The 71,171-nt window shown below is 51.0% G+C and overlaps 1 protein-coding gene across 1 annotated transcript; it reads left to right on the forward strand.

Moving 5' to 3' along the window:
• The first annotated feature begins 3,600 nt into the window (after positions 1-3,600).
• On the forward strand, positions 3,601-53,066 carry LOC144268897 (antigen WC1.1-like). The gene is made up of 15 exons (XM_077824203.1): positions 3,601-3,664; positions 10,480-10,794; positions 30,535-30,849; positions 31,094-31,408; positions 37,507-37,824; positions 37,904-38,218; positions 40,789-41,103; positions 41,675-41,737; positions 41,813-42,127; positions 42,907-43,092; positions 45,367-45,462; positions 46,936-47,019; positions 50,705-50,794; positions 51,438-51,575; positions 52,793-53,066. The coding sequence occupies exons 1-15, from the start codon at positions 3,601-3,603 to the stop codon at positions 52,939-52,941; spliced, it is 3,078 nt and encodes a 1,025-aa protein (XP_077680329.1). The 3' UTR covers positions 52,942-53,066.
• Positions 53,067-71,171: the final 18,105 nt, after the last annotated feature.

The following is a 71,171-nucleotide window of genomic DNA, read 5'->3' on the forward strand; positions in this document are numbered from 1 at the left end:
CTCAGTCTTCTCTTCTCCAAACTAAACAAACCCAGTTTTTTTTCAATCTTCCCTTATAGGTCATGCTTTCTAGACCTTTAATCATTTTTGTTGCTCTTCTCTGGACTTTCTCCAATTTGTCCACATCTTTCCTGAAATGTGGCCCTCAGAACTGGACACAATACTCCAGCTGAGGCTAATCAGCATGGAGTAGAGCAGAAGAATTACTTCTCATGTCTTGCTTACAATACTCCTGCTAATACATCCCAGAATGATGTTTGCTTTTTTTGCAACAGTGTTACACTGTATGTATCATTTTTATATTCAAAGTTATGAATATTAGCTGTGTACTTTTTTGATTCTGAGTAGGTTTTAGTGAAGCAGTTGGTCAGCTTCCTGAGAAAAGCCTATTCTCAGTAAGTGCCCAATCAAGAAGCCCTTAAGCCAACAATGAACTTGGAGACATTAATCCATATTTGGGCTTTTCCAGGAATGTGGCTTGGCTGGTAAGGAACTCAGTCATGCATGGACATGTGACTTGTCCAGGTGACTCCAAAACCCCATTTTGTAACTGGGCTTTACATAGGAGAGAGGAGGGGGTCTCCACCCACAAGAGAAAGTCTATTTAAACCCCTGGGAGACCCCTCCATTTTGTCTTCAGCTTGCTAAAGAGAGAGCCTCTCCACCTCCAAAGATACCTGAAAGAAACTGGAACAAAGGACAGTAACTACAGGGGGTGTGAGTGGTTGCTGGACCCAGACTAGAAGGAGACTAGTCTGTAAAAGAGAGTTTACTGGAACTGGTGAAGTTTTATCTGCATTCAGTTTGATTAGACATAGACTTGTGCATTTTATTTTATTTTGCTTGGTAACTCACTTTGTTCTATCTGTTACTACTTGGAACCACTTAAATCCTACTTTCTGTAGTTAATAAAATCACTTTTTACTTATTAATTAACCCAGAGTATGTATTAATACCTGGGGCGGGGGGGGGGGGGGGAACAGCTGTGCATATATCTCTATCAGTGTTATAGAGGGTGAAAAAATTATGAGTTTACTCTGTATAAGCTTTATACAGGGTAAAACGGATTTATTTAGGGTTTGGACCCCATTAGGAGTTGGGCATCTGAGTTTTAAAGACAGGAACATTTCTGTAAGATGCTTTCAGTTAAACCTACAGCAGTTAGGGGACGTGGTTCAGACTTGGGTCTGGGTTTGCAGCAGGCTAGCGGGTCTGGCTCAGACCAGGCAGCGCACTGAAGTCCTAAGCTGACAGGGCAGGAAAACAGGAGCAGAAGTGGTCTTGGCCATCAGGTGGCAGCTCCCAGGGGGTTTCTCTGATCCAACCCATCACAGTGTCTCAGTGTTTCCACAATTTCTAAAACACACATTTTTGTAAGAGATGGTCTCTTCTGCCCAGTGCTGGGACTTATGAGGTGGTGGTGCTGTGATCTGATTGACAGAGGTTGGTGGGAGGAGTTCTTAGAGGGGTCACATGACCCTCTTCTGAGCGGTTCATCCCACCCCAGAACCTGCCCTATTTTGGTCAAATATGTTGTCAGCGCTGTTCTCTGTCTCCAAAATGGAAACCAACTGGTAGAGGGCATTGGGGGGAGTTCTTAGGGGGGTCACACAAACCACTTCCAGATGGGTCACTCCATCCCAGAACTCTCCCGATTGGTCAAATATACTCTCGGGAATGGTCCCCAGCAGCTGAAACCCCTCCTGGCTGATAGAGAGCAGTGGGAGGAGTTCTAAGAGGAGGTCACATGACCCACTTCTGGATGCAAAACCTCACCCTGGATCTCCCCATGATTGGTCAAATTGGCTTTCAGGGCAGTCCTAGGGGAGTGAAACCCATCCTGATTGGTAGAGGGTGGTGGGAGGAGTTCTTAGAGGTGTCACATGCTTCTGGTCATGTGTCTGGCTTGACCCCAAAAGTAATATCCCGGGGGGGACTCTCCATGACAGGTGGGTGGGGATCAAGGGGTGGGGCTAATTTTGATTGATGGTAGGGCCCTTATACTACTTTAGTGCAATTTCCTGTTTTGTCATTAGTATTTGTTTAAGTAGTGGGAGGGCAGAGTGAGTGGGAATGGCAGTATTGGGGCTGGCAGTTTGGTAAAAATAAGGAGAGGGAAGAAACGGGAAGAGGCACACTTCCTCCCCTGCCAAGCTAGTCACTCACTGTCAAGTGTTTTTTCCGGAATCATAACAGAGCAGAGTCTCAAGGAGGGATACGAAGGAGGATCAGGTGTTGGTTGCACATATTTTCTCAGGGAGTTTTCTACATTCAGAAAGGGCAGCATGGGAGAAAATGAAAAATATAAAGAGTTAAAGATGTTCCCATTAATCCAAGTATTTATAACAGTTCTCTTGAAGAAGAGCAGGAGATAGGTGTGGTGCCAGCCAGTCATTGTTCTGTGCTATTCCCTTGCCTTGTGCCTGTTCCTTGAATTGTCTGTGTCCCATGAATCAAGTACACTTGTTTCCAAGGAGCCCTCCTGCTGCTGATAGCACTGATGGGCATGATGTGTGTAGGACCTCCTGCTATTGCAAGAGAGGGTCATGGCCAACTCAGGAAGCCCTAAGCTCTGCCTCTACCACTAAGAATCATGGTCTAGGCCCGAAACCCCAAGGCCGGGGTGAAAGTAACATTAAGCACTTACTGGTACGGGGGCCCAGAGCCAGGGCCCTGGAAGGGGCGGGGCCTTGGATGGGAGGGGCGAGGCTGGGGGTCAGCCTCCCCCAGCCAGCCCATCCACGCTCCCTGGCCTGTGCCACCTGGGTCTCCGATGGTGATTTAAATGTTGAATCGCTGAACCCTGGGGCAGTTGCCCCTTTTGCCCTCTTCCTGTCTGTGGCCTGGGGAGGTGGAGGGAAAGGGGCAATGAAGTTAAAGTGCTGCCATGGCTCGCAGCCCTTTAACGTCGGCTGCATACGGGCTGGTACTGGAAGCCACTTTTCACTAGTACGTCGTACTAGGCCACTTTCATCCCTGCCCCAAGGTCCATTAGTAGAAGAACTGTCAATATTTCAGATGCTTCCGAGTAATACTTCTATAAAGCTGATCTGAGTGACACAAACTGGTTTTAGTGAAATGTCCTTGTCTACAATTGGGCATGTCCTACACTGGGAATTGGTCTTGTAATGATCACCTCTGGCACAGGGGATTTCTTTCCTAATTTATAAAATAACCTGACTCGAATGTCTCCCAGTTCATATTTAATATGATATAGAATCTATCAGGGCGAGAAACAGCCCGGCGACAGTTTGTGCAGAACTTTTCCTTCCGGCTCCAGAGATGGGGGTTACCCAATGATCTGAGGCTGTGGTAAACCTGACATCCGGAGGGGGCTCATCACTCATATATGGTGATGTTTGTTGCTTTTGAGTTTTATTGGATGTTTTAGCTTCATACATTCACAGATAAAACCACTGATAATAACTAAAAAGGCAGATGGGTTTGCTATTGGTTCCTTCCCGCAGCTGATGCCAGTCTCTGAATCTATATATTTCCCTTCCACTGCTTTGTTGTCACTTGTCAGACACAGAGGAGCCCTGGCAGGTGCTTAGGTGCAGCCAGTGCAGTGTGAGGAGGGGACAGCAAGTCAGGCTGGCAATGAAGGGACATCTCTCCACTCCGGTGCTGTGGCTTCTTCTCCTCACAATTCAGGTCATAGCAGGTAAGTCTCCTTTGTGTTTCACCAGGGGAGCTGGGTTAACTGGAACTAGGGTGGTAACTTTTACAGTCCGCTTTTTACCATCCATGTCTGGCTTGTAGGTTGTGACTTTTCCTTTTGGGATTGGACCTTGCCACTGTTACCGAGGCTTTTGTTACCTTGAGATTGGACTAATGCAATGACCTCTGTGTGGGGCTGCACCTTAAAACCATTCAGAGAACGAACCTGGTGCAAATAGCAGCGACTCACGGAGCAGGGCATCTGGCTGGGAGCATGTTACAGCCATGCTGCAGGGTCTGCACTGGCTGCCCAGCTCTGGGTGGAGGTTAAGGTTTTGGTGATGATTTATAAATTCCTAAATGGCCTGGGACCGGCCTCCCTGAGGGATCACCTCTCTCCCTATGCTGTACGGCCAGAGCTGTGGTTAGCAGGGGTGCCCAAGCTGGTTCCCCCTTTTTTAAAGGAGAGGGGTGGCTGGCAGGGTGCTCTCTGTGAGAGCTCCCGGACGCTAGAACTTGCTCACCCTTTTGGCCAGAATAGCCCAAATTTGGTGACCTTTTAGGCACACTGCACAACACACTTGTTTGGAGGGTGGGGGTTGGGAAGGACCCAGGTTATGCATCACATAATGAGAAAGGGGTGGAAGGAGTTTCTGTAGGTGTCTGGCTCGCAGAGTTCCTATTGAAATGGTCACTTTATGCTGCTGGAATTTGTATGTTATCCATGCCGTCCGGGTGCCTAGAGCCTTGGCTAGGCATCACTTTAGTGTTTTAAATCCCAATACATACATCATTATTTGGGATCCAACAGAAATGTCTGTTTGGTCCAGAATCCAACAGCTCCAAGGGCCATGTCCCGGCTCCTCACTCCCCCATTCACTCACTGAAGCCAGGAGAAGTTTTGCATGTGTGCGATGAGCACGATTATCCCAAATAAACCCAGAGCTGATTCCTGCCACAGGGGGGGTGAGGCACTAGGTAGAGTGCACTGTGCAATGCCCGGTGCTCGTGAGGGTACTGGAAGCTCTGCCAGCAGGAAGATTTATGCTATGGGAGCCCTGCCTCCCTCCCTCCCCCAGGGTTTCTGCTGGAGCAGAGAAGCTTTGAATCCTAGCTGGAGACTAGAGAAGCCCGACCAGCACAAGCTGCATGGCAGAGGTGCTGCATCAGGGCCTCTCACGGCCACATTGGTTTCATTCCCTCAAGGCCGCCCCTGCCCAGTTCCAGAGCTGCTCTGATTCCTCCAGCACAGAGAGAGTTGAAGGCTCTTTGCCAAGCTGTGTCCCAGCTCCAGGCAGACGTAACACTATTGGGGGGCCTAGGCCATGTGTTACAGCAGCATGTGCTGGCGCAATGCAGGGAGTGAATCTGGACCAAAGATTCCAGAACTGATTTAACAATAGGATTAAAATCGAATGTGGGACCCAGATATAATTTCAATAATACAGTGATTGGAACCTGTTGGGCTGGTATTAAAAGGATGAGAATGATCCAGGTGTTTGACAGGGGAGCGAACTCCTCAGCAGTAGCTGGTTCATGGGAACCCGATGTGCTGTTGCACCAGCTTGAGAAACTGAAGTTGAAGCTGACAATGAGAAATTTCAGTCTAAATTATTGCATTCGAGAAAAACCTGCCCTTCTGTATATTTCACAGACCACTCAGTAACTGTGTGGTGTTTAGGGACCTGAGACCCTGAAAATCCTGAGCAAAACAAACCATCTAGCAGGTTACTTGGGGTTTATATTTCAAATTCCCAAGAAGCTGAAATATAATTTGCTGGGGTCAGAGCCCATGACAGAGCTGTACATGACCAGAAAGCAGAGAATTCTGTGGTGACTCCTGGGCAATCAGACTGGCATTGGAGGAGGTGGACAATTGTTGCTTTGTGAGGAATAAATTACGACATGAATGTGGGACTGTGTCATATAGTGATGCCAAGCACATGTTCAGCTCAATGCATTTTTGTTGGATTTATGAGCAACTGTGCATCATCCCCTAGATATTTTTTTATTTTCTATGGGAAATCTGAGTTTGCTTTGCATGACACAAACACAGTGATGCAGGGGAGTATACAGGATAGGGGATATCATCATGTAGCTATTTTCCCTTTTCCTCAGTGTCCCAATCCCCCTCCATTAGCCCTGAACAGAGGCTTGCGCAGTCTTTGCTGGAAAATCGTTGTGCAATGCACCCCATATTTGTCACAGTGATAGTATTATAATATGATTATGACATAATTATGATGGATTTTATCCAAGATAAGTCATGTGAGGTGTCATTGGAAAAGTTATCATTTGCTGAATATGATTATCCTTATTGCATGCATTTATTCTTTTTTGTATCTGAAGTTATGAATACTGACTAAGTATCTATACTTCAAATGTAGTTACACCTCAGTAATGCCCACTAGACAAGATGCTTTTGGTCTAGATAGTGGGTGGGAAAGGGCCTATTCAGGTTAATGGGCCATTCGGAAAAAACAATAGACCTTAGGAGATGCTTATCCTCCAGCTGGTGAGCCTTCCTGAGAACACTCCAGACAGCCTGTAAGTAATGGCTGCTATGACTCTACAAAGACATGTGACCAGGCCACATGATGCTGGACTCCATCTTGGGATGTCAGTATTTTTCCATAAACTGGTCTGGGAACCAAGCTTTGAAACAAAGGGTTCGCACCATAAGCAAAAGCTATATAAGGCAGGGAGTGACATCATCTGGGGTCTTCACTCCCCACACAATAAGACTCCTGGAAACTCCTGAGGATGAAAGGCTGAACTGCAGGAAGTGCTGGACCCAGGCTAAAGGGATTTCTAGCCTGTGTCTGAAACACCTGGGGATTCCAAGCTGCAAAGCAAGTGTAGCTTGTGCCTTAAGAATCTGAAGCCTGTTTGTATCATCTCTTAGGGTAAAAATCTGCTAATTCATATCCAATCTATCTAGTATATTAAACTTAGGTTGTATTTTTGTTTATTTGCTAGGTAATCTGCTTTGATCTGTTTGCTATCACTTAAAATCACTTAAAATCTGATTATCTTTTGTAGTTAATAAATTTGTTTTTGTTTTAATCTAAACCAGTGAGCTTTGACTGGAGTGCTTGAGGAAAATCTCAGGTTGGGTACTCCAAGTGTGCATTGTTCTCTTCACATTGAGGAGAGGTGGACCAGGTGTTAAACCCATATTCTGGCCAGATTTGACTAGGACAGGATGGTTCTGCTATGGGATCCTAGGCTGGGAAGCTGCTGGTTAGAGAGCCTGTGTGTAACTGCAGCTGGGTGTGTCCCTACCTGTATGAAAGCTGGTGAAAGCGCAGGCTGGAGGGCTTTGCAGTTTGTCACCGCAGTACAGTGTGAGAGGGAGCCCAAGCTGGTGGGTCAGGGGGCTCAGTGATACCCTAGTTCCAGGTGGCACCCCGGGGGGAACCCGTCACAATAGTGATTCACCATCATTGATCTACCCCAAATATGTGGGCTCCAGGCTAACATAATACACTTATGTGGGCTCCAGGCAAACAAATGAGAAAATATCAGGGATGGACCAAAGCCACAGGTTTCACTCCCAGACCAGGATCTGAATTTACCCAACATTCAGAACCCTGGGTGGGGTCATTATTCCAAGTTGGGCCCAAGTGGTGCAAGCATATGATAGGTGCAGTATGTAAATGTAATTGTTATCCTGAAAGGTGCTAATGGCTGCCATCATGGGGTCTTGGATCAAAATCGAATCATAGACATCATGAAAGCTAATGGCTGGACCAAGCACACTCTATTAGGCTCAATAGACAGAACCATCAAAATCCTTTATGTAGTGTCAAAGTTTGACTCAGACTCACAATTTATCAGACCACTCTGTTTTATTAGCAAAGCTGCTCTGCTAATACATTTAGAAGTGAGCCCCCCGAGTGGGGCTTGTGTCTTTTAATTTATACCGTTTTTTGGAGAACAAGTTACAGAGAAGTTACAGACAAAAGAAGAAAAAGATTTTAGTCACCACCCTTCGAGATCCCTGAGACCAGTCACGTATCTTCAATTACCTGCCACCCTTAACAATCTCCTTTAACAGCTTCCAGTTAACTTAACTAATTGCCCTTCACACCTTCCATTCTGATGCCTGCTTCTTAGACGTGCTGGCTCTATCTTAATTGCTTCTCCATTCAAAAGCTAACTGTCCCTACGTGTGCTCCCTCAGATACTTTGTAACATGTTTTGGCATGCCCTCTCGTATACAATGTATCCAGCATGTCCCCTTATACAATGTTATACTTCCACAGTAGTAAAAACATCTCCAGACAGTGGGGGCTATTGCCCAAGGCACTGGCCACCTGGTCAGGGCAGAGCTAGCCAGGGGTTTCCCTTGTTGCCAATGCAGGGGCCAGGATATTGGAGTTGGACTATGTCTGTTGGAGGGAGAAGCCAGTAGAAGGACTTGTGACCGCGATCCTAGAAGGGAGCAAAGAACCAAAGCCTGTTGGAGATCGCTGGAGGTGCAGGCTGGGGATTTCTGAGCATTGAAACTGCTGGCTGTTGTTAGGTTCAACTCTATTCAGGGAAACAGAACTCTGTGTGCACTTAGCCTTGGGTCCTACCATGAGTGAACGTCACTGAGATAACTTGATTGAAAAAAAAAAACATCCTTTTTTCCTAATGCAGACCAGGCCCAAGGGGTTTTCTTTGGGACTAGACTGAACAGAGCAGCACCTAATAACCTTCCCTATGGATTGCAGCAAATGACTGTTTTGTATTTCCTTGGCATTGAAGGAGCAGCATGGTCTGGCCACGTACTGGTGTGAATTGCACTGTTCTCTGAGCTCCATGGAGGCTCCTTAAACATGGTGTCCCCAGCTCAGCCATCCACAGCTGCAACCAGCCTGTTCCAGGGCTCTCAGTGGAACTCTGCATGTAGCCGTAGCTCCTAGGTGTAGTAATGATGCCTGGACTTGCTCCCAGTCTCAGGGACAGTCCTGGGTCTTCAAACCCTGTCCTGGGGGCCAGTTCTTCCAGGCAATACCTGAGGACTGGGTGGAATGCAGTGGCCCATCCTCACAGTCCTTGTGAACTGCCTCTCTCCCAGCAGCCAGCTTTGCCTCTCCACAACCCCCAGAAATGCAAACAGCTGTGGAGAGAACTGGGGGCATGGGGTGGAACTCAGAGCAACTGGGAGGAAAGCAGCTTGCAGGGAGTGGGGGCAGAGTCTGCTGCTCATCTGGGGAAGGAGCAGCCTGTACATGCAGGGCAAAGAGGCCAGGTAGAAAGGGGAGAAGAGGAGGGGGAAGAGCCCAGGGAAGGAGGGTGGGAAGAGACCAGTGGAATAGAGAAATGTGTGGGGCAGGTTGGGAGAGGAAGCTCTGGTAGGGAGCACAAGGCTCCCTAGAACAAGCTCCACAGAACAAAAATTGTGAGGTTAAAAAAACCATCCAGTCTCATTTTTCCACCTGTCTTTGGACTTTAGAACCTCCCCTCTACTCCTCTGACAGCGTGGGGTAAGAATCGCAGGCTGAAAAGCCTTCCTTCACTCCTGAGACGGGGAGCTGCCGTCCATTGCCCAGCACTGCCTTCGCTCTCCCTCTTGGTTCAGTTCCTCTGACAGATGAAGGGCTGGCTGGGAAATAGCTTGACAGCCACTGAGCTAATTCATACAGCATGGTTCACATTCACACACAGAACTTCTGTTACTTCTCAGGGGTGAGTTACAGACAGAGATACTGGAGACCTTCACACTGACATCAACCACTCACATCAGCTATAATGTCACCGTAACATGATGGGATTAGTTTGGCCTTTTGCAAATAGCAACACTTCTCTGAATCCCCCACACCCCACCCCACCCCTATAACTTCTCTGTCTGAGGCTGTTAAGCACTCTCCCCACTATAGAGGCCGTCCTCTTCCCTTGCCTCCCTCCAGCCTCCTCTTCCAGACCCCCTCCTCCCCTCTCCACCCTCCCTTCTGCCCCCTATTACAGTCCACATTCTTCCCCACTACTCCCTCATGCTCCTCTGCTCCAGACCCCCACCTCCCTGCCCCTCCACTCCCCTCACCTCCCTCCTTCCTGCCTTTTTATCCAGACCCCTCCGCACCCTCCCCAGTTCTCCCTCCTACCTCACTCTAGACCCCCTCCTCTCCCTTCCGCCTCACCCAACTTTCCAGACCCCCTCCCTTCCCCTGGTCCCCTGCTCCAGACCCCCCACCCTACACTTTCCACTCCTCCTTTCTGCTGACATAGCACCTGCACCCCATTCCCTTGCAACCCCTGAATCTGCCTCCAGCCCCCAAGTGCCCTGCTCCCCTCACTCTTCCCCTCCTCCTTGCACGGGGTCTCTACTGCTCATCACAGTCCCTGGGTCCTGTCCAGTCCCCTGAGCCATTCAGGGGAAGCCACGTACCCTGTGGGCTAAAGTCTCACTGAAAACAGTGGTAGGTGGCAGCCAGCTTTACTCAGGGTGGCCTCACTTCCACATGCTGACAGACTGTAGGGAGATGGCGGCACCTCGCTGGCTTCAGCCCCAGTGACAGTGACAGGAGATGGCGCCATTTGGAATAAGGGAAACTCAGTGAGTTGGTGACTTTTATCATGTTCTCACGAGACAGGTAAAAACACCCCAAATCGCCAAAGCGGGGATAAAATGGCGAGATCTGCAGCAGTGACATCCCCGAGTGGGAGGCCCTGAGACATGATCAGTGGAGCCATGAGGCAGCTCTGGCCATGTCCCATTCTCATGGCTCTGGGTGAGGATCCCCTGCTGCCAGGCGTGGACTCTGCTGTGTAAACGCTGGGGAGGGGGCTCCCTGCTCGCTCTGACCTGCTCTGTGTCTCTCTTTGAAGGTGCTGATGAGCTGAGGCTGGCGGATGGAGGCAGCCCCTGTGCCGGGAGAGTGGAGGTTAAACACCAGGATCAGTGGGGGACGGTGTGTGATTTTGACTGGGCCATGGAAGATGCTGGGGTGGTTTGTAAGCAGCTGGGATGTGGATCTGCTGTCAGTGCCCATGACTGGGCTCGTTTTGGAGAAGGATCTGGACCAACTTGGCTGTATGAAGTTGATTGTGGTGGTGACGAGTCAGCTCTCTGGGACTGCAGTCATAGAGGATGGGGTGTAACCACCTGCCCTCATTCTTTTGATACCGGAGTGATCTGCTCAGGTAAGAACTCGGCCAACTTGCCCCTGTAGGAAACTCACCGTGAGGGAGAAGGGACTGAACCCACGTGTGACATTCCTGGTGACTCAGAACTGGACTGTGCCCTGCACTGGGGTCCCGGTGGAACTGACCAGTCTCTCCCTGAGCTCCCTTGGGCAGACTGGGGAAGAGCAGGCCGCGCCATCCTCTGCGCCACTAGCAGGGGCCCCAATACAGTAAGGATGTGGACAAATTGGAGAGAGTCCAGTGGAGGGCAAGGAAAATTATCAGAGTGCTGGGGTACATGATTTATGAGGAGCGGCTGAGGGAACTGGGCTTGCTTAGTCTGCAGAAGAGAGGAGTGAGGGGGGATTTGATAGCAGCCTTCAACTTCCTGAATGGGGGTTCCAAAGAGAATGGAGCTGGGCTGATCTCAGTGGTGGCAGATGACAGAACAAGGAGCAATGGTCTCAAGTTGCAGTGGGGGAGGTCTAGGTTGGATATTAGGAAACACTATTTCACTAGGAGGGTGGTGAAACACTGGAATGCGTTGCCTAAGGAGGTGGTGGAATCTCCTTCCTTAGAGGTTTTTAAGGCCCGTCTTGACAAAGCCCTGGCTGGGATGATTTAGTGGGTGTTGGTCCTGCTTTGAGCAGGGGGTTGGACTAGATGGCCTCCTGAGATCTCTTTCAACCCCAATCTTCTATGATTAAAAACTATTTATCTCATAAATACAGTATTCTTGCCCTGAACTTAGAGACATTTTCACTTAACGAAAAAATTCCTCAGCACTTTAAATTTCATGCATGAATGCTCAGTGTGTGTTGTTCATTTTAAGTCTTTATCACATGTTGGCACCTGTCACGGAGTGTGGGGAGGTCAGCGTCCTGCACCCCACTTTTCGTGCAATTCACCGTGACTCTCAGCCAGCCAGAAAAATGGAAGGTTTATTAGACAACAGGAACACAGTCCCAAGCAGAGCTCGTGGGTACAACCAGGACCCCTCAGTCAGGTCCCTCTGGGGAGCAGGGAGCTTAGACCCCAATCCTGGGGTTCCCTCCATTTCCCCAGCCAGCTTCAAACTGAAACTCCACTGCAGCCCTCTCCTTCCAGCCTCCCCCGTCTCCTCCTCCAGCCTTTGTCCGTTTTCTGGGCAGAAGGTGTCGCCTGTCCCCATCCCCCTCCCGGCTCAGGTTACAGGCTCAGGTATCCTCCCTCAAGTAAAGTCACCCCCTGCTATCCCATCCCCCATGCAGAAAGTCCCAGTAAAACTGAACGACATTCCCAGATCAGTCCGCCCCGCTCCCTACAGCTGCAGCGTCACAGCACCACACCTGGGCCTTGGCAGGTGTCATAGATTTACAGGATCTGTGCTATACCCCAGCTTTTAAACAGTCCCTTGGAGGAACGCCTTCAGTGTGCCAGACCCCCAAGGGCCGCTCTCTTTCTTAAGGTGGGTCATGTGGCCTCAATCCCTCTGTGGCAGGGCAGGGGTATGAACCCCTTGGATGCCCTGATAAAGGGGTGACTCCTCCCCTGCTTCCCAGCAGGGCAGCCGGGTGCAAGGGCCCAGACACTCAGCAAGGAGCTCAGCTGCAGACCCTAAAGAGGGCAGGCTCAGGGGAATCAGCTGAGCCAAGTGGAGCCAGCTGGGCTGGTGACTGGGAGGAGATATAAGCCCAGAGAAAGGCTCAGTGGGAGGCTATCCAGGGGAGCAGACAGAGGGACTGCAGCTCTGTCTCTACCGACTACAGAAAGCCTCAGGGGCCACAAGACTCAGGGAAGGGTCAGTGTGGGGATTGGTGTTGGGGGAATTGGGGCTGCACTAAGCATTGTAAATGAAAAGACACCGGTGAAACAACTGAAAGAGGCATTGGGACCCCTTCTTTGACCAGCCTAAGCACAAGAGCACAGGGATGTGAGGCCAGGAACTTGTGCAGACCCTGTGACCGCCTCCAAGACTGAGTCTCTGTGCTCCAGCACTCCTGTTTCACACTGTGAGATCTGCCCAGTGAGTCCATCTGAGATAGACCCCTGCCCAGAGACTTTTACATTCATCAGGGACCAGGGTACCTCAGCAAGTATCTGCAGTGACTCCAGGCAGTCTTTTCAAAACACAGCAGGATTTATTAGTCAACTGGAACACGGCATCAGGAAGTCCTATGGTTAGGGTTACCATACATCTGTTTTTTCCCACACATGACCACTTTTTCTAGTCTGCCAACATCTGTCCGGGTGGATTTTCCAAATAAAAGAAAATGTCCAGGATTTTTCCAGATGTTGCAACTCAGAAAGAGCCATCCCCACACCCTGACTGGTCTCTCCCTGGTCATCTGCACCTGCTGGATCCTGCCAGCCCCGGCCCAGCCTGGCCCACCAGGTAAGCGGAGCCACCAAGCACCTCTCAGCCTGGCCGCCTGCCCCACCACAGGACCTCAGAACCTGACCAGGAGCGGTGAGAGAGTCAGGCCCCAGCTCCCAGCCCAGGGAAGGGGGAGAAGCCCACAGGGAGACCTTGACTGATGGGCTGGCTCTGCGTCCCAGGCATGCACCAGCTGGCCTGCCACCATGACAGGAAGCGCGACACTGACCTCCACCTCGAGAGTGAGGCTTCAGGTACCCCCTACATCACTCCCCAAATACTCCCTCCTAGTGCACACACACACCCCTCCAGCATCCTCCAAATACTCCCTCCCAGTACGCACACACACACCCCTCCAGCACTCCCCAAATACTCCCTCCCAGTGCACACACACACCCCTCCAGCATCCTCCAAATACTCCCTCCCAGTACGCACACACACCCCTCCAGCATCCTCCAAACATCTCCAGCAACCCCGACCTGTAACCCCACTCCAGTGCCCCTCCCGCACTGTATACTCTATTTGGAAACTTGAAATAGGGTAACACTACCATGGATTAGCACAGAGAAGAAGCAAAGGTTAAGATATGGTCCATACTCGCCAAGTCCGGGCTGCCGTGAACTATGCTGCTGTGGACCCATCTTGGTTTCCACTTTTTCTCTGTCTCTTTGTCTCTCAGTCCCAGGTGAGCTCTCATGTCTCCACAAAGGCCAGCTCTTACCCAAGACTCCTGTCACTGCTCAGTCCATGGTCCTCCTCCTGCCGATTATGGCCAATTATCCATATTGCACCAAAGCAAACACATCACAATTCCCATAGTCTACATGCCAAGCAGCAATCCTGTACCTACAAGGCAGTACCAGGAGGGGAGCATGAAAATGGACATGCCCCAGGTGAGAACAGCAGAGAGGCCAGCACAGAGCAGATTGAGTACGGTCCCTGTACACCAGCTTTGCACGTACAACAGCCACTTACACCAAATTTGCCGAGGCTTGCACTGGAGAATATGCACAATATAGATTTTGCTGACCACTCCCTTTTTTGCGGAGCCACTGTCCAAATTCTCTTTTGGAGCGTGCCTCTTGTCTCACCGAGCCAGCGGGTCTAGTTGCAGCTACAGCGACTTCACTCAGCCACCAATCACCTCAGAGGTGGCAAATGGGTGCAGGGCACTCGTGGTGATGGTAAAGGCCCATTTCACACCAATGCAGCTGCCCACACATAGCGCTATGGAGACCTGAGCCCCCTGCGCGCACGTAGCCCTGCAGTCACTACTAGAGTGAAACTTTTCTCACACTGGTGAGCTATTTATCATCACTGGAGCTCTACGAGTCCCGCCCGAGACAGGAAGCCTTTGTTCATTCATTGCAGTGAAGGCCAGACTCTCCTTACTGCCTCTGGACAGACAGCTGTGCATGTCAGAGTCTGTGGAGTTAAGTTTAAATTCGCTGACAAAAAACTTAATTAACACAGAGTTCATGTTGCCTGGAGGTATCTCGTGCCCTTCTAGGATATCGAGTTGGGAAAACTCAGACCCCTGAAAACCAGGCAATAGAGAGTTATGGTAAATGCCAAGTCAGCCTTAACTCTGCCCCCTGGAGCTGGAACTAGCCACTGGCACTGGGAATTATTTGCCTGTGCTCCAGCTGCAGTCACTGTGTAACGTGTAGCTGTACTGAATGGTGGAGGCATGAGTGGGAGCACTTTGGCAGAGCTGTGACTGTGATGTGAGGAGGTCTGGGTCTAAGCCACCCTGTGATCAAAGGGAAGAGGTGCCTGTGTACCCTGGGGGATCCCACATACCTCATTTCTGCGCTGTGTTCTGCAGGGTGTGTCAGTGGTGGAGCACAGGCATCTTCTTGCCGTGGGGATTGCAGCAGTGAGGTGAGAGATGGAAGCAGTCTGTGTGTTTAATGATGGGTAGGTGAAAGGACAGTGTTCGCTGGAACCCTGTGAGTACGGTTGAAGGGGTTGTAAGGGGGGCAAAGGGGCTGTAAAATGTAACAAGTGTGGGGTTGTTTCTGACTGGGAAGTAGAGTCAGTGTTTGGAGGGCACTGGCCACTGAGGACCCCCCTCTGTGATTGTTAAATGTTTTCATTGTCTTGTTTGCAGATGCTCCTGTCCCAGGCCTTTCCTTTCCCTTGCAATGGCTCCCATTTTACAGTTTGTTTTCTGAATGTGGGTCAGTGTCATGGAGGGTCTCAGCCCAGCTATGGGACCCATGGCTGGGGTGGAGGCTTAGGTGGGAGGAATCTCTGATCCGGCCAGGAGTTAGCCTGCTCTGTGGGCTGGAAGGTTTCGTGTTGATGCCGTCGTTCGTCAAGGCAGTAGTGATGCTGGTGCTGTCTGCCCCACGGGGCCCTGGGACTGGGGCTGCCAGTTGCCACTATTGGGGGAAAATATTTGGGAAACTTAGTCATGGTCATAGAAACATTTAATGAAAATCATTGAATTAGTGAATTTTCCTGTTGGCAAATAATGTTTATAACCGTTAACTTCTTTTCAAAAAATTGCATATGAATTTACATTGGGATTGCCAAAGAGGCTAATGGGAGTTCAGTGACACGTTTAGTGAGACGAGGGATCCTATGTGCACAAGGTCCACGTTTTAAAAGATATTTAGGTTTCTATAAATGCAGATAGGTGCTCAGTGGGATTTTCAGTTGTGCCTGGTGCTGAACACTGAGGAGATTTGGAAAGTCCCAGTAGATGCCTGTCTGCACTCCTAGGGCCTGAATGTCCTTTAAAATCTGGCCCTGAGTCACTTTTGAAAATGACACATAGACTCCTAGGTCACTGAGGCACATCTGAAATGTTTCCCCTTAGGCTAAAATCCCGACCCAGGCACCGAGCCAGAGTAGCTTAGGAGATGCACAGGAGACAGGGTGTTTATGGGGTCCCTTTCCCACCCTCATAGGATGACCAGGCAATGGGTTGATTGTTCCAGCTCTCTGATACCCTGTAGACCTGGTGTAGCATAGAGGGATCAGCCAAAAGCATATCTCAGCCTTACAGAGCACAAAAAATATCATATTATGGAGGAATTTCCTGTGACTCCATAGTTAACGTAACAACTATGGGCCCATTATATGTTTTATTTTTAACTCTTCACTTTTAACAGTTAGTAGGAGTAATAAATTCCTATGCAAAAGACACAAGGAAGAGTAGAATATTTTCCTTTTGAATTTCAAATGTTTTAACAGCTTCCCCTGGCAATGGGAACTAAAGGTAAGTGTTTAATCTTAACCCTCTCTGGATTGTGAGCGGTTCTATGCAAAATCTCACCATCCTTTTAACATGGGGGACGCGAGGGCAGGGGGGCGTGATATGCATTTCCTAGCATTGTTAAAAAATAAAGATGATGGGCAGGACTTTATAAAAATGAGTTTCATTGCCAATACTTTGAAATTCGGCAGAAAACAGACTGGCCCTTGCAGATGTAAATTCTCGAGCAACAACAGAAACAGCCTAGACTCCACTAGTTGGGCATTCACGGTGCCATTTGTGTTGAGTTCCCTTCATCAATAGCACTGCAGTTCCCATGCAACAGTCTGTGTACGGTATCCTCTGTGTTTTTGGCCCTCTCGTCAGGACCTGAGGGAAAGAAAGATTTCTCTTCCCTAAGACCTTTCTGAGACTGGGCTCAGCTCGCCCTGTTCCTCTCTCTTTCCCTACCAGGGGCATCCTTCCTGTGCTTCTTTATCAGATTTGGTCTGATGGGCTGCTTGGCTCTTTATCCACCCAGCCTGCGAACCTTCTTATCTAATTACCTCAGTCAGCTTTCTTTGGGGGACTAACTGACATCTAAAAGATCAATGTCACACTGTCTGGAGGGGTCATGACTGTGAGTTCCTACCTCAGGACAGATTGTCAGAAAACAGGGTAGACGCTGCAAACTGGTGGTGTGTTCTATCTTTAGATTTCACGAGGTCAGTAACCAGTGTGAACTCCTGGATTCATAGGCACTGACTCCATGGAAAAAATTAACAGGACTTAGCACCCACCAGAAGCCAAGCTCCTCCAGCGCCTCCTGCCTGCCGGGGGCTCTGCCAATCAACTCCTCCCCCTCCCTCCCTGTGCCTCCCAGCCACCACGATCTGTTGTTCAGTGGCATGCAGGAGGTGCTGAGTGGGAGGGGGAGGAGCAGGGATGGGCGCGCTCAGATGGGGGAGGGGTAGAAAGAGGTGGGGCGGGGGGCATTGGGGAAGGGGTGGAGAGCGAGAGTTGGGCACGCCCTGGGGCAATTGGAAGATAACTATAACAGTCTTAGCATGGAGTCACAGACCCTTAGACCAGTAGTGGGCAACCTGCACCCTGCAGGCCACACACAACTGCCTTAGACTCCCCAGAAAAGCTGGACTATGCGATCAAATGGTTACTTACACCAAAAATCACACCACATTCACTTTGCTCCCAAGAGACCAGTCACTTACCCTAGATCAGTTGGTACCCTAGATCTTACACCAAAGACAACTTTGGTAGGCAATTGTATAGTAAACGAACTAAAGATTTATTACCTAAGAAAAGGAAATAAGAATTATTAGAGGTTAGAGCAGTAAAATATATGTACAGGTGAGTCACACTCTATAATTCCAAATGATAGCAGAGATGTAGCCATCTGCCAGTTTCCCAAAAGTCTCTCAGGGCTACCCAGAATAACTCTGGGGATCTCCATCTTTTCATTCACTTATTCCACCCTGTTAGAATCCAGACAGTCCAGAGATGAAGGATCTTTACGTAAAACTGTACTTATGGCTGCTTCTTACAGAAAACAAGCTGACAGGATCACTACCCAGGTGGACTCTTCCTCTGATGACAGAGAGTGAGGAATGCATTTAGAGTATTTGCCTCTGATCATCACACACAATGACCACTTGCTTTGAAATTAGCACTTTTCTGTGAAAGTTCTTCATTTGCATTCCACAAGGCTTCTTTCTCATTCGATAGGTTATTTAGTGACAGGGCTATAAACAGTATAAATGTTTGCTATTGCATTATAACAGGATACAGATAAGTGAGAACAATGCAAATAACATCCTGTTGGTTTTCTTGACGATTAAACACTCTTATACGTTTACACATTTAATAATCACTTTTATCAATACAAATACACACATGAATTGGCCAGGCTGTGCATTTGTAAGTATTCAATGAGAGCTGAGGCTTTGGCATGAGCTGGCACCTGGTCTGCCTATATCACAATCAGACCAGATTACAGACTCTTCTGTTCACTCCCGGCACTCTGTCCCAGGGAGACTGTCTTCCTCTATCAGGCCCAGGCAGTGCAGAAAGGAAACCACCTGAATTGAATGGTGAGGAGACAAGAATCAGACCTGAATGAGAGGAGGAGGGTAGATTGGGACAAGAAGCCTGTGGGGTGGCCGAGGGACAGACGGACATTCTGAGACTGGATACTGGTGGGAAGCGAGAACCTGGGACTGGGAGAGAAAGGGGGAGATGGGAACTGGCTGGGCAAGGGGACTGGGACTAGGAGGAGGGAGGAGGAGGAGACTATTACGGGCTAGGCAGGTTAAATAGAACAAGAGTCGGGGGACAGAGACTGTGACTTGCTGAGCAAGGAGGCTGGGAGCTGGGGGAGACTGGGACTGACTGGAGAAGGAGTCTGGGACTGGGAACCAGTGGGAAGGGACTGGGAGTGGGCATCTCAGCTGGAGCTGCACGTTTGCAGTGGGAACAAAGTTTGGGTTTGTAACAGGGCGCGTGAAGGCCTGCGCTGCCTAGTGGTTGGTGCCCCTGACCTCCAGCCCCTTGATTTCAAGGTCAATTTGTCTCAGTCTTTGGATCTTTGGTGGCACCGTGCTGCAGTCCCAAAGTTTTTCAGATGGGGCAGCCACAAGTTTGGTAAGACTGAACCCCACAATGTCTCTGGGCTTCAGGGAGCCAGTTACCTCAGTTGCCGGAGGCTCCTAGGTCTCCTCCACAGTCCCCCTTGGCTGCGGAGACAGTGATTACTCCCTGGTGGCTGCCTCCGCTGGTAGGCTAGTGACCCTTCCCCCTCAGGTAGGGACGTGGATAGCTCCCGCCTCTTCACCAGTCAGCCCTCAACTGAGCCAGGCTCTCTCTTTTTCTCCCCCCAGGCCTGGCATTGGCTGCAAGTACAGCGGGATGGGGCTAGCTGGGCCCAAAGGCTCCCTTTAACCCCTGCTGTGCTGGCAGAGTAGTTCCATATGCCTGTGCTGAAGTTTGGACAGGAAGATGAGTCTTTCCATGGTCCTTATAGTTATGGCCATTCTTGTCACTAATCCCTGTCTTCCCTGGATAGAGGTGCAGGGCCAGCTCATAGGCCAAACCCAGGGTTACTTCCTCAGGCAGTCAGCTATTGACTGTAATGTAAGTTTGCTTTGTACAGACTGAGTAGAAACAGAACAAAGGACTCGGGATTGGGCCTATTCAGAATTATTCCAGAAATAACCAGTCAGCCATCTACAAACTGCCCTGTGCACTGGATATCACTGAGAACAAACACATGTGGTAACCGTGATTCTGCACCAAGCGATTTTTGAGAGATGTTGTCTTGACTGAATACTCGAAAACTTTCCAAAAACTGACAGTCGCCTTCTGATATGCAGTGTTGTTGTAGGTGTGTTAGTCCCAGGATATTAGATAGACAAGGTGTGTGAGGTAATATCTTTTATTGGACCCATTTCTGTTGGAGAGAGACAAACGTTTGATCTGACAGAGAAGAGCTGTGTGTAAGCTCAGAAGCTTGTCTCTTTCACCAACAGGAGTGGGTCCAATAAAAGATATTACCTCAGCCATTTTGTCTCTCTCAACCCCTTCTCGTCCAGTTTCAGTTTTCATTTCTGGTTGGATTAATACCAAACTTTGCCAAAACATTCTCCTCTGCCAAGGTCCCTGCCTCAGTCAGTGCACAGGCTGGATGGTGACAAGGCAATGAATAAGGGATGCACAGTGAAAGAGGCTGTTGTCTGTAGGCCCACAGCCTCATTGGTTGCAGCAGCAGCATCGTCGTCATTGGCGAGCCCTCCATTCGAGGATGATCTCTACCACAGATTTACATCTGGGTCCTGAGACGACTCAGGAGTCCGATCCTGAAACCATAGATCTGCCCACAGTAGGTACAGATGTTTCCTGACGGGTCAGCTGCCTGCTGGGAGAAAGTTCTTCTTTCCTTCCTTCCCTCTCTCTTTTCAACTTCGAGGGCAAGGCACTTCTCCTCAAAGCGGGCCACTGCCTGTTGGAGGATGTGGCATCACTGAGATTAGTTGGTTGATTGCTCCTCTCAGCTTGTCATGCGTTTTTTTGAGATACGCTTTCAGTGTGTCTTTGTAGGGTTTCCTCTGACTACCATGGGATCTCTGACCATGGGTGAGCTGAGAGTAGAGGGCTTGTTTTGGGAGGCGAGAGTCTGGCACCCGCACACAATGTCCAGCTCAGCAGAGTTGGTGAGTGAGGATCATTGCTTCAATGCTAGTGCTATTAGCTTCAATGAGGATGCTGGTGTTAGTACTGTGATCTTCCCACTTTGTGCAAAGGATCTTCCAGAGGCATTGTGGGTGGTACCTCTCCAGACTCTTGTGGTGCTGTCTATAGGTCACCCAGGTTTTGCGTCTATACAGGAGTGTAGGAATAACAATTGTCTCATAGACCTGGATCTTGGTTTCCTCCCGTAGGTCACGGTCTGTGAAAATGCTCCAGAGCAGTTTCCCAAAGGAAGCACTTGTGCACTGGATCCTGTGCTGGATCTCACTGTCAATTTTTGCATTTTGAGAAAGTTGGCTACCGAGGTAACAGAAGTCCTCAACTCTCTCCAAAGTCTGTCCCTCGATGGTGATTTGTGGTGGCTCATGTGCAAGGCCTGAAGCAGGCTGATGGAGCACTTTAGCTTTCTTGATATGGAGTGAGAGTCATAGGCTTCGGTAAGTGTGTGCAAAAGAATCCAGTGTGGACTGAAGGTCATTTACAGTGTGTGTGATGATGATACAGTCATCAGCGTTTTGAAGATCATGGACACCCTGAGGACTTTAGACTTAGAGCAGAAATGTCAAAGATTAATAAACAGCCCATCCATTCTATATTGAATGGCAACTCCAGTGGGCAGGCCGTGTTTATCAAGGACCAAAATGGCTGCTAAATATATGGAGAACAGGGTTGCGGCAATAACACATCCTTGCTTAACCCCAGTTTTGACGATGAAAGGATCCATCTCCAGGCCATTACAGAGAATGGTGGCAGTCATCTCACCATGAAGAAGCCTTAGGCCCTTTACTAGAATTTGGAGGGCAGCCAAATCTGGCCAGCACCTTCCCACAGGGCTTTGCGATTGACAGAATTGAAGGCCTTTGTCAAATCAATGAGAGCCATGTATAGGTCCTGATTTTGCTCCCGAGACTTTTCCTGAATTTGGTGGGCAAGGAAGATCATATTGGCTGTCCAGCAGGATGGTCTGAAACTACACTGAGATTCCAGCAATATTTCCTCATCAAGGGGAAGTAATTGGTTTAAGAGGCTATGGGCAAGAATTTTCCCTGCTGCAGCTGGCAAGTCAATGCCACAATAATTTCCACACTCCAACTTATCTCCTTTCTTAAAGATTGTAACAATGCTGACATTTCTCAGGTCTTCCGGAATCTTCTCATTTTTCCAAATTTGAAGAAAAATGAATCTCCCGACAGCATAGCTCTGAGGATCATTGGAGCACACAAGCCCCTTCACCGCAAGAAGGTGATGGTCCCTGAAGAGGGGCTGCAGCAGTGGCAAGATATGTCACCAATAAAATTATGCTGAAATTGTGCTCCTGGCTGCTGTGGGCCAGAGTGGCACCAGGCACCAAAATGGAGATGAGGGAGACTGTATCCACCTATTGGGCCCAGGCAGTGTGGGGAGGAAGCTACCCGAATTGAATGCAGATTGGGTTGGCAGGGGAAAATAGATGAGGATAAGGATGCAGGGGGAATATTCTGAGTCCGGAGGCTGGTGGATGGAGAGAAAGTGGGACTGGGAGAGAAAGCGGGAGATGGGGACTGGCTGGGCAAGATGACTGCGACTGGGAGGAGGGGGCAAGAGACTAGGACTGGCTAGGAAGGGCAATTAGGACAGGGATTGGGTGGGGAGAGACTGTGACGTGCTGAGCAAGGAGCTGGGGAGCTGGGGGAGACTGGGACTGACTGGGGGAGGAGTCTGGGACTGGGAACCAATGAGGAGGAACTGGAGGTGGGTGAGGAAACAGACCAGATGAGGAACCAGGGTGTCAGGGGAGTCTAAGACTAACTGGGTGACGAGACTGGAATAAGCAGCCAGGGTGGGGTGGAGGAGACTGAGAGTAGGTCTACATGAAAATTTAGTGCGTGGCAAGCCGGGGTGTAAATCTACCCTGCACTGTCCTGTCATGCATCGAGTGTCCATGTGGACAGTGTTGCTGCGCACTGAGGCCTTGTCTACACTACTGCTTAAGTTGATGTAAGTTACATCGCTCGGGGTGTGAAAACACCGCCCCCCCCACCCCGAGCAATGTAACTTACATCAACTTTAAGCAGTGTCTGCATCGCACTAGGTCAGCGGGAGCTTCTGCCTCTCGATGAGGTGGACTAATTATGTGGACAGAAGAGCGCTCGCCCGTCGACGTAATGCATCTTCACCAGACACGTTAAATCGTCTCCGCTGCACGGATACAGTGGCACTGATTTAGAGTGGGAGCGAAGAGAAGCCCTAGCAGTTCCCTTGTGTGCTTTGATCTCTCCCGGTTCCAAGCACTAGGGAACTGTTAGTGCGCAGCAGCTGGTTTTCACGGAGACTGAGTGTGCAGCAGGCTAGTGCGGGGTAAATTTACACCCCAGTTTGACACAAGCTAAGTGTGTGTAGAGAGAAACCCTGAGACAGGAAGAGGCATCCAGGGAGGGGAACTGGGGCTTGGCACAGACCGGACAACCCAAGGCAGGGATAAGTGTGAGAAACAGATCAGCTGAGGACCCCAGAGGGACAGCACAGAGAACAGGGGGGAAAATGGCAGAGGAAGCCAGAGGTGAAGTCGAGGACTGGCTTGTCCAGGAGACTGGGAATGGGGATGAGAAGCTTGAGGAGTGGAGAGTGGCACTGGGTAGACAAGAAAAATGGGACTGGGACACAGAGCAAGGGATGGAGAAGAGAAAGGACCGATACAGGGACTGCTTGGAGGGGATGGGGCAGAAGGGGTTCGGCTTCGGGGGACAGGGGAAGACGGGTCTGTCACTACCAGAACACACACCTCTCCAGAGCCTGGAATGGAACCAGGATCCCTGAGTTTTGCCATTCCCCTGCTGTCAGCAAATATCTGTCAAACCCTCCAAAACATTTTTCTGATCCTGCTCTAGTGCTGGTCCACAAAGAGGATGACAACCTACTACTACTGTCAGTTACGCCGTTAGCTCAAGTGGCAGTGGTTTCTGTGGTGGATCTAAAGGTTCCAACCCTGCTGATGACCCATGTGGGTGTCACAGGGTTGCCATCTTTCTCATGGCTGGTAACCGGATCCTTGAGGCTCTACCCCCTGCCCTGCCTCTTCCTCCCAAGGCAACGCCCTTCTCCACCTCTTCCCCCAAGGCCCTGCTCCTGCTCCACCTCTTTCCTCAAGGCCCCGCCCCTTCTCTGCCTCTTCCCCTCAAGGCTCTGCCCTCATCGCTCACTCCCCCTCTCCCCTCGTCACTTGCTGGATCGTCTCAAGCAGCCGGCCTGCAGGTCCGAAGCCACCCTGGCTGAGCAGGATCTGGCACAGAAAAATGACCCGGTTTCCCCCCCACACATCCCCATGGAATCCAGATTTTTGGTTCAGGTGTCATTTAGGTCCCTTTTCGACCGGACTTTCCATTAGAAAACCAGGCACCTGGCAAACCTAAATGACACCCGGACTCAGAAGCCAAAAAACGGACTGTCCGGGTAAAACTGAGACGGGTGGCATCCGGAGGGTGGCAACATGATTCCGCATCTTGGAACTTCTGTTTTTTCAGTTTGCTTTTTTAAAAACCTAGGATAATTATGGACAAAACGTTACTTTTAAGGAACTTTAAGTTTGCAAAGTTGAGCTGTAAAAAATAACGAAATGGCAGAATTAAAGTTGTCTTTGTAACTTTATTTTGGCCCACTTGTACATCTGCGTTAAGATACTGTCTTTAATTACAGGATAAGAAGCTATTTTTCCATGAGACCCCTGCCTCATTCAGTGCACAGGACAGACAGCATGGGCATAGTTTGGGAGGGTGCAGGGGGGCATTGGCAGAGGAAAGGCATGGGGGGGGCACGCGGGGTCGGTGCAGGGAACGGGGGGTGGGGGGGATGGAGCCACTTCTCCTGAGGCTGAGAGTAGCTGCTCCGGGTTGTCGCTCTGCAGCTGTGCACGGCTGCCTGGGTCCTAGTGCCTGCCCGTTTCCGGTAAAGCGGTGAGTGCCTGCAGGGGGCAGAGGACACTGGGAAAGGGGGATGGGGCACGGGGCAGCGGGCAGGTGAAGGGGGTGGGATGGGAAGAGAAGGAGAGAGAGGAATGGGAGTGGGGAGCGGGAGCCCAGCATGTGGCGTCCCCTCGGCAGCAGCAGCCCCAGCAGGGAGGCGGCTGCAACGGCCCTGGGAGGCCCCAGAGCAGCAACATCTCTGCAACAGCCGGTGCTGGAGTGGCCACAGCTCCCAAGCTCAGGTCGCTGCAGCAGAGAGCAGCAGCTGGGGCTCACCCATTGAGCCATCCTGCCCCGCCCCCAGCCCTGGCAGCCCAGAGACCACTCCAGGCTGGGGTTGGGGGAAGGAGAGTCAGTGAGCCAAGATAACTGGCTTCAGCATGCGTCTGTGTGTGTGTGTGTGTGTGTGTGTGTGTGTGTGTGTGTGTGTGTGTCTGTCCCCCCCAGATACAGCAGTCAAACTACGCCTGTGCTCGACAGGGCTCTGAATCAGGGTTGTTGTGGCGCGAAGGAGGCTGTTCTGTGTAGGACCCTGCCTCATTGGTTGCAGAAACTGCAGAGTGTGCTGTGTGTGAGGCAGGGGATTGCAGAAAGAGAAAGGAGGGTCTCTTGTTAAGGCAGCTGAATCCTGTCCTGGGGAACTGGATTCTCTCCCTGCCTCTGCCACAGAGATCCTATGTGATGCTTGGCAAGTCTCTGAAACCAAATATTTCACAGGTGGTCATTAATTGTGTGTTCCTCATTTTATGGGTGGCCCCTTGTAACCGTGGGGGTCTGGTTGCAGAAGTGCTGAGCATGTGCTGCTGTAAACTGAAGTCAGTAGGTCAGGGGTGGGCAAACTATGGCCCATGGGCCTGATCCAGACCCTCAGGGCTTTGGATCCGGCCCGCGGGATTGCCCCCCATAGTGCCACAGGCCCCGCAGAAGCAGCCAGCACCACGTCCCTGGGACCCCGGGCTGGGGGGGTGGGTGGGCAGAGGGCTCTGTGTGTTGCCCTTGCCTCCAGGCACCACTCTGCGCCGCTCCCATTGGCCAGGAACGGGGAACCGCAGCCAATGGGAGCTTCGGGGGAGGTACCTGGGGGCGTGGCAATGGGAGCGCACGGAGCCCTGTCCACCCCCTCCCCCAGGGGCCGTGCAGGGATGTGGTTCCAGCTGCTTCCCAGAGCGGCGCAGCGTGGGGCCAGGGCAGACAGGCAGGGAGCCTTCCCTGGCCCCGGTGCGTGCCGCTGCCACCCCGGAGCTGCTATAGGTAAGCGGCGCCAGGCCGGAGCCCGATCCCCTCCTGCACCCCGCCCCCAACCTCCCTGCCTGCACCCCGCACCCCTCCTGCACCCCAACCCCCTTCCCTGAGCCCCCTCATACACCCGCACCCCTCCTCTGCCCTAATCCCTTGCCCTGAGCCCTTTCCTGCACACCGCACCCCCTCCCACACCCTACACTCCCTCCCGCACCCCAACCGCCTGCCCCAGCCTTGCATACAATTTCCCCACCCAGAGGTGGCCCTCGGCCCAAAAGGTTTGCCCACCCCTGCAGTAGGTGTTCTGCTCTGAACATACTAAGTGCTGTATAATGCTAAGGAATCTGAAAAATCAGGACCTGGGTGTCTCAAGTTGGGCACCCAAAATCAGTTGACACTTTTGATCATTTTGGCCATAGTGTCTCTGGGCTTCAGTTCCCCATGTGTAAAATGGAGATAACAACACTTCCCTGCCTCCCAGGGGTGTTGTGAAGAGAAATTTTTTAAAGTTTGTGAAGCTCTCAGCTACCATAGGAATGAGCACCACAGAAAAGCCTGTGAGGAAATGAACAATTCTGTTTTAGGAGTTCAGTTTGGATGATGTGCAGTACATAAGGGCTGGGGCCACACATTGCACAATGAGTATAAAAAGAACGATTGACCATCCACCCATTCAGTCAGCACCACGTGTCCTGTGCACCGAGTGAGGCAGGGGTCCTGGGGCAAAAATAGCATTTGATCGTGTAATTAAAGACAGTATCACAATGGAAATACAAAAGGGGCTAATTAAGGTTACAGAGGACAGCACGCGTCTGGTATTCTGAATGTTTGAGTGCTTGACTTCCTTTTAGATACATAGCTTTATAGATTTTAAGGGCAGAAGGAAGCATTAGATCATATAGTCTGGCCTCCTGGGTAACAGGCTACAGAATTTAATCCAGTTACTCGTGAACTGAACCCAATAATTTTTGTTTGGCTAAAGCACATCTTCCAGAAAGGCATCCAGTCTTCATCTAAATACTTCAGGAGTGAATAATCTTCTGTTTCCCTTTTTAGTTTGTTCCAATGGTTAATTGTCCTCGCTATGGAAAATGTATGGCTTACTTCTAATATGAATTTCTCTGGCTTTAACTTCCAGCCATATGTTCTTGTTTTGTCTTTCTCCACTAGAATAAGGAGGTCTCTACATACCAGTGTTTTGTCCCTGTGCAAGTACTTCTACACTAAAGTACTTATACAGTATAATCACATCATCTCTTGGTCTTCTTTATTAAAAATAAACAGACGGAGCTCCTGGAATCTCTCACTACAAGGCGTATTTTCAAGCCCTTAAATCATCTTTGTGGCTCTTCTCTGCACCCTTTCCATTTTTTTTAACATCCTTCTTAAAATGTGGACAACACACTGGATGCGGTATTGGTCTCACCATACTGTATACAGAGGTAAAATCATGTCCTTGGTCAGAAATTATCCAACAAAATAGAGCTTCATTGGAAAATGCTGGTTTGTTGAACTGGACATTTCCCATGAAAGTGAGTCGGGTGCAATGAACTTTCTCTAGACCACAGGCAGGGTTGTGGCAGAAACCTGCATGGTTAAGTGCCAGCTGGCTTGGGGAGCTCCAGCCAGCCCTGTCATGCAGACTGCCTTGGGGCCAGGTATTCCAGTCTTCTCAGGTCAGCTGCTCTGGGATAGCTGCACCATGTAGACTGCCCCAAGACCAGAGACCCTGGTCTTCTATCGTCTGCAGCTCCAGGGCAACCCTGCCATGGAAAAGGGAGTCCTGGCTTTAACCAGGGCTCAGCTCCCAGCTCCACAGCAGGGAATTTAGAAATCCTGGGATGGGATCCTGATTCCCAGGGTCTGCGGCTCTGGGGCAGCCCTGCGTTGCAGACTACACCAGACCGGGGACCCCAGAGCTTTGAGACTCCCAGGCCAGCTGCCTATTTGGGACCCCAGCTGGCCCAGGAGTCTGGAAGCCCAGGGGTCCCCAGTCCAAGGCAGTCTGCAATGCAAGAGAAATTGACATTTTTGTTTTTCTCTTAGCACTGTGAAACTGACAAGAATGTCAGTTCACTCAGCATCTGCTGGTGTCCCTGGGAGCAAATTTCATGTCGGACACACCATGTGTTGGTTTTTCCAGAAGAAAGTTTGGAGGGGATTTCTGGTTCACAGGAAGTTTTGAAATAGCAAAATTTCCTGTGAGCTGGAAATCCTGCATTTCAGCCAGCTCTTCTCACTGCTCCCCAGCTTAAACCTCCGAGGATCACTGTAGCCTTTTCACAGCATCACCCTGGGACCTCTAGTTCTGTTGCTTGTCCACTAGGACCCCTGCGAAGACCATGGGAAATATCTGTATGTTTACATATATTATGTGTACCTCTGTTTCTTTTATTGCTGTTTTGCCATTTCCTACCAGGGTTCAAAGAGTAACTCCTTGCTTGGATCTCCCCACATGTCCCAGCAAGGCAGACAATGGTTGCAGAGAACCCAGTCACTGGTACTTAACTGACAATATGGGTGTCAAGGCCTTTGAACTTTTGCCTCTGACCAAGCTGGGCACAACCCCCCTAGCTTGGGAGAGGGGAGGGGCCCTTCAAGTGGGAAAGTTAAACAAAGAGCTTGGGACTTATAAAAAGGAGAGCCCTGATGAACAGAGAGGGAGAGGCAGGGTCTGCAGGGAAGGAGATTGAAACCCAGTCCCCAGAAGCAGGGGTACCTGGGATAGGTTGGGCCAGCCCAGGTTTTGAGGGAAATGCTGAGGATTACGTAAGACATATGCCCGTTGGCCTTTACTTGCCTGAACACTTCTCTCTCTGGTCACTGTGTTCCTATGGATACATAAATAATATCACTCTCCTGGGCCTGGAACTATTCAATATTTTCATTAAAGATTTGGATGATGGAGTAGAAAATAAACTCATAAGATGTGTGGATGACACAAACCTGGGAGGGGTCACAAGCTCTTTGGATGAGAGTATTAGAATTCATAATGACCTTGATACATTGGAGAATTGGCTTGAAATCAGTAAATTAAAATTCAGTAAAGACAAGTACAAAGTACTAGACTTAGGAAGGAAAAATCAAAAGCAAAAAATCCAAAATGGGGAATAACTGACTAAGCAGCAGTTCTGCAGAAAATGTTCTGGGGTTATACTGGATCACAGATTGAAATGGGTGATGCTGTTTTGAAAACAGGAAATGTCATTCTGCATTTTATTAATAGAATTGTCATATGTAAGACACAGGAGGTAATTGTCCTGCTGTACTCAGCACTGGTGAGGCCTCCGCTGGAGCAGTGTGTCCAGTTTTGGGCTCTCTCTCTACAATGGGTAGGTAGGACAAGAAGTAATCCACTTAGATTGCAGCAAGGGAGAGTCAGGTCAGATATTAGGAAAAACTTTCTAACTATAAGGATAGTTAAGTACTGGAACAAGGTACCAAGGGAGGTTGTGGAATCCCCGTTGTGACATTGCACTCCATATGTTTTATGGAAATATGCTTATGAGTGTGAATATGATGTAACTGGAATATGTTTTATGCAAAAGGTCTCATGTAATGTACCATAACAAAAGTTATAACCTACTGAATATATTCCTCCTATTTGTATGTATGTATCATTCTTGTATCTGAAGCTAGAAATATGAAGTATGACTCTGAGGTCCTATTGTAATAATGCAAAGTGTGGGCCATTTATGGTGGTTTAGAATCTTGATGGCTCCGATTGACTGGGACAATTGGTTGTAGATTGTTTATTTACCTGCAAGCCTTCCTGTGTACGTGTGGGCCAGCCTGTGGGTAATGAACAATGAGGTCTCATATGACATCCATCTTAAATCCATCTTAAATCTGGTACTGCTGCTGAGCAGTTTTTGGTTGAAGTCTGCAGCTTTTGGGGTGTGGTCCAGATCTGGGTCTGTGTTGCAGCAGGCTAGCATGTCTGGCTCAACAAGGCAGGGTTCTGGAGTCCCAAGCTGGCGGGGAAAATGGGCTCAGAGGTAATTTCAGAATGTGAGGTGACTGTCCCAAGGGGGTGTCTGTGACCGAACCCGTCACACACATCATTGGTGACTTTTAAGAACAAGTTAGACAAACATCTATCAGGGGTGGACTAGGTATACAAAACCTGTCTTGGTGTGAGGGGATGGACTAGATGACTTTGTGAGGTTCCTTCCAGTCCTACATTTCTATTTATTCCAAGATTTTATAAGATATTCAGGCCTGATGATTTTTTAAAAAAGTTTATCCCTACTAGATACTGTTTAACATCCTCCTTAGTTACCTACAGACTGCAGAGTGGTTCACCCTCTTCATATACTTTGAATACACATCCTGCTTCTATTCAAAACCGGAAATGTTTATTGAACACTTCTGTCTTATTTGCATCATTATAAACTATTTTACCATCTCCATTTGTAATGGGCTACACCTTTGTTAGGATTTGTTTGTTTGTTTGTCTTTACTCCTAATATACTGAAAAAAATGGTCATTATTGTTCCAAGCCCTGCCAACTGTGGAGTTTTTCCTGATAGCTTTAGCTTCCCTTATCGATTTTCTACATCTCAGAACTTCCAATGTATATCGATTGCTATTAAATTCCCCTCTCTCCATCTGCTGTACATTGTTTTTTTTTAAATGTCTAATTGCTGCCTGCACTGTCCCACTGCACCAGGATGGGCTTTTGGCCAAAGTTCTAAGGCAGTGGAACACCTAACTCCCTAAGGCTCCTTTGTAATTTTCATCCTTCATTGGCTTTCTAGGACACATTGAGCTCCAGCTGGTTGGAGGGAACAATGCCTGCTCAGGACGTGTGGAAGTAAGACATGGAGACACCTGGGCTACAATCTGTGATGCACGCTTTGATCTCAAAGCTGCCAGTGTTATCTGTAATGGACTAGAGTGTGGAACAGCTCTATCTATCCCAGGAAGAGCTCATTTCCAAGAAGGACATGGACCAATCTGGACTGAGGAATTCCAGTGTGTAGGGAATGAGTCACACCTCGTGTACTGTCCCAGGATATCACATGGGAGTCAGACGTGCTCACATGCAAATGATGCAAGTGTCATATGCTCACGTAAGAATTTGGCACAATGTCTCTAAAATCCCAGTCATGTGTATTCTAGAGTAGGGTGCAGCAAACAAAATGATCTCACTCTGTAGGGAGCTGGGATAACAAAGCAGCTATCAGCTTCTAGTTAAACCTAAACAACTCGATATAACGGGAATGGGTTCAATCCCTCCAACTTTCCTTTTCTTTATTATTTAATATAAAATATCTTAAATGCTCCCTCTCTAAACCCCTTCTCCCTTCTCCCCAGGGCACACAGGGTTCCGGCTGGTGAACGGCAGCACAGCGTGCTCAGGGAGGGTGGAGATCCAGGTTCTTGGTGCCTGGGGAACCCTCTGTGACTCACGCTGGGATTTACCAGATGCCAACGTGCTCTGTCGTCAGCTGGACTGCGGCTTCGCTGTATCAAACCCAGGAGGAGGGTATTTTGGGAAGGGAACTGGCTCTGTCTGGACAGACACATTTCACTGCAAAGGGACTGAAACCCATTTGGGCCATTGCCCTGTTACTGCCCTGGGGGCCTCTCCGTGCTCACACGACAATGATGCCGGTGTGATTTGCTCAGGTAAGTGCAAGAGAGATGCTGGATTAAGGACACCTGCCCCTCAGTGTGTGATGCTGCCCCAGAGCAGGGGAACCTCAGGACACAGCAAGGGGAGGGGGAGCTAGATCCTAAAGCACAGAAAATAACAGTAAATGTATTAAAGATAACATTTAAGTCAATAATATCATCACAAAAGAATGGTTGTGACTGGGGAAAGCCCTGGATTCTCCAGTAAAAACATTAGCAACTCTGTCCTCACGCAGGGCAGCGGAGCAGGGGCAGCACTTTGTCCTTTGGGTTTCATCAATGTCACCGATTCATTGTCCCCAGCCTTCTCCAATAGTAATTAGAGGGGGAGCTGGTAGTGACTCCCAATATGGAGCTTGCTTCACACTTTCTATGATAAAATATTCTCGGCACCTTCCTTGATGGCTGGAGCCTTTGCAATTTGGGAAGGGGTCAGTGCTGGGGCCAGGGAGGTGCCTTCTCCTCCTGCAGTGAGATTCCTTCCAGGTTTGGCTGAATTATAAACTGCTGAATATCAGCATTTCCTTTCTCTCACGTGAGTTCCTGGGGGTATTTTTGGTAGCCCACCACAGAGAAAGTAGTGCTTTCACTCACTGAGGTTTTTTTTACTTTTTTCACACTTTTCCAATTGAAAAAACTCCAAAGATTTTTTCCCCTGCTTTCTTACTTTCTTACACATTTTTACCTTTTTCTAACTTTTTACAGTGGAAGAAAAGATGAGCAGGGGATTGGACTAGATGACCTCCTCAGGTCTCTTCCAGTCCTAATATTCTGATTGTGTGAAAAAATAGAAAGGGGGAGGAAGTGGCAAACCTGTACATCCAAAACCTGGAATGGAAAATTGAATGTTTCATTTACCAAAAGTTGAAATGAATCAATATTTTAGTTAGAGTCCAAACAAAAATTTTCATTCCATTTCCACATCCCAGTATCTCAGATCTGTTTAAAAATTGAAATACTGCACTCAAAATACTTCACAGGAAAAATTTTTGGTTGTTGACCCTCTCTAATATTTAGCTTTTATAAAAATAAATAAACAGCATTATTTAGTTCATTTAGTCAAAGCCAAAGGCACAAGAATTAGAAAATACCAGAATTAAGGTTATCTATATCATGTTAATTCAGTCCCCAACCCTCCCTTCTGCATATACATTATGATACAGTCTAATTGCATCAACATATTCTATTATTCTCACCTCCCCCAGGTCCTGCCTCCTTCAGTGCACAGGGAAGATGGTGCTCAGGGGATGGAGGAGCTGTAGAATATTTCTTTTTATCCTCCTCATTCAACCTGTGACCCAGGGCCTTATTCACTCTACAGACCGTACAAACACTGCACTGAATACAGAATTATTAATTTCTTCATTGGCTTTTCTATTATGCTCATTACAGTAGTGTGAGAATGCCCCACAAACATTAATGAATTTGTCTTCATAACACCCCAGGAGATAGCAGACTCTTACGAGGTCCATTTCAAAAGTGACTTAGGCACTTAGAAGCCCAAGAATAACATTTTCAAAAGGCCTAAGTGACTTAGAGACTTAAATCCTATTTTCTCTAGTAACATAGGAGCCCAAGAACCATACAGACTGCTCCCTCTTGCTGCCTAAGTCACTTCTGAAAATGGCACTTAAGCTCCTATATCATTTAGCTGCTTTTGAAAATTGTGCTTACAACGATTAAAGCCCAAATTCCCAACTCACGACTTATTTGGGGTGATTGGGCAGCAACCTGAGACCCTCAGGGCCTGATTCTCCAGAGTACTCACCATTTCTGCAGAGTTTTATGTGTTCAGAGTACTCTCCAGACATTAATAAAGCCTCACCAAACTCCAGGGAAGTAGGTGGGGAAGTATTATTATTAGCTCCTGTGGCAGGTTGGATCACAGAAACCCCTTGGGGGCTGCCACCTGATGTGCCAAGACTACTTCTGCCTCTGCTTTCCCTGCCAGCTTAGGACTCCAGCACCCTGTCTCGCTGAGCCAGACATGCCAGTCTGCTCCAGCACAGACCCAGCGTCTGAAACACGTGTCCCAAAGCTGCAGACTTAACTGAAAGCAATTTAAGAAGTGTTCTTGTCTTTAACACTCAGATGCCCAACTCCCAGTGGGGTCCAAACCCCAAATAAATCCGTTTTACCTTGTATAAAGCTTATACAGGGTAAACTCATAAATTGTCCGCCCCCATAACACTCAGAGAGAGAGAGATATGCACAGCTGTTTACCACACCCCTGGTATTAATACATACTCTGGGTTAATTAATAAGTAAAATGTGATTTTATTAAATTCAGAAAGTAGGATTTAAGTGGTTCCAAGTAGTAACAGACAGAACAAAGTGAATTACCAAGTAAAATAAAATAAAACACGCAAATCTAAGCCCAATACAGATAAAATCTCACCTTCAGAGATGTTTCAATAAGTTTCTTTCACAGACTGGATGCCTACCTAGTCTGGGCACAATCCTTTCCCTGGTACAGCCCTTGTTCCAGCTCAGGTGGTAGCGAGGGGATTTCTCGTGATGGCCGCCCCCTTTGTTCTGTTCCACTCACTTAGATATCTTTTGCATAAGGCGGGAATCCTTTGTTCCTCTCTGGGTTCCCACCCCTCCTTTTCAATGGAAAAGCACCAGGTTAAAGGTGGATTCGAGTTTAGGTGCCATGATCACATGTCACTGTAAGATTTCATTACCTGCTTGCCAGTATACAGGAAGATTTAGAAGTAAAACAGAGCCATCTACACTCGATTGTCCTGGTTAATGGGAGCCATTAAGATTCCAAACCACCATGAATGGCCCACACTGTGCTTAACTACAATAGGACCTCAGAGTTATATTTCATATTTCTAGTTTCAGATACACGAGTGATACATTTGTACAAATAGGATGACCACACTAAGTAGATTATAATCTTTGTAATGATACCTTACAAAAGACCTTTTGCATGAAGCATATTTCAGTTACATTATATTCACACTCATCAGCATACTTTCACAAAAGCATACAGAGTACAATGTCACAGCTCCATTTTACAAACGGTAAAACGGAGAGAGAAAAGCAAAGTGACTTGCCCAAGGCCACTGAGTGAGTCAGCAGCAGAGACAGGATAAAACTCAGTGTTTTGACTTGCAGCCCTGTGCTCATTTCACCCGACCTCGCTGCCTGACTGCAGAAGAGCAGAGCAGCCACATCTTGTCTTGAGCCTAGCGGCAGTTGTGAATACTCAGTACTTATGCAAATCAGACCCCATAAAAACTGGCTTCAGAGACCTGCACAGTATCACCTGTGAAGTCTGCAGCAGAGGCAGGAACAGAACTGAGCTCGACTGAATGACGGTCAGTGCTAGAAACAAGAGCATCCTAGTTCTTCCTGCACTCCCCTCCTCGTTCTCCACAGGCCTTCCAGTTTCTAAAGTGAATGAGGCAGGGGTCATAGAAGCAACAGCCTAATGCTGCACAACCCCGATTTATCCATCCTGGGCACTGAAAGTGGCCAGGGCCCTGTGGGAAAATAATTGACGAGAAAATTAATTTTAATGGCCAGCCAACCTGATTCCCTTGTGGCTAAATGGAGCCCGTCTTATGGGTCTATAGATGCATAGAGTTTTAAGACCCAAACAGGCCATTGTGATCATCTGCTTCTCCTCTCACCATGGGGACCCCTCCTGCTTAATGAAGTTTGAGCTCCCCTCTCTGCCCCGTCTTCTCATCCATGTACAGAGTCTCCATAGGGCTTCTTGCCTGTCTGGAACTGGGGTCCTTACAGAGAAACCTACTGCAGAAGCCCTGGATTTCAACCTTCTTTCTAATAATGGACACATAGCTTCCAGGACTGTCTCCCACAGAGCCCAGAGTCTCTGGTGCTGTTACACACCATGACTAAGCCTATGTGGCCCTGCCCAGAACTCTCAACAGACATCTACTCTCCTCTTTACAACTGATACCTTTGTACCTTGCGGGTAATTCACCTGGCAGTTCTCCTGCTTCTCACAGAGGCTGCTAGCGGCATTCCTACCTGAATTCCCTGCAGCCCTGCCCTGCCTCTCCTAACTAGCTACCCAGCCCAGACCCTGGTTCTTGGAGGGAACTCCTCAGCAATTGCTGGAAGGAGAATTCCTTCTAAGGAAAAACACCTGGTCCCTTCCATACGAGCTCCATCTGCCGTGATCCCATCCGGCCTTCCTGCGGAGCTGTGGTACCCAGTTATATCCATGAGCCTCCTCGGAAAGCCCCAGATCTACTCTCTACCCTCACACTACACTAGCGGCATACCTAGGACAGGAAACTTGGGTGGGCCCCAGCTTTCCGGGGTGGGCAGTGACGGGAGGAGCAGAGGGAGGGGTGCAGGAGGAATCCGGTGCCCTGGGAAGGGGGCAGGAGGAAGGGGGGCTCTCCTCCCTCCTCCCCTTCCAGCCGAGCCTTACCGCTCAGCAGGCACCCAAAGCTGAGGCTGCCCGGGGCACACAGGCTGCGGGGCGTGCGTAGGGTAACCAGATAGGAAATGTGAAAAATTGGACAAGTGGTGGGAGGTAATAGGTGCCTATATAAGAAAAAGCCACGAATATCAGGACTGTCCCTATAAAATCGGGACATCTGGTCACCTAGGCGTGTATTTTGGGCAAAGTGGGGTCCCACTAGGGCTCAAGCTCTGCTCACCCTTCCCGACACTGGCTCAGTGTCCGTCAGCCCAGGCACATCCCTTTCCTGCCAGTGCCGGGAGCTGCTGCCCCGGTCTCCAGCCCCAGCACTAGCCCCACCCAGACCTGCCCTCATGAGGCACACCCCCTGTGGGGCTAGTGCTGGGGTCAGAGACCAGGGAAGCAGCTCATGGCGCTGGCAGGAGAAAGATGCGGCCAGACTGATGGACACTGAGCTGGGGGTAGGAGTCCCAGCCTGTGGATTCGGGGGCTCCAGCCCTGATTTGGGTGGGCCTGGATGATCACTGGGTGGGCCACAGCCCACCTGTGGCTACACCCCTGCACTACACGAGCTGCATGCAGGCAGTCTCCTGGTCCAGTCTTAGGGTGAACTCCTGGCTCCGTTGAAGTCAATGGAGGTTTTACCATTGCCTTCAGTGGGGCCAGGATTTCACTCTTAGCTTTGAAATGTTATTTGGCTACCAAGATCCTTGAGCTGTTTGGATCCAGTGCGCACACACTGCACCCGTCAGGTTGCCATACTAGTACATACTGTACCCGACACAGCCAGTGGGTGTGCCCTGCACTGACTCTGCTGTTGCCTTTTAACATTGTCAGTCTCTCCTGGCTGCACCTGGGTCTGAACTCGGGGATAACTTACCACCTTGTTATCAGAGTCTCTGATTCTGAGACACACGCAAAGACTGAGATTCACATCCCAAAGTAGTCACAATATTCACCAACAAAGCACGTCCCCTTCCCCACCCCACACACAACCTGCTTCTTGTGCTATGAATTGATCAGCAGGAATCTCATGTTGGACTCAGAGATGACACCACACTTCAGGGGACAGCTCCAGTCAGAACCACCAGTGCAGGGAACTATCTAACACTAGGAGCTCCTGCACTGGATCCACGTGAACCAAGAAAGTTGCCACCTACTGAGCAAAGATCAGGGGGAACTAAGGGAATTTACCAACAATAACCTGTTCCTGACCACCATAAACCCTGCTCTTCCATTGGCCAAACTTCCTGAAGGCAAACTTGGCTAAATCATTCACGACCCACCTGCTAAGTGCTTGTGCAGACACTGTTCACTGGCTTCCAGGCATTTAAGCCTGGATAAAGTGACTACAAACCTCAGCAGCCATTCCACCACCACACACAGAGACTATTTTCCCAATCAGTAATCAGCAGGAATTCCCTCGCTCACACATTTAGAGAGTCCGTTGGCAAGCCCTTGTGTCAAGCTCAGAGTTTTACAATCTTCATAGCACCTTCCACTTATAGATTCATAGGTATAAGTGTCTTCTGACAGAGATTGTTCCCTTTAACACTGTGACACACTCTGATCACTGGCTTATACCTTCTTTTTGAGAAATAGTCAACAATTTCATGTGCATTATTTCTAATGTATAAGACAGAGTGTTATTCAGTGTGTTTCCCATCTCTCCTGAGCCCAGGTCACTCTGAATCACTCAGACTCCTGAATGGAGAGAGCCGGTGTGACGGGAGAGTTGAGATTTCCCTCCGTGGTGTGTGGGGCAGAGTGCTGGATGACCAGTGGGACATGAACGATGCCAGCGTGGTGTGCAGGGACCTCCAGTGCGGAGTCGCTGAGAAAGCTTTTATCCCCCCGAAGTCTGAGAATGGAACGGGCCCTGTGGGGCTGAGAAGGGTCCAGTGTGCAGGAAATGAGACTCGTCTGACTCTCTGTGACATCTCCACGTCTGAGACAGCCCAGGCAGGAATTGCTGAGGATGTCGGTGTCCTTTGCTCAGGTGATTCATTTCCAAATCTCACAAACATTTTCTGTTCAGCAGGAAAATACATATTAACAGCTGGGATCTATCCCTGCAGGAAGCTGGCGGATCAGACTGGTGAATGGGACAGGTCGCTGTGCCGGGAGAGTGGAGATTTATTACAATGGCAGCTGGGGGACAGTCTGTGATGATTCCTGGGATCTGTCAGACTCCGATGTCGTTTGCAAACAACTGGGATGTGGACGTGCCATCAATGCAACTGTCTCTGCTCATTACGGGCAAGGATCCGGGCAGATCTGGCTGGATGATGTGAACTGCTCTGGGAAGGAATCCGATCTCTGGGCGTGTCCTTCCGGGGGCTGGGGCCAGCACAACTGCAGACACAAAGAGGATGCGGGAGTTCTCTGCTCAGGTCTGTTCTGGGAATGCTCACATGAGCCTGGTAACCAGCGGATTAAATGGAGCGGGCAGATGTTTAAGGAGATTGCTGAGAATGATACTCTCCCTGACTGTCTCTGCCTCCCTTTCCCTTGTGTAACTACCTACCAGGGTCACCATTAGAAAGTCCTCAGCTCCCATCCAGAGGTGTTGGAGATATTGAAAGATTTCCCTAATGCTAGAAGGCTGCATCTCAGGTATCTGAAGGGGATTGTATCATGGAAAGCAGTGACTGAAAAGGATGTAGGGTCCTAGTGGAGAAACAACTGAACATGAGCTCCCAGTGCCATGTGTGGCAAAACGGGCTAATGCGAACCTTGGATGTATAAACAGGGGAGTAGTGAGTAGGAGTAGGGACTAAATTTTACTGTTGTACCTGGTGCTGGTGAGACAGATACTGGAATACTGTGTCCAGTTCTGATGTCCACAAAAATTGGAGCAGAGAAGAGCCACAAAAGTGATCTGATGAATAAAAGCCTTACAGTGAGAGATTTCAGATGCTGAATCTGTTTAGCTTATCAAAATGACCAAGAGGTAACTTGATTACAGGGCATAAGTCCCTTCACAAGGAGAACATACCACTTCCTAAAGGGCTCTTTAATCTAATGCAGAAAGGCAGAACAAGAGTCAATGGCTAGAAGCTGAAACCAGACAAATTCAGATCAGAAATAAGGCCCAGGTTTTTAACAGGGCGGGTGATTAACCATCGGAACAAACTACCGGGGAAATGGTGCATTCTGCATCTCTTGAAGTCTTCCTGTCTAGACTGGATGCCTTTCTGGAAGTTATGCTTATATCAAACTCAAGTTATTAGGCTCTATGCAGCTGTTTTACAGAAGGTCAAATTATTTGATCTCATGATCCCTGTCACACTGTCTGGAGTGGCTCATGGCACTGAGTGCCCACCTCAGGGCAGATGGTGAGAAACAAGGCAATAACCCAAACTGCTGGTGTGTTCTATAAGTAGATTTCACCAAGTCTGTAACAGATGTGAACTCCTGGACCAATGTTCCCTCTAATTTTTACATCCATGTGCGGAATGAATTTTGTTCTGTGCACCAGTCTAGAGGTGATGTGTGGTGGGGTTGGGGCTGCGGGGTTCAGAATGTGGGAGGCAGCCCAGGGCTGGGGCAGAGGGTGGCTGTGCACGGGGTGAGAGCTCTGGCTGGGGGTGCGAGCTCTGGGGTGGGGCCAGGGATGAGGGGTTTGTAGTTCTGGCTGCCCTGGGGCTGCAGCAGGAAGAGAGGACTCCCCCAAGGCCTCTCTTGCTGCAGCAGCCTGGGGCCAGGGGAGAGGCACCTCTCCCCACTGCGGCAGCTCTGGGGCTGGGGAAGAGGTGCCTCTCCAGTCTAGGCCCCTGTGGCTGCGTGCCTATGTGGCCTTTGATAGCCTTCTGTGTGTCCACATGGCCACGCAGCTTAGAGGGAACTTAGTCCTGGGTCACTGTATCTATCTTACCATGGAGTCACAGACAGTCCCCTTAGACTCTCCAGTCTATTGTCACCCAAACAAACTGGACTTAGTGATAAGTGGTCATTTACACCAAAAATCACATCACATTCAGGTTTCTTCCAATCCCAAGAGACCAGCCACCTACTCAGTTCACTTGGTACCCTGGATCTAACACCAAAGACAATGTCTGTAGCCAATCCTGTAATAAAGTATGTACAGGTTTATTCACTAGGAAAAAGAAATAAAAGGGTTGTTTACACGGTTAAAGCAAGCAATCATCTACACACAAATGAGTTACCATTTATATCCTCGGAGTGACAGAGTTGTAGTGATCTGTCAAGTCCAAATGTCCTTCAGCGCTGACCCAGGGGTAACCCCTTGGGGTCTCGGGCTTCAGTTTGGTTTCTTTAGCCCTGTCACAGTTCAAACAGCCAAAAAGATGAAAACTCTTCCCATCTATTATTTTTATTTCCCTCTTCCAGCCTTCAAAGCCATGGGATAAGACCTTCTGCATGTACTACATGCAGGGGATGGGCGGCGGGGATCATTCCCGTGCCTGAGTTCACAAGTTCAGAGCAAACATTTTCAGTATAAAGCAAAACTTGCATATGTTCTTGTAGCATGGACCACAAACATTACAAGTGAGATTAGTGCCCACAGCAACTAACCAGCATTTCATAAAGTCTAAACACTCAATACATTCTTCCAAGACTAATACCTGTTTTCAGCAAAACTCACACACATGTGACCCTGCCTGGTCTCCAGCTACGAGATTGTAAGTTTTCAGCCAAGGCCTGCAGCCTGGGCAAGAGCTGGCATCTGGCCTGCCAATGTCACAATCCTTCCCAGCCGTTATCTATTACAATCTGTATGTAGCTGCTGGTAAATGGTGGCCTTCCAGAGATGCCCACTGTATTTCTAAGGGGCCTGTAGTGTCTAAAAGCATCTCTTACTCTTGGAGTGTTTCCCTAGCCGTTGCTCCTGCAGAATGATGCACAGGATCATTAGCAATCGCTGGGATTTCACTCTTCACACCCCAGTTCATTTCAGAATCAAATGATTTAAATTCCCTTTTTCTGCATTTCCTTCTAGAGTTCACAGATCTGAGGCTGGTGAGCAACAGTGACTGTGCAGGGCGGCTGGAGGTTTTCTACACTGGGACGTGGGGCAGTGTTTGCTCCAATCAGATGTCTGGAGTCACCCCAGCAATTGTCTGCAAACAGCTGAACTGTGGGGACGGAGGGCAGATTGCAAGTGACTTTGAATATGGACCAGGTTCTGGTCCCACGTGGCTGGACCACGTTGCATGCAGTGAGCAGCACAGCTCCCTCTGGCAGTGCCCGTCAGAGCCCTGGAATCCAAGGTCATGTGATAACCGAGCTGAAGAGACCTATATTTCTTGCACTGGTAATTCTGAAACTACCTGCATGCGCGCGTGCAAACTCACATGCAAACGATGTTTAATTAATGGAAAGGTTAGGATAGAATTTTTGTTGTTGTTTACATCTCAGTGTAGGCAGATTTAAATTCTCAACACAAGATACAAACATATTTTCATGATGTTTTATAGGAATAAGCATTTTTCTGATTAACAACAAACATGGAAGTTAATCAATTAATTTTAAAAGAGACCGGTGTTGGACACTGCGATAAGGTAGTCTGAGAGCCAAGAAAAGCCTCTCCCTAGAGACCGTCATGAGACAGCTCTGTAGTTATTAATCCTTTTGGGATGAACTATCAGAGATGGACCCAGGCTGTGCAGTTTGGGTCAGAACTGGAATCCCCCACAAGTCTGGGTGCATGCCGGCCTGTGTGTCTGAGTAACAGCTGAATAGCAAATTAATTAGGTATTAAGTGACCCAGCGTTCACATTTCAGTTCACACAGTGCTGAAATTAGGGGGTTAAAATACAGATAAATTCTACTCCCACATCACACACACAGCCCATTGCATTCACCTCAGCTTTTTCTCTCCATAGGAAAAAAACCAAAACCAACTCAGACCCTGTTTGCCGAATGCCCGAACTCTCCAAGCTGCACAGGTATCTCTGCTTCTCACTGTCTCCCTCGTGGTCCCTAAGTTGTCCCAGTAACATGTGAGGTTTCTGCATTTCTAGACCAGGACAAGTTACGCATTGTGGGAGGAGAGGACAGATGCTCGGGGAGAGTGGAGGTTTGGTACCGTGGCTCGTGGGGAACAGTTTGTGATGACTCCTGGGACATGGCGGATGCTAACGTTGTGTGTCAACAACTGGGCTGTGGCTCTGCTGTATCTGCCCCGGGCGAGGCTGCATTCGGCGAGGGGACTGGTCCCATCTGGGTGGAGACGTTGAATTGCAGAGGGACAGAGTCATCTCTCTGGGACTGTCCTGCCAGGCCCTGGGGTGAGAGCAACTGTGGTCATAAGGAAGATGCTGCCGTGAATTGCTCAGGTGAGTGACAGGAGATGTTTCTGCTACATGCTGTAATATTCAGGGAAAAGGATGGTTTAGCCCACCCATCCCCTTTGGTCCCAGACCAGGCCCTCCCATCTCCTGAGTGCTGGAGCATCCTGGATGTTGAGGGGTGGAACCTTTGTGGTGTCAGACTGGCTCAGGCATCAGCCCACATAGCCCCTGCATCCATCACAGGCCCCACTGTGCTGGTTTCTTATGAGAGTCCTCATTGCTGCACAGAGCACAAGGGACTTGGGCCCTAAATCACTAACAAACAGGTCCTGTGCTGCTGTGAGGGAGTTTGTGGAGGTGACAGCTGGAGACAACCAGGGACTCTCAGAGGTGAGGATCCCCCTCAGGAACAAACACGTTACCTCTCCCTTACTACAGGTTCCAAGTTTCCTCCCTTTAATTTTGCAAGTCTGACGGAGAGGACAGATTTTCCAAATACTCCAGTTAAAGCATCCCCTTCCTCCCATCAAGGGTTAAATTTCCCTGGTGCTGGGTCACAGCAGAGGAGCTGCAAGCTGCAGCCTGAGGGAAGGAGCTCCTTTCCATGGCTTGTGACATCTGAGGGGGAATGACACCGGGGTGGGAGCTGCAGGCTGTGCTGAGCCAGAGGATTCCTGTCTGCTGGCTCCAGCTAACTGGGCAGGGCCCATGATTTAAATAGCATGCTGTGAGCTGCCCCCATGGTGCACAGACTGTGTCCCAGCCCATTACCCTGCTGTCCTGGGCCCTGCAATGAGTGACTGGGGAGCTCCCTGGGATCCCAGGACTCTCACAGGCTAATCTCTCCCTGTCACATGTTCATTTCCATCCAGCTCCCCCGCGCCGCCCTCTGACCAACAGTGGGAGAGTCACAGTGCCCGTGGTCATCTGCATTATCCTGGGGGCCCTGCTCTGCCTGGTCTTAATCATCCTGGGGGCGCAGGTGCGAAGTGCCAGGGCACAGCGCAGAGGTGGGTCCTGATTGGTGTCACTGTGTGAAATGTTTCTGCAATAGCAGGGGGGCTGCAGGGTGTCAGGGTGAGGGGCGATACCAGGCTGGGTGGGGTGGCCAAGGGTGCCGGTTAACTCCTCTCATTGAATATTTCATTAACTGTCTGGCAGTGGAACAGCCCAGCCATGAAATCTGGAGATGATCCTAGCTAGGGACCTTTACAGTTTCAGAGAAATGGCATCTGTATCCCCACCCGCCCCCACCCTCCGGTGATCCACTCCAGGAGTGCCTACTCAGGCCTCCTGCTGCCACCTGTCTCTGGGTGGGAACCCCCTGTCCCATCTCCTTGTGGCCAGGGGTTTTTAAGGCTGCACAGCCCCCTGCCTTCCACTGTGATAACACCAGCAAACCAGTCTGCCTACAGGCCAGCCCCCATGCTGTGCTTTCTTCTCAAGGGCTATGAGCAGGGCATTGCGAGCAGTTACAAGTTACCACCCAGCTCTCTCTCAGCAGATTACACCTTATTCCTAGGATAAAAGTGTGACAGAGAAAACATTAAAAACAATAAAAATTCCTCCACACTTGCTGAACATACCAGAATTCACCCATCTTCCTCATGGGCAGCCTGGTAGATCAACATCCCTCCAACGATTCCGTGTTGGGATCCCCATGGACAGAAGGTCCTGCCCATTTGCAGAATCAAAATGAAGGCCTTGAGTCTTTTTAAACTCAGCCTTTCATATCAGAAGTCCTCCATTGTCTCTTGGTCTCTGGTAACCCAGTTTGAACCAGTCTGTATAAACCACTCTGAAGGTTGTTACCTTTCTGGAGTTGTTTACAATCTCAGTGATTCACCTTAATCACCCCCCCACACCCCCCCACACACACTCAGTGTTTTTTCTTCCTGGAGGAGCTGTGGTAACCCTCCGACATGCAGAAGAACATAAACCATTCATAGCTTTAATACAGTGGTTCCCAAAGATACTGCCTGGAGCTGCAGTATCTGCCACAGGGAGGGGATCTGAATATCATGAGGAGAGACATCATGGAAAAGGGACCGAGAGAAATTGGAAATATTGTCAAGGAAAAAAGGTGTATAAAAATAGAGCTGTGGTAAATAGTTGTGAAGAGCGTGATCCAGTAGAAAAGACAATCTTAGGAAGCAGAAGTGTGGGAAAGGAGCATTTTACTGTCTTGTATTCAAAGCTGGCACTTGTCGGGGATTTTACATCTATAACACACTTTATACAAACATTAGCTACCAGCTCCTTGGCAAGAAGATAGAGGATGGGACTGCCATCAACATACATGTAACATTCACAACTTTGCAGAAAGACAATGACTATAATCAGATCTCATGCTTCAGGGCTTCATCCAGTCTCCTGCAGGGGTCAGGAAGGAATTCTGGGAAGCCCCCATCTTTGTGTTTTGTTTTGCTTCATTTTGTTTCTTGCCCTCCTCTGAAGCATCAGGCGTTAGCTACAGAGGGATATGTGTCACTGGATGGGCTGGACCAGTCCTCTGAGATGATACAGAGAAACCTCTTTCGAAGATAGGTGGTCTTTTCCACATGTTCAGGGTCAAACCAATTGTCAGATTTGGGGTCAGGAAGAAATTTCCCCCCAGGTCAGATTGGCAAAAAGAGACCTTGGGGGATTTTCCTCTTCCTCTGAAGCATGGAGCGTGGATCACCTGCCAGGATTATCAAGGCATCTCTCAGGGAACCAGTTCCCTGCCACTGTGGGGCCCTTCGGCATCGGTGGCACCTTACTCGCTCCTGCTTTCTGACTTTGGCACACAAGAGTTTATTCTCCTGAGGACTGAAATGCTTTACTCTAAGTGCATCTTTCGGCTCAAACCTAGAGGAATCTGGGTGAAATGCAATGGCCTGTATTATACAGGAGATCAGACTAGATGTTCTAATGGTCCCGTCTGGCCTTAAACTCGATGAAAAAAAAGATGTTCTCACCATTTTGCAGAGAAAAACCTGCGTGGGGGAAGAATTATTTAAGCTGCTCCAAAGGGGAATAACCAGAAATAATGAGATGAGATTAAAAAAACATTTAAGATAAATGTGAGGAAGCTTCCTGACAGAGAATTAGCCCTGGGAACCATCATCAAAGGGCTGTGATGGAAAGAAACCCTGTCACCTGGCTCATTTAAATTCCAGCACTGGGAATGTGCGGTAGGGTTCAGGCTTGCACTGAGCCCACGGGGAGGGGCTGGATGATCCCATAGTATTTCCCATCTCTGGTTTCAATGACCCTGTGCAAACCCTGCCCTTTGTTTTCAGGCTCCAGAAGACCCTTGGATCCCTTCTCTGAGGCCGTGTACGAGGAGATTGATTATAACCTGATGAGAAAAAAGCAGGAGATGTTCAGTCGCTCAGGTCTGTGGGTCTCACTCTTAACAGGGAGCAGCTATCTAATGCCCCATCCATCGGAGGCCCTGACCCAGATTTAAATCACTGCAGCTTCAGCCCTGTGAGCTTGTCACTGGAGCTGGGCAAAAGTCTCCGTTATGAAATGTTTTGGTGAAAAGTGCAGATTCAGAGACACCGAAACATTTCACAAATTCCTATCAATTTCACCCAATTGTTCCAAATACACACAGAATGATTCATTTCATTTCAACACTTTCTAAAGAAAACATTTTGTTTTTTCAATTGGATATTACTTTTCCATTAGAAATTTCCTTTAATATTATCGGAAAGAAAACAAATAAACAAAAATTAACAAATGTCCAAAAGAACACCATATGGTTTCATTCAACATTAAGCTTTTTTTTTTACTTTTGCATTTCCCAAAAATTGACAAAAAAAAAATCATTTTTGGCTCAACTAAAAACAATCTTATGTTTTTCTTTTTTCCCCCAATGGTCAGAAAACCAAACCACCTGTTTTTTTTACCAAGATCTAGCTGTGGGAGCTGGGTCTGTGGTGAGACCAGCAGTTACTCATGTAGACTGAGAGAGATGGATTTCCTTCCCACCGGACACTGAGTGTCCCAATTCTAGGAACAATTAATTTCCCATCTGCCCGTCCTGCAGCCTTGGCGTGTAACCAGTGAGGGGTCAGGAAAGCGACTGTCTGGGGCAGGCTAAACTATCATTTGAAAACTTCTTTGGAGCACTGGAGCAGGGGATGTTCTTTGCCCCCCTCCCACCGCAGCCACTGGTCTGTTGTGTCAGCTCCCTCCTGCCCCTGGAGCAGAGAGACCAGCCCAGGAGAGCCTCATGAGTTTGAATCCTGGCCCTTTTATCCTTTGTGCCATTTTGTCTCAATGTCTGATGGGAACATCCTGCCCAAGGGCTCTGCTGTGGTGGAGCTCTGAGAACATGCTCAGGGCATCCCCCAGCATCACTGCCAAGATGGTTACAGTGAATGACAAAAAGAAAAGGGGTACTTGTGGCACCTTAGAGACTAACAAATTTATGAATCACAGACTCTGCTTTGGGCCTTTCTTGGTTTAATCTGGAAACACCATGGAGAGCTGATCGACTGATTTATGGGGTAGGTGGGTATTTACCCTTAAGAAGGAGGAGTCCCCTCTGTGGCTGAGGAGGCCAGGACAGTTGTGGAACTTCCCTGGACCAGCAGCCAGAGACGTGCCTTTCACTCACCACAGCATCCTTCAGGTCAGATTGTATCATCCCCTCAGTCACATTTACCACAATAACATGGAGATTTCTCTTGGGGAGTCTGTGTCAGACTCTCACTACTCGGAGTTGCTGTGAGTCACCACGTCCTGTAGAGGAAGGTATAGACTGAGACTGGAAATCCTGCTCCAGGCCCCGGATGTGTTCCCAGTCCCACAGTTGTTCTGTTCTCACTGTGATGAATTTCTGGTTCTCGTCTCTCCAGTCTCCTATTCAGATGATTCAGTGACGAAGCTGCAGTATTACACTGGGGACAGCGAGGGGGAAAATGATCCTGGATCAGAACAAGGTAATGGGGGAGGGGCAGACTCAGGCCAAGAGACCCAAAATCTGGGCAGAGAACAGAATTTCTATGACACTTTCTGCAATCGCAGCCATTTCCCCTCACACGGTTCCCATTTTACACAGTCAGGTCTCATCCCATTGAACAGGATTTCTGTCAGAATCTCAGGATGGGAACATGTGACCATCTCCTGAGCACACTGAGTGACTCCCAGTGACCTCCCCAGGTGAGGAGCTGGAGGAGACGGATCAGTGTCTTTGGGTGGAGGCGTCAGTGCCCAGCAGGGCTAGTCTCTTCTCCCCAAGAGAGAGAGGAATCAATCATAGAATCAGAATCACAGAATATCAGGGTTGGAAGGGACCTCAGGAGGTCATCTAGTCCAACCTCCTGCTCAAAGCAGGAACAATCCTCAACTAAATCATCCCACCCAGGGCTTTGTCAAGCCTGACCTTAAAAACTTCGAAGGAAGGAGATTCCACCACCTCCCTAGCTAACGCATTCCAGTGTTTCACCACCCTCCTAGTGAAAAAGTTTTTCCTAATATCCAACCTAAACGTTCCCCACTTCAACTTGAGACCATTACTCCTTGTTCTGTCACCAGCTACCACTGAGAACAGTCTAGAGCCATCCTCTTTGGAACCCCCTTTCAGGTAGTTGAAAGCAGCTATCAAATCCCCCCTCATTCTTCTCTTCCGCAGACTAAACAAGCCCAGTTCCCTCAGCCTCTCCTCATAAGTCATGCGTTCCAGTCCCCTAATCATTTTTGTTGCCCTCCAGTGGACTCTTTCCAATTTTTCCACATCCTTCTTGTAGTGGGGGGCCCAAAACTGGACACAGTACTCCAGATGAGGCCTCAACAATGTCGAATAGAAGGGAACGATCACGTCTCTTGATCTGCTGGCAATGCCCCTACGTATACATCCCAAAATGCCATTGGCCTTCTTAGCAACAAGGGCACACTGTTAACTCATATCCAGCTTCTCGTCCACTGTAACCCCTAGGTCTTTTTCTGCAGAACTGCTGCTGAGCCATTCGGTCCCTATTCTGTAGCGGTGCATGGGATTCTTCCATCCTAAGTGCAGGACTCTGCACTTGTCCTTGTTGAACCTCATCAGATTTCTTTTGGCCCAATCCTCTAATTTGTCTAGGGCCCTATGTATCCTATCCCTACCATCCAGCGTATCTACCTCTCCTTCCAGTTTAGTGTCATCTGCAAACTTGCTGAGGGTGCAATCCACACCATCCTCCAGATCATTTATGAAGATATTGAACAAAACAGGCCCCAGGACCGACCCCTGGGGCACTCCACTTGATACGGGCTACCAACTAGACATGGAGCCATTGATCACTACCCGTTGAGCCCGACAATCTAGCCAACTTTCTATCCACCTTATAGTCCATTCATCCAGCCCATACTTCTTTAACTTGCTGGCAAGAATACTGTGGGAGACCGTGTCAAAAGCTTTGCTAAAGTCAAGGAACAACATGTCCACCGCTTTCCCCTCATCCACAGAGCCAGTCATCTCATCATAGAAGGCAATTAGATTAGTCAGACATGACTTGCCCTTTGTGAATCCATGCTGACTGTTCCTGATCACTTTCCTCTCCCCTAAGTGCTTCAGAATTGATTCCTTGAGGACCTGCTCCATTATTTTTCCAGGGACTGAGGTGAGGCTGACTGGCCTGTAGTTCCCAGGATCCTCCTTCTTCCCTTTTTTAAAGATGGGCACTACATTAGCCTTTTTCCAGTCCTCTGGGACTTCCCCCGATCGCCATGAGTTTTCAAAGATAATGGCCAACGGCTCTGCAATCACATCTGCCAACTCCTTTAGCACTCTCGGATGCAGTGCATCCGGCCCCATGGACTTGTGCTCTTCCTGCTTTTCTAAATAGTCCCGAACCACTTCTTTCTCCACAGAGGGCTGGTCACCTCCTCCCCATGCTGTGCTGCGCAGTGCAGTAGTCTGGGAGCTGACCTTGTTCGTGAAGACAGAGGCAAAAGAAGCATTGAATACATTAGCTTTTTCCACATCCTCTGTCACTAGGTTGCCTCCCTCATTCAGTTAGGGTCCCACACTTTCCTTGACTTTCTTCTTGTTGCTAACATACCTGAAGAAACCCTTCTTGTTACTCTTAACATCTCTTGCTAGCTGCAACTCCAGGTGTGATTTGGCCTTCCTGATTTCACTCCTGCATCCCTGAGCAATATTTTTATACTCTTCCCTGGTCATTTGTCTAATCTTCCACTTCTTGTAAGCTTCTTTTTTTTGTTTAAGATCAGCAAGGATTTCACTGTTAAGCCAAGCTGGTCGCCTGCCATATTTACTATTCTTTCTACACATCGGGATGGTTTGTCCCTGTAACCTCAATAAGGATTCTTTAAAATACAGGCAGCTCTCCTGGACTCCTTTCCCCCTCATGTTATTCTCCCAGGGGATCCTGCTCATCAGTTCCCGGAGGGAGTCAAAGTCTGCTTTTCTGAAGTCCAGGGTCCGTATTCTGCTGGTCTCCTTTCTTCCCTGTGTCAGGATCCTGAACTCGACCATCTCATGGTCACTGCCTCCCAGGTTCCCATCCACTTTAGCTTCCCCTACTAATTCTTCCCGGTTTGTGAGCGGCAGGTCAAGAAGAGCTCTGCCCCTAGTTGGTTCCTCCAGCACATGCACCAGGAAATTGTCCCCTACCCTTTCCAAAAATTTCCTGGATTGTCTGTGCACCGCTATATTGCTCTCCCAGCAGATATCAGGGTGATTGAAGTCTCCCATGAGAACCAGGGCCTGTGATCTAGTAACTTCCGTGAGTTGCCTGAAGAAAGCCTCGTCCACCTCATCCCCCTGGTCCGGAGGTCGATAGCAGATTGCCACCACGACATCACCCTTGTTGCTCACATAAGATTGTCCTATGTTATAATTACAGATGGGCTCAGCCCAACTCATTGATCCAAACCCACCAGAACTTTGTGGGAGGGGGGATTTGCAGATTCTGACCCCAGCTTCGGATCTCAGTTTTGGGGCTGGCACCTGTCGCTATAACAGGCTGAAGCAAAATCCTGGACCTGAACTTCCCAGCCTGGCCCCATCTCTAATTATAAACAGGGCGGCATTTCTACCCCAGCTGCTCTCAAGGGAGTCCATGATTTGGGCCCTGTGGGAGTTTAACCTGCGGCTGGGTGGGGGAGACACTGAGCAGATGAGCCAGTTCTGCTGAGAAGCTGGAGAGCTGCCAAGTTGAGCCCTGGGCTGCCTGAAAGGCTAGCGGAGAGCAGGAGCTCACAAAGGATCAGGCCAGTGAGCTCCCAGTGGGAGCTTTAATTCATGCAGAGGGGAGGTTTCCCGTCCCCAGTGAAACAGGAAAATTCAAACCTGTCTGCAGAGATCAGCTGGATTCACACAGGCCGGCTCTGGCCTGGCAGTGCCCGTGTTCCAACCTGTTATCTCAGCACAGGCCCAGATCCTGCTCCCACTGAAACACATAAAAGAGCTGCTGTTGGATTCTGCAGGGACAGGATTGGCCCTGAGTTATTTCTGGGGCTCCTGTTTTACTGTAGTTCTCTGACTTGTGCCCTTCTCAGCATGGGCCCCTGCGACTTCCCCTCTCATGTGCCATGACAAACAGCTCTAGTTAGAAGGGCCACTTGCACTGAAGAGACGCTGCTGGTGCCATGGGCTGAGTGTGGTGTTTGCTGTTCCAGAGGGAGTTTCCCCAGGGGGGTCTCAGTTGGATTATGATAACGTGGAGGAGCCTGCCTTGAACGACGTCCCCCAGACTCCAGATGGCCGAGGTGAGCATTTAATCTGCCTCCTGGAAGCAACGTCACCCTGACGAAAAACTAACTGTATTTCCCAGTAGGGACAATAGTGGTTTGTTAAGAAAACCAGGAAGTTCACCCACCAGTATTATCTATTGGTGTAAAGCTGGGGGCGCTGATCAGGTGCATTACAAGAGCTGTGTGGAGGCCCAGGTGTAGGGAAGCATGTGATGTCCAAAGGCATAATAAAGGCCCATAGCAAGGACTGAGGGAGCAGTTCGCTCAGGAGCTGCCCACGCTATACTTGGCTCAGGTCACTGTCCCAGCTTATGTACATCTGTGTCAGGCACGCTGTGCTGGGGGGAACATAGAGATTTTACACCCAAGGACCCATGTTCCAACCTTATTAGCTGGCTTCCCGCCCCCCCCCCCCACGCTTGTAATCTAGGAGCTCTAGGATCCTCTCAATTAGCTCCTGAAATATATCAAATCAATGTGATATGTGAAATCCCCCAGTCTGAGGGTTTCAGAGGAGGGCTTCTCTTAATGCCCTGAAGGTGGAAGTTAAGTGCTGAGAGATCCCCAGGGACCAGTGAGGCTGATGCATCTGCAGCAAGTAGTTTATTTCTGTCTTCACTGTGAATATTCTCTTAATTACTTCCCATCTTCACGTCAGATGCCCCTGCCCTGCCTGGAGATGTCCCAGGGGCTGTTTACGATGATGCCAGAGAAGTGTCTGTCCCTGAAGGTGACCCTGGCTTGTGGCAGAATGATGAAAAAGGCACTGGGGCAAGTGACAGGGATGCACAGACAGGTGAATGGAGAACTGTTTGCGCTTTACAGTGTCTCTGCAGAGTGGGGTAGCTGGAAATGTGGGGTACACAGCAAGGGAACAGCGCTGGCCAACCCAACGCCTGTGAGAAAAACTCTCCTTCTCTCATTTCTCCATTCCCTCAAAGAAGAGGCTTCAGTGCCTGAAATAGAGAGAGGAAAAGTAGGATCTGTGCTGGGTGGTACTTTGTGGTCAAACCAGCAGGATAGCTCGGATTCCCTCAAGCTCTAGGTTCAAATCCTTGTGTGGCTGCCCTACTCTTGATGTACTGGATTCCTACCTATTTACTGAACGTGTATCTTTTGGGCAGAATCTTATAAACCAAAGTCATGTTACTGCTGCACAAATGCTAAAGAGCCCATGACACTTCCTGTAAAAGTCGGGCTTAGCCCATTATCCTTGGCCTAAGTTTCCACTCCCCTCCCTGTTGTGCCACGAGCAGAGGAGGTGCAGTGGTGATGAAATGTGCATTGCTTAGTACTTGATGCTTATCTTCATTGTTAGGGCAGAGTGAAAGTTCTGATGTCCTTAAGTGCTCCTGGCTGGTAAGTGCTTGGGATTTTTTTCACCAATGTACAGGTAGCTATAGCTGGCACTGGGCAGTGTTAGCTGGTCTGGAAACCAAAGGTTTTAATTTCTAGACTGTGTATCGAGATGATGGATTAGAACTTGTTCTAGACGAAGCCAGAAGACTGAAGGGGGAACAATTCCTAGCCCACACCGTAAAGCAAAGGTTCTCAAACTGTGGAGCATAGAATATATTCTGGGGCAGCATGAGAAGCCAGAGCAGAGAGCAGCGGCTACTTTCCAGGTGCCCAGCTTCGAAGGCAGTGCTGCAACCAGCAGCAGCGCAGAAGTAAGGATGGCAGAGTATGGTTTTGCCACTCTTACTTCTCTGCTGCTGCTGGCGGTAGTCCTGCCTTCAGAGCTTGGCAGCCAGGGAGCTATGTACTTACATGGCTCTTTGTGATTCAATGCCTGACTCCTTTTCATACTTAGTGAGAGTTGGACATTGATTTTTTTAAAATCAGTAGATGTACTTGTGTGGTGGGGGTGGGGGGTGTCAACTACAATGGACACAAAGAAGGGGGCTGATCAAATAAGTTTGAGAACCACTGCTGTAAACGCCGCCTTGCTCTGCTGCTGCCCATCACCATAGAGTGGATCCACTGACTATGTGTCTCCTCTGGTATTTTCAGGTGGGAGTCTGCACTCACGAAGGAGTGAAGGTGTATCTGGGATGGAGAAGGAAACCCTGTTCCTGCCTCCGGGAGACACAGGTTATGATGATGTGGGACATTGTGACTCTGGGGGATCAATATCAGAACAATGTGATTGGACAAAATAACCTTGTGCTGATGTAAACGCTTCACCTCTTTCTCTTAGAAATGCTCCCTCTGTTATGATGGTCCAGAGACAATCCCTTCCAGTCTGATAGACAAAGCAGGTGTTTTTATAAGATTTGTGTGAAGTTGCAAGAAATATAAGTGTGAGAGGGAAAAGATTCATAAACTTTCTTTGTATAATTTTCTATTGTTTCAAGGGGTGGAAGTTTCCTGCTTTTTTATGCCTTTAATTTCTTCATCTTGAATTTGTTCCTTTTGCATATTAAATCCTTTCTGAAAGTCTTCCCTGTTGTGGAAGTGTTTCTTGCCAGATGAATTGTGCAGTTTCCAGGGTTCATCACAGGGAGAGGCTGAGATACAACAAACCAAGAGACAAGGGCAGGCCACCTCTGGGTATGGCCGGCTCTTTGATGGGAGGTGGGTTTACACTGAATGTTCTGTCAGGCATGTGGTAAAAGTGAGACACCAGCAAGAGAACATTCTGAGATGAGCAACATGGTTGTTCCTAAACCTAATTCAGATCTGAAACTTTCCCTGAATCCAAGGAGATAAATGGGAAATTCTCTCTGGGTAATTCACACCTGAACTGAAGGAAACAGGTAAAAAGAATTCCCCATTAGCGATAAATATAGAGGATGAATATTTCTGCAAGGACAAAAAATAAATTGTATAGAAAATAATGACAAGAGGAGGGTTAATAAGAATCTGGGTTTCCACTGAAGCAATAAGGCTAAAACAAGTAACAAGTCACTGAGTTGTTACTAGAAACCCCAGTAAAACCGATCGTTTTCACACAGTGGAATATTTATTTCCATGACAATCTACGAATATAGTTTAAAGTCAATGCTGAGCTGAGTACTGACCAGTGGAGAAGCCAGAGGTGTTCTCTGGATGAACCCTCAGTGAAATCAATACCAGAATGCCCACAGAGTACATCGCTATTTCACAGAAATATCTTTCTTTCCTTCACCACCAATCCTGCATGCAGTTTGGTCACTTCATCTGTAGAAGGATGGAATGAAAATAGAAATGATGAGAGAAGGAGTTTCCAATCATCTGCATTCAACAGGGTCAGGGGTCATATGAAGACACAGAAATACAGCAATTTACTTTCGAAAAGAGAAAAATTAAAAAGACATGACTGAGACATGTCACTGACCCCTGGAGACTGAGGAGGGAAATCTCAGGGGCTGTGCTACCCTGTTCCAGGGCAAAGAAAGGAGGAGAACTCCCCCCGAAAATGACACCTGCAGATCCTGGAGAAAAGGAAAGAGAACAGGGACAGCAGTAGGTGAAGGTGACTGAGTAGGGGATTCCCTTGTATAAGTGGGGGATGTTATAGAGATATTGTGATCTGGATCACTTTTGTCCATTCAAACACTGAGCTTTAATAAAATGCAAGATCATATTTCTGTGACTCAGAAGAGGATTTAGGCGTCATAGCGGACAAACAACTCAGCATGAAATTCCAGTGCCATGCTGTGGCCAAAAGGACCAATGCCATCTTTGGATATTTTCATGGGGTCAACTCACTGCACGTGGTGCCTCCACCTGGCAGCTCTGGGGATTAGCTCTTGCCAGGCACTACCCTTCTCTGATGGTATCTCTACCCGTCATCTCTTTCACCCTATGGCCCCTCTCACTCTTCGAGCTGCAGCTTCCTTTTAGTGACCTGGCCAGAGAGCTGAGCCACAAAGGTTCTCCCCTTCCAGGGAATTCAAAGTCCTTGTGGAGGAGCTGTCCAGCTGGCATCCCCAGCACCCTGGGCCACTTCCCAGTGGCTGATAGGGAACCCGGGCCTGCCTCTACACTGGCTTCCAGCCATGCAACCCTCTAACAAGCATCCAAGGGCTGTATGGTCCTACTCCGTGCTGCAGTTGCCCTGGCTTTTTACTACGTATCTGGATTCCCCCTTTCTGGCTCCTACGCGCAGGGGCAGCTAGGGGGCTCTGCACACTGCCCCCACCCCAAGCACCACCCCCGCAGCTCAACATTGGATGGGAACTGTGGCCAGCGGGAGCTGCGGGGGCAGTGATCCCTGGCTGCTCCTATGCACAGGAGCCAGAGGAAGGACGTGTCACTGTTTCTGGGAGCTGCTTCAGGTAAGTGCGGCTCAGAGCCTGCACCCCTGACCCCCTCCCATGCCCCAACTCCCTGGCCCAGCCCTGATCCCCCTCCCGCTCTCCGAAGCCCTCAGTCCCAACCAAGAGCACACTCCTGCACCCCAAACCCCTCATCACCAGCCCACCCCAGAGCCCACACACACAGCCAGAGCCCTCACTCTGCCCCCCCACACCCCAACCCCCTGCCCCAGCCCTGATCCCCCTCCTGCTCTCTGAATCCTTTGGTCACAGCCCAGGGCACCCTCCTACACCCCAAATCCCTCATCCCTGGCCTGGCAACAGATCCTGCACCCCCAGGTGGAGCCCTCACCCCCTCTTGCATCCCAACCCACTGACTCAGCCTGGAGCCCCCTTCTGCACTCTGAACTCCTCATTTCTGTCCCCACCCTGGAACCCACACCCCAGCTCCCTGAGCCAGCCTGGTGTAAATGAGAAGAGAGTGAGTGAGGGTGGGGAAAGTGAACGACAGAGTGGGGACGACGACAGGATGGAGTAAGTGGGGGGCAGGGCCTCAGAAAAGGGGAGGCAGGGGACAGGGCAAGAGTGTTCGGTTTTGTGCGAGTAGAAAGTTGGCAGTCCTATTCTTCAGGCACAGCCTGGGAAGTTAATTATCCTGCCTAGCCACTTTAACCCCTCAAGACCTTGTGTGGGGTGGGCACCCAATCATAGAATCATAGAATATCAGGGTTGGAAGGGACCCCTGAAGGTCATCTAGTCCAACCCCCTGCTCGAAGCAGGACCAATTCCCAGTTAAATCATCCCAGCCAGGGCTTTGTCAAGCCTGACCTTAAAAACCTCTAAGGAAGGAGATTCTACCACCTCCCTAGGTAACGCATTCCAGTGTTTCACCACCCTCTTAGTGAAAAAGTTTTTCCTAATACCAATCTAAACCTCCCACACTGCTACTTGAGACCATTACTCCTCGTTCTGTCATCTGCTACCATTGAGAACAGTCTAGAGCCATCCTCTTTGGAATCCCCTTTCAGGTAGTTGAAAGCAGCTATCAAATCCCCCCTCATTCTTCTCTTCTGCAGGCTAAACAATCCCAGTTCCCTCAGCCTCTCCTCATAAGTCATGTGTTCTAGACCCCTAATCATTTTTGTTGCCCTTCGCTGGACTCTCTCCAATTTATCCACATCCCTCTTGTAGTGTGGGGCCCAAAACTGGACACAGTACTCCAGATGACGCCTCACCAATGTCGAATAGAGGGGGACGATCACGTCCCTCTATCTGCTCGCTATGCCCCTACCTATACATCCCAAAATGCCATTGGCCTTCTTGGCAACAGGGGCACACTGCTGACTCATATCCAGCTTCTCGTCCACTGTCACCCCTAGGTCCTTTTCCGCAGAACTGCTGCCCAGCCATTCGGTCCCTAATCTGTAGCGGTGCATTGGATTCTTCCGTCCTAAGTGCAGGACCCTGCACTTATCCTTATTGAACCTCATCAGATTTCTTTTGGCCCAATCCTCTAATTTGTCTAGGTCCTTCTGTATCCTATCCCTCCCCTCCAGCATATCTACCACTCCTCCCAGTTTAGTATCGTCCGCAAATTTGCTGAGAGTGCAATCCACACCATCCTCCAGATCATTTATGAAGATATTGAACAAAACCGGCCCCAGGACCGACCCTTGGGGCACTCCACTTGATACCGGCTGCCAACTAGACATGGCGCCATTGATCACTACCCGTTGAGCCCGACAATCTAGCCAGCTTTCTACCCACCTTATAGTGCATTCATCCAGCCCATACTTCCTTAACTTGCTGACAAGAATACTGTGGGAGACCGTGTCAAAAGCTTTGCTAAAGTCAAGAAACAATACATCCACTGCTTTCCCTTCATCCACAGAACCAGTAATCTCATCATAAAAGGCGATTAGATTAGTCAGGCATGACCTTCCCTTGGTGAATCCATGCTGGCTGTTCCTGATCACTTTCCTCTCATGCAAGTACTTCAAGATTGATTCTTTGAGGACCTGCTCCATGATTTTTCCAGGGACTGAGGTGAGGCTGACTGGCCTGTCGTTCCCAGGATCCTCCTTCTTCCCTTTTTTAAAGATTGGCACTACATTAGCCTTTTTCCAGTCATCAGGGACTTCCCCGGTTCGCCACGAGTTTTCAAAGATAATGGCCAATGGCTCTGCAATCACAGCCGCCAATTCCTTCAGCACTCTCGGATGCAACTCGTCCGGCCCCATGGACTTGTGCACGTCTAGCTTTTCTAAATAGTCCCTAACCACCTCTATCTCCACAGAGGGCTGGCCATCTCTTCCCCATTTTGTGATGCCCAGCGCAGCAGTCTGGGAGCTGACCTTGTTAGTGAAAACAGAGGCAAAAAAAGCATTGAGTACATTAGCTTTTTCCACATCCTCTGTCACTAGGTTGCCTCCCTCATTCAGTAAGGGGCCCACACTTTCCTTGGCTTTCTTCTTGTTGCCAACATACCTGAAGAAACCCTTCTTGTTACTCTTGACATCTCTCGCTAGCTGCAGCTCCAGGTGCGATTTGGCCCTCCTGATTTCATTCCTACATGCCCGAGCAATATTTTTATACTCTTCCCTGGTCATATGTCCAACCTTCCACTTCTTGTAAGCTTCTTTTTTATGTTTAAGATCCGCTAGGATTTCACCGTTAAGCCAAGCTGGTCGCCTGCCATATTTACTATTCTTTCGACTCATTGGGATGGTTTGTCCCTGTAACCTCAACAGGGATTCCTTGAAATACAGCCAGCTCTCCTGGACTCCTTTCCCCTTCAAGTTAGTCCCCCAGGGGATCCTGGCCATCCGTTCCCTGAGGGAGTCGAAGTCTGCTTTCCTGAAGTCCAGGGTCCGTATCCTGCTGCTTACCTTTCTTCCCTGCGTCAGGATCCTGAACTCAACCAACTCATGGTCACTGCCTCCCAGATTCCCATCCACTTTTGCTTCCCCCACTAATTCTACCCGGTTTGTGAGCAGCAGGTCAAGAAGAGCGCCCCCCCTAGTTGGCTCCTCTAGCACTTGCGCCAGGAAATTGTCCCCTACGCTTTCCAAAAACTTCCTGGATTGTCTATGCACCGCAGTATTGCTCTCCCAGCAGATATCAGGAAAATTAAAGTCACCCATGAGAATCAGGGCATGCGATCTAGTAGCTTCCGTGAGCTGCCGGAAGAAAGCCTCATCTACCTCATCCCCCTGGTCCGGTGGTCTATAGCAGACTCCCACCACTACATCACTCTTGTTGCACACAGATATATAGTAACAAAGATATATAGCAATCACAGATATATAGTAACAAAGTTCCTGCTCTACCTTGGTGGGTCTTGCACTTATTGGCGGATTTGCTCGCCTTGGAGCTTCACGGAAGCCCTCAGCTTGGCCATTTTTCTGAACTCACAGTCCAGGTCAACTCCTCCTGTGTCTGACCAGGAGTTGGGAGAATTTGGGGGGAACCTGGGCCCGCCCTCTAGTCCGGGTTCCAGCCCAGGGCCCCGTGGAATGCAGCTGTCGAGAGTGCCTCCTGGAACAGCCGTGTGACAGCTACAACTCCCTGGGCTACTTCCCCATGGCCTTCTCCCAACCCCTTCTTTATCCTCACCATAGGACCTTCCTCCTGGTGTCTGATAATGCTTGTACACCTCAGTCCTCCAACAGTCCACGTTCTCACTCTCAGCTCCTAGTGCCTCTTGCTCCCAGCTCCTCACACCACACCACAAACTGAAGTGAGCTCTTTTTTAAAACCCAGGTGCCCTGATTAGCCTGCCTTAATTGATTCTAGCAGCTTCTTGATTGGCTGCAGGTGTTCTAATCAGCCTGTCTTAATTGTCTCCAGAAGGTTCCTGATTATTCTTTCCTAAAGCCCACTGGCCTGGATTTTTCTTACTTTTGGACCCTGCCTTAGTTTTCCCCCCCGACTGGGACAGATACTTTTTTGTTTCGTTTCGTCTTTCTGCCGTTTTTCTGTTGCTGCTGAGTGCTGGTCAGCTGCCAAATTGCCGCCAGCACCACCCCCCCCCCACGCCTGTTCCCGGGCGTGGCTATTTGCCTCAGCTGAAATCCCCGGAGGAGGGGAGGAAGATTGCCGACCTGTTATCCGGAGAGGGGAGTGGAAGCCCCCAGACCCAGCCGTTTTGCTGTCAGCTTATTTTTGTAATTTTTCTTGGCCGGCCGGAAGCCTTGGAACACAGCCAACATAGCTGGAGAAGAAGATTTCAGAAGACAGGAGAAATAACCCAGGGAAGCTATAAATCATCGTAAAGGGGGCCATAAGACTGAGTAATCTTCTGAATTATACTCTCGTGGGGGGGAGTTTGACTGTGGTTACTTGCGTTTGTGGCGGCACAGGGGGTGTGGCGCGGAGCCCTCCCCGATCCATCGGTGCCCCTACCCCCCCGACCATTACTACAACTGTCACGGTCCCCCCGCCGTCCGTCCCTGCTGGCAACCTGCCATCTCCCTTCGGATCCAGCTGTTCGCTTTGAACTTTACCTTTCGGACCGGACATAACAGCCGACCAACCGAGACTCTTTGGACAAACGTGTGTGGGTCTGCACCCCCCCCCACCGGATTGCTTATCCCACAGCTTGCCCCTATTACCGGACCCCGATTTTGTTTTTCACACCCCCTCCCAGTCCAACCCCCTCGGCATTCCCCCCCCGCCTGCAGCCCAGCGGGGAGGAGCGGTTACTCTGCTTCCCCCTCCCTCCTCCTCCTTCCGATGTCTCCCCATCTCTCCCTGCTCACAATGGCGGGGAATGAGAGGGGCGAGGCCCCTCCAACAAAATCAGTTGTCCCTCCCCCACCTTCCCCCCTGCCCGACCCCCAAGGCCCCCCCTCCACCACTATTGTTAAGATACTTGCCACCCCCCCCGCTGGGGCACCGGCGGCAGGAGGCACCGGGTGATCACTGCTGTTACTGCGCCCACCGCCCCCCCAGATTCTAGGAAACCCCCCCCGGTTCGCCAGAAGGGCCAGGGCGGGTGGAAAGGAAAGGGCCCTGCTAAAACCACTAAGCCCTCCATGGCAGGGGCTGCCCCCACCGCTGTGGCCTCATCATCAACCGTGGCGCCCCTCCCTGTGTTTCCCTCCACCAGCTCTGCGATTGTCCCTCCCCTGGCCCCCAGGATGTATGCCCGGGCGGTAACAGGCTCCCCCCTGCCTGCTGCCTCGTCATCTCGCCCCCCCCGCCTCCGCTACCATCATCAGCGGCTGGGGCCCTTTCCCCGCCTTGACCAGGAGGCACGGTGTCCGTTGCCTCCTGGTTCCCCCCTCGCCCCATGTGGAGACATACGTGCAGGCGTTGGCGAAGGTGCTAGGACCCACGGCTATTGTGGCGGCCTCCAAGATGTATGGGAAGGTTGTTTTTTTCTTAGCTTCGGAGGTTGCCGCCCAGGAGGCGGTAGAGAGGGGCCTGGCAGTGGGGGGGGTGTTTGTCCCCCTAGAGCCGCTAGAAGACCTGGGCGTTTGCCTCGTCCTCACCTCCGTTCCTCCCTTCTTACCCAATGTTGCCCTGTTACCCGCTCTCTCCACTCTGGGGAAACTTGTCTCTGTCATCAGCCCTCTCCCGTTGGGCTGCAAGGACCCCACCCTCCGTCACGTCCTTTCGTTCCGCCGGCAAGTGCAGCTTCTACTGCCAGCAGGGGCGCGTGACGGAGAGGCACTCGAGGGGTCTTTCCTAGTCCCCTACCAGGGAGCCCGCTATCGGGTCTTTTACTCCACCGGAGAGGCCCGGTGCTACCTCTGCCGCTCAGCGGGGCATGTCCGAAGAGACTGCCCTTTGGCCCGGGGGGGGAGGGGCACCCGAAACCCCCGAAACCAGGCAGGACATTGGCCCCGTCGCTGCCGACACCCCTGGCTGCCCGGCACCTGAAACCAACCCTCCTCCTACTCGACCCATCGCTGCCCCCGTCCGGGCCCAAGAGATACCTTCCCTACAACGCCCGGATGAGCAAGGGAGTTCCACCCTTGCTATTACCAATCCAGCAGAGCCCATGGAGGAGGGTGTGGCAAGGATATTACCGGGTATAGGAGAGGGCCCACCCCAAGGAGAAACCCCCACTCATCATGCTGCCTCACCGCTACACCCCCGAACCCCTGAACCATCGCCTCCGCCCACCGACACGACCCTGCTAACCAACCCCCAGATGACGCTATGGAGGGCTGGACCCTAGTCCAGGGGAAGCGAGGCAAGCGGAAGGCTCGAGCTCCGCTGCATCCATCCGACGCGGAAGCCCCCCGGAAGACCAGGAAAGGAGGCACTGATATTGAGCCTCCCGCTACGGCCACGAGGGAGATCCATCCGCTGGTGTCGGGAGGGGAAGACGGACTGGCATTGGAGGGCAGAATCCCCCCTCCATGGGAGACTCTCCCCTCCGAGGCTCCTGAGGACGCCCCTTCTGCCTGGATACCACCCGAACCCCCCGCGGACCCCAAGGCGACCGTTGAGGCAGGCCCTAGAGGAGAGGCCCCCGGGGTAGCAGGAGCTGGCCTCTCCCCCGTGTATGCGGAGATTGAGGCCCTAGATTTGACCCCGGTCACCCAGGGAGAGGATGATCTACTGCCGGCTGGCCTCGAGCTGGGCAACCTTACCCCAGCCCCCCTTTCCCCATGCTCCCTCCCCCTAATTGCCTTCCCGGGCGAGCACCCTGCAGAAGGTGGTCCACCACCTGATGCCATGGCCGCTAAGACCACCATGGAGCTAGTGCCTAGCATTATTGGGAGCCCCCTCCCTTACCCCTTAAACCTTGACTCTGCTCAGGAGGCACTTTCCTTTAGCTGCTTGCCTCCTGAACCCCAGAGCCTTACCCCTGCCCCCACCCCTGTCCCTACCCAAGTCCCCTCCTCCTGCAATGCTAATGCCGCCCCTGGGGTTATTTCCTTCCTGCCTTTCGCAGATTCCCCCCAGGGAGCAGTCTTTGCACTTTCTAGTCGTGACCCATTAGGAGTTGCAATTTTTTCCCTGCCATCCCCCTCCACCCCAAGGCGTGAAATGAATTTAATAACCCCAGCCTGTCAGACGCCCCGTCAGTGGTCTGCACCCTGTCTACCCGCCTTAGCGGACCACGAGGCTGTATTAAGAGTCCCACCAGGGAACACCCCGGAAGTTGTAACCCCACCCCCCCATGAGCTGCGGCATGCACTATGGAAGTTCCTAGAACACATCCACGGCGCCCGCAATAGGGTACAGATGGCTCTTCAGCTATGGGGGGACTTTGATCAAATCCTCCAGGCCACAAGGGCCCTTATACAGGAGGGCAGGGGCAAGGAAGGCGCGGTGCTGCGGCCTACGAGCGAGCCCGTGGCTTCCGACACGATCTACTCATCCACGGGATGGGTCACGGGTTGCTGCGCAACCCGCCAGGGGCCCTGAACACCCCCGCCAACAAGAAACCCCCACCCCCCCCAGCCCTCCGCATGACGCCTCTTATTATTGCAACCCTGAATACCAGGGGCTGTAGGATGGCTCTCCGCAGGTCCCAGGTGCTCTCTTACCTTCGGGAAGGGGGGTACTCAGTAGTTTTCCTGCAGGAGACCCATACGGACCCGACCGCCGAGGACAGGTGGCGGCTGGAGTGGGGGGACAGGGTATACTTTAGCCACTTCACGACTTGGCAAGCTGGAGTGGCGACCCTGTTCTCCCCCAACCTACGGCCCAAGGTGCTAGGGGTCACTGAGGCCATGCCGGACCACCTGCTGCACCTTCGAGTCCGTATGGAGGGGCTTGTGGTCAATCTTGTTAACATCTATGCCCCACAAATGAGCTCCGGGCGGCCACAATTCTATCAACGGGTGTCCGACTTTCTCGGCACCCTGGATTCGCACGAGTGCCTGGTCCTGGGAGGGGACTTTAACACCACCCTCGAGGAATGGGACCGCTCAGGGGCCGAGCCGAGCCCGGCCGCCGCGAATATTCTCTGAGGGATAGTTGAACATCACTCCCTAGTGGACGTCTGGCGTGACCATCACCCAGATGACACTTCCACGTTCACCTTTGTCTGGGTGGAGGCCCATCGGTCACACCACTCTCGATTGGACCGTATTTATTTATCCCATTTTCATCTTTCACAGGCCCACTCCTCCGCCATTCGGCCGGCCCCATTCTCCGATCATCATTTAGTCACCGTAACGGTCTCCCTCCGTGTCGAGATACCGGAGCCGGCCTATTGGCACTTTAACAACAGCCTGTTGGAGGACGAGAGCTTCATAACGTCCTTCCGGGAGTTTTGGCTGGCCTGGCGAGAACAGTGGCGTGCCTTTCCCTCAGTGTGGCAATGGTGGGATCTCGGGAAGGTGCGCGCCAAGCTCTTCTGCCGTGACTACACTCGGGGCACCAGCCGACGGCGAAATGCGGCAATAGAGCAGTTGGAAGGGGAGGTCTTAGAGATGGAGAGGCGCCTGGCCGCCAACCCCGAGGACCCGTCCCTCTGCGGAGCGTGCCGGGAGAAGCAGGAGGAGCTCCGGGCCCTTGAGGACCACCGGGCCCGAGGTGCCTTCATTCGGTCCCGCATCCGCCTCCTTCGGGAGATGGACCGCAGCTCCCGCTTCTTCTATGCCCTGGAGAAAATGAGGGGGGCCAAGAAACACGTCACCTGCCTTCTTGCGGAAGACGGCACCCCCCTCACGGATCCGGAGGAGATGTGTGGGAGGGCCCGTGACTTCTACACAAGCCTTTTCTCCCCAGATCTGACCGATCCTGGTGTTTGCGGGGTGCTCTGGGAGGAACTCCACATGGTCAGCGTGGGCGACCGAGACCGACTAGAGCTGCCTCTCACCCTGGCCGAGTTCTCGGAAGCCCTCCGTCGCATGCCCACCAATAAATCTCTGGGCATCGACGGGCTGACCGTGAAGTTTTACCGCGCGTTCTGGGACATCCTCGGCCCAGACCTAGCCACCGTCTGGGCTGAGTCCTTGCAGAGCGGGGTCCTCCCTCTGTTGTGGAGGCGAGCGGTGCTCGCCTCACTGCCGAAGAAGGGGGACCTCCGCGATTTACGAAACTGGCGTCCTGTCTCACTCCTTAGCATGGATTACAAAATCGTAGCGAAAGCAATCTCGCTGTGGCTAGGGTCCATGATGGCGGATGTGATCCACCCAGACCAGACCTATACTGTCCCAGGTCGCTGCATTTTTGACAACCTATTTCTAGTCCGAGACCTTTTGGAACTCGGGCGGAGAGATGGTCTGTCGTTCGCCCTCCTGTCTCTTGATGAGGAGAAGGCGTTCGATAGAGTAGACCATGGGTACCTCCTGAGCACTCTGCAGGCGTTTGGATTCGGACCTCAGTTTGTGAGTTTTCTCCAGGTGCTGTATGCCTCAGCGGAGTGTTTGGTTAGACTCAACTGGACCCTGACTGAACCGGTCAGCTTCGGGCGAGGAGTGCGGCAGGGGTGCCCCCTCTCAGGCCAGTTGTATGCTCTGGCGATCGAGCCCTTCCTCTGTCTCCTCCGCAGGAGGGTGACAGGGTTGGTGCTGTGGGAGCCGGAGCTGCGGCTGGTCCTGTCAGCATACGGCGATGACGTACTACTCGTGGTCCAGGACCCGGGCAACTTGGCACGAGTGGAGGCATGCCAGGCCATCTATTCGGCAGCCTCCTCCGCCCGAGTCAACTGGGTCAAGAGCTCTGGCTTGGCGGTGGGGGACTGGCGGCAGGTAAGCTCCCTCCCACCCACGCTTCAGACCATCCGGTGGAGTGCGGGTCCACTGCTCTATCTCGGTGTTTACCTTTCCGCCACGCACCCTTCCCCGCCGGAGAACTGGCAAAATTTAGACGGCGGGGTGATAGAGCAGATCAGGAAATGGACAAGGCTACTCCGATGTCTCTCCCTCCGAGGGAGAGCACTGGTGCTTAACCAACTAGTCCTGTCCACGCTCTGGTACTGGCTCAACACCCTGGACCCGGCCCCGGGTTTCCTGACCCACCTCCGGAGATTGATTCTAGAGTTCTTCTGGTCAGGAATGCACTGGGCCCCTGTTGGAGTTCTTCATCTACCCCTGAAGGAAGGAGGGCAGGGCCTGAAGTGTCTGTACACTCAGGTCCGCATTTTCCGCCTCCAGGCCCTGCAGAGGCTCTTTTATAGTGCAAGTAGTTCGACATGGAGCATATTGGCGCACACCTTCCTGCTCTGCTTCCAAGGGCTCCGATACGACCGGCATCTCTTTTGATCTTTGTCCGAGGGGTTTTCTGCGAGACCTCTCCGGGCTGCCGGTCTTCTACCAGGACCTCCTCCGGACCTGGAAACTGTTTCAAAGAACCAGGTCCGTGGCGGCCACCGTGGGAGCAGATCTCCTCACGAAGCCCCTGCTACACAACCCCCAGCTCCGTGTGCAGGTGGCAGAGTCCCGCTCGGTGCGCCAGAGGTTGGTCCTGGCGGAAGTCACGAGGGTCGGAGACCTCCTGGACTACGACCGGAGAGACTGGCTGGATCCCCTGACGCTTGCTCGGCACATGGGGCTCTCCAGCCCCCGTACCCCCCGGTGCGTACTTCAGGAGGTGAAGGCCACCTTGACCCCCGCTGCTCGGGCTTATGTCAACCGAGCCTTGCGCGAGGGCGCACCCCGCCCATCCTCTACCCCAGGCCTGCCGGACCTTTCCATTGGGCCCCTACCCCGTAGATCCCAACAAACCCCTCATCCTTTCACTGCAAGCCGGCTGCATGAACTGCAGCCGGTCAGTTTTCAAATTGCACCACGGAAATATTTATACACACTCACACTTCACACCCTTCACGCCCACACCCTGGTGTCCTGCCCCGATACAAAGTGGCGGGACCTCCTGCCACCTTTGTAGGGTGAGCAACCTCGATGGTCCAGCCTGTATTCCACCTTGGTCCTGAGGCCCGTGGGGGACATCAGTTGGCGGCTCCTTCACGGAGCTGTGAGCACGGGTGTGTTTCTGACACGGTTTACCCCCATCCCGGATACTTGCCCTTTTTTTAATGTGAGGGAAACCCTGGCGCACATATATTTAGAGTGTGCCAGATTGCAGCCCCTTTTCCAGCTCCTCACAAATATTCTTTTGCGCTTCTGGCTTCATTTCTCCCCTCACCTTTTTATCTATACACTTCCCATCCGTGGCCACACAAAGTCGCGGGATCTCCTGGTTAACCTCCTCCTAGCCTTGACTAAAACAGCCATTTATAAAACCAGAGAGAGGAGGTTGGCCCATGAAACGTCCTGCGATTGTGGGGCCTTTTTCCGATCCTCAGTACATTCACGTATCCGGGCGGAGTTCCTCTCGGCAGCGTCCACCGACTCCCTTGATGCCTTCGAGGAGCGGTGGGCGCTGTCTGGGGTTCTCTGCTTGGTGACCCCGTCCGGTTCCCTCCGTCTGACCCTTTGATTGAGGGGAAGAGCGAAAGACGCCAGCCCCAGCCATTGCCGCTGTGGATACCATCATTACTGTCATCTAGGAGGGGTCCTATAATACATGGGTGTCTACCACCCCCACCCCCAAACCGCCCACCCCGCAGCCGTGCCCATCTTGCCGGGCACTCTCAGGAGAGGGATAATCGGTGACACTGGGCATGGCACTAGGTAACTCGAGGGGGTGGAAGACCACGAGTGTCGAGGAAGCCCCCCCGCTCTAGGCCACCAGGTAACTGAGGAGGGTGGAAGACCACGAGTGTCGAGGAAGCCCCCCGGCTCTGGACCCAGGCTAGCCTGAACACTTCTCCCTCCTGAAAGCTGCTGTGTTATACCTTCTGTTTGCGTTGTTTTGTTGCATAGTTGTTTTGTTTCTTTGGTAATTCTTTGCAAGTGTTACACAATAAAATTCTTTTCTGTTTCAAAAAAACCTTCCCTGTTGGGAAACGGGACCTCCCTCGCTTGCTCCTCAGCTATCTGCTTTCCATTATTTCCTAAAGCCCCCTGGCCTGGATTTTTCTTACTTTTCGCCCCTGCCTTAGTTCCCCGCCTCCCAACCCCCCCCCCCGGCCCCCGTCCGGGCCAGACGCTTTTTTGTTTTGTTTTGTTTTTCTGCCGTTTTTCTTTGCTGCCGTTGAGTGCTGGTCGGCTGCCAACTTGCTGCCAGTACCCCCCCCCTCACGCCTGCTCCCGGGCGCAGCTATTTGCCTCAGCTGAAACCCCCGGAGGAGGGGGAGCAGATTGCCAACCTGCTATCCGGAGGAGGGAGTGGAAGCCCCCAGACCCAGCCGTTTTGCTGTCAGCTTATCTTTGCAATATTCTCGGCCTGCTGGAAGCCTTGGAACACAGCCAACACAGCTGGAGAAGAAAATAGAAGACAGACAAATCACCCAGGGAAGCTACAAATCATCGTGGAGGGGGCCGTAAGACTGAGTAACTTTTTGAATTATACTCTCGTTGCGGGGAGTCTGACTGTGGTTTAATTGTGTTTGTGGCGGCACAGGGGGTGTGGCACGGAGCTGCCCCCCGATTTATCGGTGCCCCCCCAACATTATTACAACTGTCATGGCCCCCCGCCATCTGTCCCTGCTGGCAACCTGCCATCTGCCTTCGGATCCAGCTGTTTGCCTTGAACTTTGCCTTTCAGACCGGACATAACAGCCGACAAAATGAGACTCTTTGGACAAATGTGCATGGGTCCACACACACACCCCGGACTGTTTATCCCACAGCTTGCCCCTATCACCGGACCCTGATTCCTCTTTTTTCCCCCTTCCAGTCCAACCCATTTGGTACCCCCCCCACCTGCAGCCCAGCAGGGAGGAGCGGTTAATCTGCTTCCCCCTCCCCCCTCCTCCTTCTAGTGTCTCCCCATCTCTCCCTGCTCACAATGGTGGGGAATGAGACAGGCGAGGCCCCTCCACCAATATCAGTTGTTCCTCCCCCACCTGCCCCCCTGCACAACCCCTAAGCCCTCCCCCTCACCACTGCTGTCAAAACATCTGCCACCGCCCCCGCTGGGGCATCGGCAGCAGGAGGCATCGGGATGATTACTGCCGCTGCTACATCCACTCCCTCCCCCCGATTCTAGGAAACCCCCCCGCAGTTGGCCGGAAAGGCCAGGGTGTGAAGAAAGGAAAGGGCCACGCTAAAACCACCAGGCCCTCCATGGCAGGGGCTGCCCCCACCGCTGTGGCCTCATCGACCATGGCGTCCCTCCCCGCTGTTCCCTCCACCAGCTCTGCGAGCGTCCCTCCGCTGGCCCCCAGGATGTATGCCCGGGCAGTGGCAGCCCAGCCCGCCTGCCGCCTCGTCATCTCGCCCACCCACCGCCTCTGCTACCATCAATAGCGGCCGGGGCCCCTTTCCCACCATGTCCAGGAAGCATGGCGTCCGTTGCCTCCTGGTGCCCACCTCGCCCCACGTGGAGACATACATGCAGGCATTGGCAAGGGTGGTAGGACCCACGGCTATCGTGGCAGCCTCCAAAATGTACGGAAAGGTCGTCTTTTTCTTAGCATCGGAGGCTGCCACCCAGGAGGCGGTGGAGAAGGGCCTGGCGGTGGGGGGGGGTGTTTTTTTGCCCCTGGAGCCGCTAGAGGACCTGGATTTTCGCCTAGTCCTCACCTCCGTCCCTCCCTTTCTACCCAATGCCGCCCTGTTACCCACTCTCTCCACCCTGGGGAAACTTGTTTCTGTCATCAGCCCTCTCCCATTGGGCTGCAAGGACCCCACCCTCCGTCACATCCTCTTGTTCCGCCGGCAAGTGCAGTTTCTACCGCCCGCCGGCGGCGCGTGCCAGAGAGGCACTCGAGGGGTCCTTCCTAGTCCCCTACCAGGGAGCCTGCTATCGGGTCTTTTACTCCATGGGAGAAGCCTGGTGCTACCTCTGCCGCTCAGCGGGGCATGTCCGAAGAGACTGCCCTTTGACCCAGAGGGGAGGGGCACCCGAGACCCCCGAGACCCGACAGGATGTCGGCTCTGTCGTTGCCGACGCCCCTGGCTGCCCGGCACCTGAAACCACCTCTCCTCCTGCTCGATCCACCGCTGCTCCCGTCCGGGCCCAAGAGACACCTCCCCTACAACGCCCAGATGAGCAAGGGAGTCCCACCCTTGCTATCCACAATCCAGCAGAGCTTATGGAGGAGGGTGCAGCAAAGTCATTACCGGGTATAGGAGAGGGCCCACCCCAAGGAGAACCCTCCGCCCCTCATGCTGCCCACCATTACGCCCCCGAACCCCTGAACCATCGACTCTGCCCCCCGGCATGACCCCTGCTAACCAACCCCCAGACGATGCTATAGAGGGCTGGACCCTAGTCCAGGGGAAGCGAGGCAAGTGGAAGGCTCGAACTCCGCTGCACCCATCCGATACGGAGACCCCCCGGAAGACCAGGAAAGGAGGCACTGATACTGAGCCTTCCGCTATGCCCACGAGTGAGATCCATCCGCCGGTGTCGGGAGGGGAAGACAGAAGAGCATTGGAAGGTAGAATCTCCCCTCCATGGAAGACCCTCCCCTTCGAGACCCCTGAGGAAGCCCCTTCTGCCCGGATACCACCCAAACCCCCCGCGAACCCCGAAGCGACCGTCGAGGCGGGCCCCAGAGGAGAGGCCCCCGGGGTAGCAGAAGACGACCTCTCCTCCATGTATGAGGAGATTGAGGCCCTAGATTTGGCCCCGGTCACCCAGGGAGAGGATGATCTACTGCTGGCTGGCCTCGATCTGGGCAACCTCACCCCAGTCCCCCTTTCCCCATGCTCCCTCCCCCGAACCGCCTTCCCGGTCCACCACCTGATGCCATGGCCGCCAAATCCACCACAGAGCCTGCGCCTAGCATCACTGGGAGCCCCCTCCCACACACCTCAACCCTCGAATCTGCTTAGGAGGAACCATCTTTCAGCTGCTTGCCTCCCGAAGCCCAGAGCCTTGCCTTTGCCCCCGCCCCCACCCCTGTCCCTGCCCAATCCACCTCCTCCTGCAATGCTATTGCCGCCCCTGGGGTTATTTCTTTTCCGTTTTTTGCGGATTCCCCCCAGGGAGCAGCCTTTGCATTTTCCTGCCACGACCCATTAGGAGCTGCAATTTTCCCTCCGCCATCCCCTTCTACCCCAAGGCATGAGATGGACCTAATAACTTTAGCCTGTCAGACGCCCCGTCAGTGGTCCGCACCCTGCCTGCTCGCCTCAGTGGACCATGAGGCTGCGTCAAGAGCCCCACCAGGGAATAACCCAGAAATTGCAACCCCACCCCACCATGAGCTGCAAAATGCATTGCGGAAGTTTTTAGAAAACATCCGTGGCTCCTGCAACAGGGTACAGCTGGGTCTCCAGCTATGGGGGGACTTTGATCAACTCCTCCAGGCCACAAGGGCCCTTATAAAGGAGGGTAGAGGGCAAGGAAAGCACGGTGCTGTGGCCTATGGGTGGGCCCGCGGATTCCATAATGATTTACTCACTTACGGGATGGGTCACGGATTGCTGTGCGACCCTCCGGGGGCCGCGAACACCCCCGCCAATAAGGACCCCCCACCACCCCAGCCCTCCACATGACGCCTCTCTTTATCGCAACTTTGAACACCAGGGGTTGTAGGATGGCTCTCCGCTGGTCCCAGGTGCTCTCTTACCTTTGGGAAGGGGGGTATTCTGTTGTTTTCCTGCAGGAGAGCCATACGGATCCGACCGCCGAAGACAGCTGGCGGCTGGAGTGGGGGGACGGGGTCTACTTTAGCCACTTCACGATTCGGCAAGCTGGAGTGGCGACCCTTTTCTCCCCCAACCTACAGCCCGAGGTGCTAGGGGTCACTGAGGCTGTGCCGGGCCACCTGCTGCATCTCCGAGTCCGTATGGAGGGGCTCGTGGTCACCTTTGTTAATATCTATGCCCCGACAACGAGCCCGAAGCGGCCACAATTCTATCAGCGGGTGTCTGACTTCCTCGGCACCCTAGATTCTCACAAGTGCCTGGTCCTGGGAGGGGACCTTAACACCACCCTCGAGGAACGGGACCACTCAGGGGCCGAGCTGAGCCCGGCCGCTGCGAACATTCTCCGAGAAATAGTCGAACATCACTCCCTAGTAGACGTCTGGCGTGACCACCACCCAGATGACACTTCCACGTTCACCTTTGTCCAGGTGGAGGCCCATCGGTCACATCACTCTCGATTGGACCATATTTATTTATCCTGTTTCCATCTTTCACAGGCCCACTCCTCCACCATTCGGCCGGCCCCTTTTTCCGACCATCATCTAGCCACCATTACAGCCTCCCTCCGTGCAG

The sequence above is a fragment of the Eretmochelys imbricata genome, chromosome 1 (genome assembly GCF_965152235.1).
Source record: "Eretmochelys imbricata isolate rEreImb1 chromosome 1, rEreImb1.hap1, whole genome shotgun sequence".
NCBI lineage: Eukaryota > Metazoa > Chordata > Testudines > Cheloniidae > Eretmochelys > Eretmochelys imbricata.

Bases quoted from the DNA above. Each gene is read 5' to 3' on its own strand.
- LOC144268897 (XM_077824203.1), top strand. From the start codon at position 3,601: ATGAAGGGACATCTCTCCACTCCGGTGCTGTGGCTTCTTCTCCTCACA. The intron at 31,409-37,506 runs GTAAGTGCAAGA...TCCTGAGCCCAG, and splicing joins TGCCGGTGTGATTTGCTCAG to GTCACTCTGAATCACTCAGA. The intron at 42,128-42,906 runs GTGAGTGACAGG...CTGGGATCCCAG, and splicing joins TGCTGCCGTGAATTGCTCAG to GACTCTCACAGGCTAATCTC.